This window comes from Equus quagga, chromosome 13, assembly GCF_021613505.1.
Source record: "Equus quagga isolate Etosha38 chromosome 13, UCLA_HA_Equagga_1.0, whole genome shotgun sequence".
NCBI lineage: Eukaryota > Metazoa > Chordata > Mammalia > Perissodactyla > Equidae > Equus > Equus quagga.
In genome coordinates this window covers 52,151,749-52,223,837 of record NC_060279.1, presented here as the reverse complement: position 1 = coordinate 52,223,837, position 72,089 = coordinate 52,151,749, and the positions used below count along the sequence as shown (strand labels likewise).

General features: G+C 43.6%; 1 protein-coding gene across 1 annotated transcript; it reads left to right on the top strand.

Moving 5' to 3' along the window:
• Window positions 1-22,681: 22,681 nt before the first annotated feature.
• Window positions 22,682-53,767, top strand: LOC124250084 (liver carboxylesterase-like). Its single transcript, XM_046681839.1, has 14 exons — window positions 22,682-22,812; window positions 26,325-26,529; window positions 29,903-30,047; window positions 32,128-32,261; window positions 35,019-35,172; window positions 36,941-37,045; window positions 38,912-39,016; window positions 41,409-41,447; window positions 45,563-45,703; window positions 47,574-47,654; window positions 47,925-48,072; window positions 51,906-52,037; window positions 53,039-53,111; window positions 53,391-53,767. Exons 1-14 carry the CDS (start codon window positions 22,761-22,763, stop codon window positions 53,572-53,574), a joined length of 1,698 nt encoding a protein of 565 aa, XP_046537795.1. The 5' UTR covers window positions 22,682-22,760; the 3' UTR covers window positions 53,575-53,767.
• The last annotated feature ends 18,322 nt before the right edge of the window (window positions 53,768-72,089 follow it).

Sequence of the window (72,089 nt, the reverse complement as noted above, 5' to 3'; positions counted from 1 at the left end):
AACCTTTTCTCCTCTATAGCTCTACATCCCTTCATTTCATTTTTGTGAACAATTGTATCGTTTTACATTTTGTGTCCATTAATATCAGTTATAATTATTGTTTTATTTTGTCATATAAAAAGAGGCGTCACAAACCACAAGTACATTAGTACTGACTCTTAAACTTACCTATGTTGTTACCTGTACTACTGATGTTTTTTACTCTTTTGAAGATTATGGTAGTTTACAACCTTGTGAAATTTCAGTTGTACATTATTGTTTGTCAGTCACGTTGTAGGTGCACCACTTCACCCTTTGGTGCCCACCCCCCACCCCCCTTTCCGCTGGTATAGTGATTTTTATTTCTTCATTTGGGTTTAGGTTACTGTCTATTTCTGCCAGAAGAACTCCTTCTAGCATTTCTTGTAGCACTGATACACTAGTGAAAACCGGTCTTAGTTTTTGTTTTTCTGGGAATGTCTTAATTTATCTCTCATTTTTGAAGCACAATTTTGTTTGATGTAGAATTCTTAACTCACAGGGTTTTTTTCTTTCAGTACTTTGAACATGTCATTCTAATGCCTCTGTGGTGTCTGATGAGAAAGCAGCTATGAATCTTATTGGTGATAACTTGTCTGTGTAGAGTTGCTGCTCTCAGGTGGCTTTCAGGATTCTCTCTTTGTCTTTGACTTGAGTTAATAGTTCTTGGGGCTTGTTGAATTTCTTAGATGTGTAAATTCATGTCTTTCATCAAATTTGTGAATTTTTTGCTTTTATTTCTTCAATTACTCTTTGTCCCTTTGTCTCTCTCTGCTCTCCTTCTGAGATTCCTATTACATGTTCTATACTGGGATTCTTGATGAAATGCCGCAGTGTAGGCTTTATTTTTCTTCATTCTCTTTGCTTTCTGCTCCTTGAATTAGGTAATCTCAGTTGACCTATCTTCTAGTTCACTTATTCTTCTGCCTACAGAGATCGGCTGTTGAACCCCTCTGGTAAAGTTTTCATTGCAGTTATTGTACTTTTCAATGCCAGCATTTCTGTTAGATTCCTTTTAAAACTTTCTAAGTCTTCATTGCTCTTCTCTGTTTGATGAGATGTCATTCTCGTGGTTCACTGTAGTTCTTTGTTCATACTTTCCTTTAGTTCTTGGGCATATTTAAAATAGTCATTTAAAGTCTTTTTCTGGTAAATCCAATGTCCATTCTTCCTCAGGGACAAGTTTTATTAATTCTTATCTCCTTGTGTATATGGCCAGTGCTTTCTTATTTCTTTGCTGGCCTCATAATTTTTTGTTGAAAACTGGTGATCTTGAATAGTATAAGGTGGCAACTCTGGAAGTCACACGCATAGGGCTTGTTTTTACTGCTTGTGGTTGGTGCTGTTAGTTGTAGTGACTTTTATGAACTAATTTGGTGAAGCCTGTATTGTTTGTTCTGTGTGGCCACTGAAATCTTTGACTACCTTAGTGGCCAGCTAGTGAATTGACAAGAGATTCCTTTAAATTCCTAGAACAGCAATGGCACCAATCTCCCCTCCACCACAATTCCTAGTTTTTGCAGATGTGCTCTCTTTGTTGGGGTATGTCTTCAATACTCAGCTGGGCAATTTACGACTCTGTCGTAGCCTTCATAGTTATTTGGAGAGAGCCTGAAGGTCAGACATATGTGAGACCTTAGGATCTTTACAGGTCTCTTCTGAGTGTGCTCCTCCGCCTTGACATACACATGGCCTTTTTAGATTCTCAAGGTGGGAGCTCTCAAAGCCTTTATTCTCCGAAGTAGCTCATTCCCAAGTTTTCCCTCTCAAGCTTTTCTGTTTGTCTGTTGTTTGCTCCATCTAATATGCTTTGTCCCATGTGGCAGCAGCTAATACATTTGTCTTTAAGTGTTTTTGACAAAAGCCCTCTGATTAGTCACCTCTTCATGTTGGGAAACTTGTGATTTAGCCTCAATAAAAGCAAGTCTTTTGAACTAGTCCTTCAGGAGACACTGGACTGCTATGGAGATGGGGATGGGGGGGGGGGGGAGTGGCAAAGTAGGTTACCATGCCACAAAGCTGTCCTACAAGATTCAGCCACCTTTTTCTAGATTCAGTGTTCGCCTGGTTATGTACAGTGTTGACTCATTTCCAGAGTTCATATAAAGTTGACTCTTACAGTTTTTTTTTTTTTTTTACCAGTGTCCTCACTGTTTTTGTGGAATGATGGGCCCTTGAGATTCCTCATGGCACCATTTTCTCTAATGGCACCCCACATCTCCTGAAGAACATCCTTTAGCCTTTCTTGCAGTAAGGGCCTAGCCATAACATATTCTCTCTGCATTTCTTTTCTGTATGTCTTTATTTCTTCTTCCATCTTGAATGATATTTTCCATGGATAAAAAGTTTTGGATGGAGAGTGCTTTTACTTTCATCATTCTGCTATCTTCTGCCTTCCATTGTTCTAAGAAAACTAGCTATCATTCTCATTGTTTTCCTCTAAAATCAAGGGGTATTTTATTCTGTGGCTGCTGGTTAGATTTTTTTAACTTGAGTTTTCAGTGATTGATTATGATGTGCTAAGGTGTAACATCTTTCCTTGTGTTTATCCATTTGGGATTTGTGGAGATTCTTAGATATGTAGGTTGATGTCTTTCATCAGTTTTTTAACCAACATCCCTCAAATAGTTCTGCTACTTCCTTCTCCTTCTACTCTCCTCTGGCCTTCATTATGCACGTGTCAGACCATTTCATATTGTACTTCATGTTATTGATGCTCTTTTTATTCCTTTTTGTTCCACTTTGTGCTTCAGTTTGGAACTTACCATTACCATGTCCTTAAGATCACTAATTTTCTTTTTCTTCAGCTTTCTTCAGTTTTCTGTGGAGCCTACTCAATTGATTCTTTATTCAATATACTGTAGTTTTCAGCTGTAGGATTTTTCTTTGGTTTCTTGTAGAGTTTTCATTTCTCTACTTTAATTCTAAAACTTTCCACTCATTTTTTCCAATTTTCCCTCTAAACTCTGTAATGTCTTTTTTTTTTTAATTTTTATTCTTTTTTTGAGGAAGATTAGCCCTGAGCTGACATCTGTACCCGTGTTCCTCTCTTTTATGAGTCTGATGCCTACTACAGCATGGCTTGACAAGTGGTGCCATGTCTACACTGGGGATCTGAACTGGCGAACCCCGGGCCACTGAAGCAGAATGTGCAAATGTAACTGCTGCACCACCTGGCTGGCCCCTGTAATGTCTTTATAATAGTCATTTACCTTTCATAGATTTAATTCCTTCTCAGCTTGATGGAATATATAAAGGAGGCCCAGCATACCCAGGTGCTTACAGGACCCTCCACAGACTCAGCTTATGCACTACCAGAGGCACCCAAATAAATTTCCTTTTAGTGAGTGTGCATCTGATCCATTCTTGCCTGGAAGGTCACTATCACGTGGTTCTGAGATCCAGTTGAATAGTTTTGTCTGTAAGGTGTTTCCATTTTAATACTAGCCCACCAAAATCCAGTTGAGGCTCTTTATAGTCATAATAGCTGTCAGATTTGAGTATTTTCCTGGGTTTGGGTAATTCAAGTACACATTTTATTAAAATTCCTCTTTATCAAATTGCATGAGAATCACATTTACAATTTTATATTTAACATTTATTATAATCCTGTTCAGTCAGGCTCAACACTGGTCTTTGATGGTGAAGATAATTCCAAAATGTCCCTCCCCTCATGTAGTCCATACCCTGGTGAGAGAAAGAGAACTGGGCCAATATTAAGATGTGGAAAGCATTGAATGGGTGGGGGACTGTGTCCCTTGGAAGAGGGGCTGGGCAACATTATGGCAACCATATATTGTCACAATTTTCCTAGTTCTTCTTCAAAAGGACCTGCGGCTATTTACTTGAGTGACTATGTGCTGAGCAAGCATTTCCAAGACTACTGGAGACAGAGTTTGAATTGACATTAATATCTGGAGACTTAAGTGTTATTATGACCCCCCTTGTTAGAGTAGGGTCCTGAAGGGACTAGGTAATAAATGGAGTCTTGGCTAAAGTCCAGCTCATGGTGTATCCACTGGCTCAATGGACCCCACCCAGTGGTCATTTCTCCAGCGTTCAAGTTCATAATTTGGGCTTGATCTACTTGGAAATTAGATCAATCTCCAATATAGGGTCTCTAGTCTATGGAGTAAGAGCTATCATAGTATGGAAGGTCAAATGGAAACATCTGAAACTGCCAGAATCCAGGAGGCACCCACCCAATGGCCAAGATAGTAAGTAAGAAAACAATATTGTATCCTTGGGGAGGGGTGTGGCAGAGTTTAGTGCCTCCACTGAGGACCTACAAGATGCAGGGATGGTGGATCTTTCACATCATCATTTAATTCCCCAACCTGGTACATCTGAAACTTAATGGATCCTAGAGAATGAGGAGCACAGAGGAGGAGGGTTTCTGGGATGTCAGTAATTTACAGTCATCTGGGTCAGAGATCGCCAATCATAGCCTGAATCCAGCCCCCAGGACTGTTTTGTTTAGCCCACACAATGTCAAAAATGCTTTGGAATTAGTTTCCAGCTAAATTTAAATTAGGGAAACTTCACATTAGCAGCCATATTTCCAGCTTTCCAGAAAAAAAGATCTGGACACCTTGGAGCTGCATTCCCACATGGTAACCAGGGCTTCTGACAGCACATGCAGCACCTTTGTGCAATGAGAAGGCATCTTTTCCTGTAAACCCTCTACAGACATCTTCCAGGAAGCTGCCATTGGTAAACATCTACATCAGTGATGTGAACGACACCTCCTCTGAAATAGTGCCCTTGTGCAGTCCACCACTTGTACAACTATTCTCAGTGACACCTATCCTTGGAGACAACTGATCTGCAGGAACTGAGATGTGGCTGCCCCTTTTACAAAGGCATGAGCTCTCAACTTTCCGCCATCCTCACTGTTCCCCTTTGTCTTGTGCCTGGCCTATTTCACTCACTGATATTACCTGATCCCTCCAGGTATTTAAGTTTGGACCCCTGACCTCTCATTTTACAGTAATCTGTGGAATGGTGAAGGGAGTCACCCAGCATCACTCACTGAGTTAGCAGCAAGTCCAGACCAGACCTTGAGTCTCTTGTTTCTCCAGAGCAGGACTCTTCCTGCCGCGCTGCCTGCCTCCCTCAGCAGATGCTCCAAAGCTGTTGATTGTCTCTGGCTTAGGAGGTTGTGGGAGGGGAGGGTCACAACGTATGGGTCACTTTATGGCTCTGGGAAGAGAGACAAAACCACATACAAACAAGCTGGAAATTCAGTTTCCTCTGCAGCTGCAGAAGATTAATGTCTCCATTGATATTTGGAGAAACCAACAGATTAAAAACACCACTGAAGTCATTTAAAAAATATAATCATTTTCAATGGCATTACGTGTATTATTTATATCCTTCTCACAGTCCCAGCATCCTCAAATATGGGTCTAATTTAAATAGGTGTCTTGCAAAGAAGGAGAATATTTCCAAGTCATGCTGATACAGGGCCTACTTCCATCCTTGTTCCCGTCCACATGCAATCAGATGTTTTATTGAGTTAAAGTTGAAATATCAATGCCACTTGGCGTCCTGCTTTTTCTCATTGAACTCAGGGTTTTCTGTGGGCTGTAAGAGAAGACTCACTTGGAGGAATTTCCTAAATTCCAATACCAAGGCCCCTCCCCAGTGCAACTGAAGCAGAATCTTCTGGGATGGGTCCTGAAAATCTACATTTTCAGTTTTTAGGCTTTCAATGCCCACCCTGATTAAGAACTGTTGAGTGTTAACAATGTGGCATAAGCATTTTCCACGATGCTAGAGGATTTTCCAAAAATCGCCTTGCATACCTGCCTGATGAGGATCCATCACAATCTCTTTAGCCACCAGCTGCTCCTGGACTTTCACGGGCACAATTTGATGAGCAACTTTGGGAATGAGTACTTTTAGTTTTAAAAAGTATATCCGTCATCTGAATTGCAGAAGACGGACCGGGTCAGAATCCACGCCCTTTCTAGATTCTCTCCTGTGTTCTACACATTCGCTTCCCTAAAACGTCCCATCACTTCAGCCTCCTCAGCAGCATGGCTGCATGTATTTCACAATTCACCTCTGCTTTTACATCATGGTAAAACATAAAATATTTAATTACACTCTTGTTATAAATTAAACAATTTATTTGTTTACAGAAAATCCTTCCCTTTCTTTTTGTTTTTTTCCAAATGACTTTGGGCCTGAACCAGTTAAAGCAAACCAAAACAAAATTTTGGAGACCACCCAAATCAGTCTTTACCTGTGAGTGTCGTAATGTCCAGCAGAGGACAGCAATACAAAGGAAAAAAGCTCTCCATCTGAGGCTCCTGGGGCACTGATGATGTGATACTGTAGAACTTGAACTGAGAAGAAAACCATAGGAAAGAGTTAAATTACAAACAGTACCATTCATCATTGTCCCTTTTCCCTGTAACATCTGGAAAAGGGAAACGTACAATCCATCACCTGAAAATTCTGACTGAAATGACTAGACTCACAGGCAGAACAGAGGTTGGGCCAGCAGTCTTTTTCTTTCCTAATTTGCCTGCCCCACCCCGAGGCCCACTTCTCCTCCCTCTCAGCCTGTAGCCCTGGCTGCAAGTCAGGGGCTTCCCCTGGGCAGAGGTGGGGAGGGAGGGAGGTGGGCTGAGGCCCTGCACCTGGGAAGCTGCCCTGCCTGGCGCACCCCAGGTAACACATCTACAGGGTGAGCCTCCCTTCCCCCAGCTCAGACAGACCCTTGTGCTCTGCTGGAAGTTTGTGTTAAGGGTGTGCCTCATCTTATTCCCAGGGAAGAGGGGCTGGGGAGATAACCTAACTTGGCACTTTCCCGGCCAATAAAAGGGAATTTGTTCGCAAAGATATTGCTGTCTATCTGGATGAACTGGAACTGAAGTTAGGACTTAAAGGATGGATAGGAGGATAAAGGCCAGGAGAGGTGTGGTGTCAGCATGACCATGAATGTTCAGTGGTGGGGAGGGGCCCAGCCCAGTGGGCATCGTGGCTGATATTGGCAAGGTTTCTGGACACACCCTGGAGGCCTAGAGGAACAGCTTTTAAACCTTGACCTGTAGGCAACAGAGTTCTTTCTTTACAGAGGGATGATTGATAATGAATTTATCTACCAGTCTAGCTGACCTTCCATCCATCCACCCACCCATCCATCCATCCATCCATCATCTGTCCATTTATCCATCAATCTATCTATCCATCTATCATCTATCTACCTGTGTCCTTTTATAAAATTACATTTGAAGCTCAATTTACCTCCTAGACTTTTCAAATATGAGAGCCAATGTACTCAATATATGCTTTAGGTAAGGTTAAGTAGGATTTGTGTATCTCATGCTATAAAGTCCAGAATCAAATAATTGCACATTTGACTTGTTATATTGTATTCTATTGCTATGATTTATAAAATTCTCAGTAACTTTGTCCAAAACAGTATTCTCTCCTCTATTAAACAGTAAGTTCTTAAGACTGGTACAAATTTTTGAGTTTTTTAAGTGAATATAATACACAAAGCAGTAATTTTTATGAATTTTCACTAACTGATCATGCCTGTATAGCAGCATCCAGATCAAGACAAAGAATATGATGAGCATCCCAGATTCCATCCTGAGCTCAGTTCCAGGCCATGCCCACCACCCCTCTTCCTGCCCCATCACCTTCAAAGGTACCCACTACCCTGACCTCTATCAGTATATTTCAGTTTTCTGGGTGTTGTACTTCATAGAAACAGAATCATGTACTCTTTTGTGCAGCTTCTCTCCCTCAACATCATGTTTATGACACTCATCCATACAGTGTGTGCTTGTAGTTTGTTCTTTTATCATTGCTGGATAGTCGTTATTTGTGTGAATGTGACATAAGTTTATCTATTCTACTGCTGTTGGGCACTTGGATGGTTTCCAGTTTTAGGTTTTTATGAAGAGTTCCCTTGGATATTCTAGAACATGTCACTTAGTGACTGTGTGTATGCATTTCTCTTGGATATTTACTTACAAGTGGCTTTCTTGGGTCACAGGGGTTGCAGATGTCAACTTTACAGTAGACACTCCAAAAAGTTTTCCAGCATGGTTGTACAAATTTGCCCTCCTCTCAGCAGAGTAAGAGATTTCCAGCTGTTCTCTATTGTTGTCAAGACTTGGTATTTTCTGAAAGTCTCTACACTTTTATTCTTATTAATTAGTGTACCTTTCTTTGTTTAGTTTTACTATAGGCAACAATTGATTTACAAAATTGCATTCCTGAAAATAAGCCACTGAATGGGAAAAGTGGACCATTGATGGTCAGTTAGTAACATAAGGGCAGAAACAACCTTGTCCACCATCATGACTGCTAGGTAGGTGACCAGACACCGGCTTCTTCAGGGGTCACTGTCACTGCAGCAATGTCCTGAGACTTCAGGGACCTTCTTTATGACACTCAGATCTCTGGACAGAAATCACATTATGTTGATTATGCCAAGGCCCTTCAGATACTCTGCTGTGATCAGGTGATCAGATTCCCGGGATTCAATCCAGTTCCAGGCCTGGCAGAGGCAGAGCACCTGTGGGGACTGTGGCCTGGGGGTGGGTCTCAGAGGGGAGAGCTGTCCTCGCCGTGTGCGTAGGTGAGGGATGCCTGCATCCACTTCCACAGGTACCCGGCAGCTCTCAATCCAGGGAGTTTTCTGCTGCCTCTGCCTTGAATCCATGTGTGTGTGTGGGCTCCCTCCTCCCTGTGCCTTGACTGTTACTTTCCCTGCTCAGAAAGTAGTCATCATTGCTCTGTCCATCTTCCAGCTTCCAAAATGCTTGCATTCTGTTTATTCCCTGTGGGCTTGTGCCTTTAAAGACTTTATTTTACTGTCCTTCTAGATGAATTTGCGTAGAGAGTGAAAATAAATGCAATGTCCAATCCTTTTTCTTTAGTAGGAAATGGCCAACTGAATTTTTAATGAACATTTAGAAACAATAGTATATATGTATCTACTTTGACAGCTACATAACATCCCATAGTAGGAATAGTTAATAAATTATTTAACCATTTATTATTGTTGGTCACTCAGGTTAATTCATTGTTCCTACTACTGTCAATATCACTGAGGTGAACCATCTGATACATGCACATCTTTAGGCTCATTTAGAATTATTCCTGGAGGGACAATGGCTGGGGCAACGGAGAGCACCTTTTGCTCTCCCCCTTTAAGTGCTGTCAGCTGTCTGTATGCAGTGATTCAACCAACTGCCGATGGAGTTCTTTTTTTTTTTTTTTCTGCTTTATTTCCCAACCCACCACCCCCCCTCCCGGTACATAGTTGTATATCTTAGTTGCAGGTCCTTCTAGTTGTGGGATGTGGGACACGGCCTCAACGTGGCCTGACGAGCGGTGCCATGTCCGTGCCCAGGATCCAAACCCTGGGCCGCCGCAGCGGAGCACGCAAACTTAACCACTCAGCCACGGAGCCGGCCCCGCCGATGGAGTTCTATGTTGATGATCTGAGGTTGGTTGAATGTCGAAGTGCAAAATCTGTGGATACAGAGCGCCTACAAAAGGACATGAGCATCCACAGAGTTTGGCATCCACAGGGGATCCTGGAACCAACTCCCCAAGGATATCCAGGGATGACTGTATTTGGATATATTTTGCCAAATTGCCCCCTAAGAATGCCTGTACCAGTTTATCTTTCATCATTGGTGAAGGTTTTTATTTTTTCCCATATATTTCTTTTACTGAACCTGAAGTGAGTTCGCTCACCTGTTGCGCAGCAAGCCAATCTCTGACACCAGGTGTGGTGGAAGAAAGTAGGACTTTTATTTTTTGCACAGCACTGAGCAAGGAGAGAGGGCAGCTAACGCTCAAATCCCAAACTCCCCGAAAAGCTAAAAGGAAGGGTTTTTATTTGGGGTTTTAGGTAGGGGAGGGGGAGCATATGGCCCTGCTGGTCAGAGCTTTCCCACCAGCCTGTCTTTGGCCTTGAGACACTTGCAGAGAGGAGGAAGCTCATGACCTTGCTGGTCAGCAGCTTTCCCACCAGCCCGTATCTCTTTGCGGGAGGAGATAGTCCAGGTGCCTGTCCTTGACGATGTCTGTCTCCATGGAGGATAGTGGATTCTGGAGCCAGGAAGCCAGAGAGTAAGCAGGGAATGAGTGTTTTGGTTTTAACCCCATATATGCTGGGTTTAATGTGGGGAAACTGGTATCAGGGTCGATATCAACTCCCCCCCTATTTTATGTCCATCCCTCAATCTTGAGGGATTTGGGGTGGTGACCGATCTAGCTACTTCCTGCTGAAATGGGGCATAGGTTGTTTCATCTCATTGAACCAGTCTTTTAATAAGGTGATGATGCTGGTGGGCTCCCAAAGTTAGGCCTGTATCATGTAAGTAAGTAACCAGGTATTTATTAAGAAGTTTTTCTAGAGAAACAAAAAGAGAAAAACAAGGTTAATGGTTGGAGCAAATTATAAACCAGTTTCTGAGTCCAGGGGGCAGCCAATCAAGATTCCTAGAAGTCAGGGTCGAAGCATCTTTTGCAGTTTGAAATGTCTCTGATGGTGTCATCGGGCACTCAGATAGACTTTTGAGTGGCTTACACAGCAGTAGACATGAATCTCTTTTAAGTTTATATTAGGTCCTCCAGCTTCAGTTTGTAAAGCTTTAGGAAAAGGACAGATTTAGTTTTCAATGACTCTAAATAAAAATAATGGGGAAAAGCCCTGAAAATGTTAGTTTGGAGATTTTTAGCCGGATATTTCAGGAGACTAAAAGAATTCAAGGTCCAGTCCAGTTAACAGAAGTGAAACAAAATTTCAAAGATAATCGAAAAAATTAAAATCTAATATCTATAAACATGTATTATAGTTTCTATTGAAACATAATCTTCCTCCCTAAAATCACCCTCAATTTCACTAGACATAGCCAAATTAAGACTAACTGGTTTGCACAATGTTTAGTTTTAATAAATTTGGCATAATTATTTGCATAAGTACAGCAAGAATAGTAGTTGACCATATAGGCTCTTTTTTAATCTGCTTTGCTGGAACCTTATAAGGAATCTCAGGTTGAACTTTAAAGGTCTCTCAAGGAAAGCCAAGCAAAGGACCTGTTATCACCTTCTGCCTTCAGCACCTGCAGATTTGGGTGAATTCCTCTCTTCACGAGGTTCCCCAAAATATTGAGGTTCCTTGTACCTGCCAGAGGGAACGACATTCTTTGCTCAACCTTATCAGGTTACAGAATCCATAAGCACAGTACCAGGCCAATATTTCCAAGTGGCTTTATTCCAGAATGTCAACCTTCATTCCTCAAAAAGCTGTCTTGTTATATCCAAGCCTGTATGTTTTTTCAAATATGATGTTCCAGTCAAAGCCTTGGTAATATAACCAGTGTTTCCAATTGTGTCCTGTTAACAGAAGAACAGATTCTTATTGGACTTATGCAAACAACCAAATTGCCATAAGAATAAGAATACTTACTCATCAGGGGTTTTTACATTTTGGAGGGCTCACATAGGGAGGAAAAGATAAATGCTTCAATTTTGTTTATAAATTGCTGTAAGTCATAGTTCTTTAAGGGAATAGAGGAAAAGGTTTTCTTAACTCTAAAAAAAAGCAAAATATCAAAAATCAGCAATATCTCAATCAAAAAGTCATAAAAATTACAATCATCCCTATCAGTTTATTCTGTCCTGTGTAATTGGTTCTTGATCTTAATCTGTCAGCAGTTTGTGAGGTCATCAGTTTCTCTGTTGGAGTTCTGTAATTTTTACCCAGTTTGGTTTTACAATCTGAACGTTTATTGGAAACCTGTATTCTAGAGTGTCAGAGTCCTTTCCATGAATTTCTCTGCGGATGAAACGTATTTGCAAAAACATCAAAGTAAAATAGCCATTGTTCATAAATAACAAAACATTCAAAAATGGTAATTGACAAAGGCATTTGACCATGTCTGTGATATATAGCATTTTGAGATAATAACCAGGATTATAGCTGACAATCAGAACAGGCCAGATAATTTTTAAAATATTTATATCAATAACACTCATTTACGTAATATCATTTAAGAAAGTTTATCATTACTTATTTGACAATGCTTCTCATGTAATTTAACATACAAAATAAGCCTTATTAGTTTAGCTTTCTTTTCTTATAGGAAGAGAGCAAAATTCTCCAAGAAGTCCCAGGGACCCTCTGAAAATCCCCAGAGAAACCTTCTCTCCTCTTCCAGGTCAAAAGAAAGCTTTTATTCAATACTTGAATATTTCTGTCAGGGGGGAAGCTTGTCAAAAATATTAAAAACTTTAAAGCATTTGTTCAGATAGGAAACAAAGTTCACTTGTAAAACCATGTTCAGGTATCTATTCAAAGTGACAACAGAAACAGTCAAGGGGAAACAGAGTTAAAATAGTCAAGAAAGCCTTTCTATAATCTTTTTGTCAAGAAAAGATTAAAAATTTAGGAAAATTAACCTTTTAAGAAAGAGGAAACCAAGTTTTAATTTTGTACCAGTTTACTTTTGACATATAAGTTTATTTACTTAATTGGATTTACTTTAATCCTGGACAACTTGACCGTACCTAAAACTCTTTAGGGCTTTACTTTTACAAATCTTTGGTTACTTTTTTACATTCAGAATTTGTCCCAGGACTTTAGGACAAATTTATCTTTCTCAACTCAAGAAACAAAAATATTTCCATTCTTTATATCTTTTTGCTGAAAACATATATTTTACTTTCTTTGTATACAGACCTTTTAGAAATATATGTTTTCTTATAGAAAATTTCTCAGCATACATATAACATGTTTATTAATAAACCTAAGCACTTTTTAGTCTCTTTGATATAAGAAACCAAAGGCAGACAATTATATGCTTAGTAGTTAACCTTTAATATTTTATCTTATGTGGAAATGACCTAGATACCCAATAAAGTGTTATTATTTAATTTAACTTAGTAAAGCTATAAAATTTAAGTTTCCAAAAGGATTTTGGAAGCTGTTAAGTACGCAGACTATAAAACATAATTATTGTACTTAAAACTCTTACCCAGTTTTAACAATTACTCTTCAAAACTTCATGTGACATTATAGCAGTTAACTATCATCCTCAGTTGTTTTAAGTACATATATCATAATATAATTATTATACATATAATTATATATATAATTATTGTTAAAAAGTTTTTCCAAAAACTTTTATTTTTTACATTTATTTAGTTTACCTGTTCTTAACAATTATATTTAGATTGTCTACAAAACCTCCATGAGACATTAAACAAAATTAGCTATTATACAGAGTTATGAGTTTTGCTGATAAATTCTGTAACAGAGATGACATGAGCTCATTTGACCAGTAAACCCAGGCTGTATGTCTGCATTATAGCCAATGCTGATAACTTTGAAGACATGTTCATTTTTAAATGAAACCAGCAAACTTAAACAGGCTTTCATTCATCAAAGATCATTTTATATCATGTTAAATAACTTTGTCTCTCAGAAGTTTTTGCTTATTCATTAAAGACTGCATTCCATTATGAAAGATTTTGAATCCTCTTCTGAAATAGGTTTTCAGAATGGTCATTACAATTCTAAATTATCTCAGAAGTTTACTTATTTTTACTTGTTCAATTTTAGATCATACATTTTGGGGGAGTTGAAGCGAAGCTCAGCTTGCTGGGAAGCTTAGCAAGAGATAGACAAAAGCAGCAGATTTGGGTTCGGCTGCTGGCATGTTTAATTATTTAATTATTTTCTCTTAAATAGGCAGTAAAGTATTTTTAATTTTATTTAGAAGCCTCAAAAGATTAAAACAGGCTCCCGGTTGTTGGCTGGCTTTTCCAATTGCATACATCAGTTAGGGTGAACTGTAATTGGCTCGTTTAAGTACATCAATTTTTACAAAACTTTATCTTAGTTTTACTAACCCTTATACTTTTAATTATAACTTACATTAGAATTCTCTTAAGAAGTTTTGGTATTACAATATTGTTCAGTGGAAGCATCCCAGTTAGACATAACATTTATTCCCAAAGAAAACATCCAGGCAATGTTGACATAACCTCTTCATATAATATTAGCTTAAACACTTCAATTTTTATAGTCTTATTAATCTTAGTAGCCTAACTGTTGCCCCAAACAATTGTTGGTCAGGTTTCTCACTCTGATTTTTGCCTCCTGACCTTTTACATTTTTCAAACTGGGGTAAATAGAACAGGTTTGTCTGATGTCCTCTAATGTTGGGGAGCCAATAGGGGGTCCCCTTAGCCCATCCAACCTTAGGCAGTGTTTTATTACAACCTTTGTTTTAACTTCATTCATATCTGTTCCATTTATCCCATTGGGACGAGTCCTGTGACTCTTCCCTTTCTAATTTCTCTTTGTTAACTTAGCATTCTTATTAGCATCTGTAAGGCTACGAGAAGCTGAGACCCCAAGTTTGATTAAGTTCTTAAGACTAGTCATTATAGTTTCCTCTTAATTTGGTCTTTTCGTAGGTACCAATAAAACAGTTGTTGATCATAAGAGCCCTCTAAAAAGTTTCCCAACTCGAGGATCCATCTTTTGGCCATTTTTTTCTTTCCGAGGTCTAAAGAATATTGTGGCCACGTGGTGTTACAAAAGAAAATCATCCCTCTTTAGACATTGGCTTATAGCTATAGGTCGACCATCAGCCAGTTTTTCCCAAGGGGCTCTTAGGTGGAATAGATGCAGCATCTCCCATGTTAACACTTTTAAAAGGACAGACAAACAGACAACAACAACAAACACCAAACAAGCGCGCATTCCCAAATACCCTCGGCCACAAACGGAAGCCAAAACAAAGACCAAACCCAAAAACCAAAGTGCTTCCAGTCCCAGCTTAGTCCGTGTCCTACACTCGGTGGGCGCCCAACAAATGAAGATCCGCCATGCAGATCTTCCCAAATGAGCAAGGACAAGGGACCTCGGTTGTGCACACCCGGGGGACTTACCAAAATTTGGCCGGGGCGTCGCAGCGACTTCAAAACAAACGGAGCCCAGAGGGCTGCCAAGGTACTCGTTATTTCCGGCCGGTCCTGTTGGAAAAGGTTAACACAAAGACAAAAACAAAAACTACCAGCTACTTACAAGAGACGTCTTCCTAAGTCCTAAACCTAGTTTCTTCCACCACCAAAGCAAAAGTGCAGTGTGCCAACAATGTCTGGCTAGCAGCCAGCCACTTGGGGCTGTCCCTGAGACAAGGGGCTCAGGCAGCTGCAGGACAGTTTCCAAGAGAGGCCTTTAGCCAGAGGCCGGTGTGCCACAGGCCAGACATCCACCTAGGACACAGTCCCATCTGGGTCGCCCAATTGTTACCAAACCTGAAGTGAGTTCACTCACCCGTTGCGCAGCAAACCAATCTCTGACACCGGGTGTGGTGGAAGAAAGTAGGACTTTTATCGTTTGCACAGCGCTGAGCAAGGAGAGAGGGCAGCTAACGCTCAAATCCCAAACTCCCCGAAAAGCTAAAAGGAAGGGTTTTTATTTGGGGTTTTAGGTAGGGGAGGGGGAGCATATGGCCCTGCTGGTCAGAGCTTTCGCACCAGCCTGTCTTTGGCCTTGAGACACTTGCAGAGAGGAGGGAGCTCATGACCTTGCTGGTCAGCAGCTTTCCCACCAGCCCGTATCTCTTTGCGGGAGGAGATAGTCCAGGTGCCTGTCCTTGACGGTGTCTGTCTCCATGGAGGATAGTGGATTCTGGAGCCAGGAAGCCAGAGAGTAGGCAGGGAATGAGTGTTTTGGTTTTAACCCCATATATGCTGGGTTTAATGTGGGGAAACTGATATCAGGGTTGATATCATTTCCAATACTTGCCATGACTACTAAAATAATAACGATAAAAATCCTTGCCAATTTGAGAGGGACAATTTGAGTATCTGGGTTTACTTTAAACGTCTTGATTTTCATGCTCATTGGGATGTTGAAATGACATTTTATATGTATGAACTTGAAAGGCCCTTGGAACCCTGTGATGGGATCTGTTACCGTGGACTGACTCACCCTCCCACACACTCTTGTGCCTGCCCCCAATGTGCTCCCGACCTGCTGGTACAGAAGGACAAGTAGACAAGTAGGACAGAAAAGACAATGATTTGGGAGATCTCAGAGGGTTACAACTTTCCCATGGTTTCCATGACCTTCTAAAGTGAGAACTGAGAACAGCATCAATAGATCCTGTGATCCAGCAAACTTTGTGCAGTCCAGCACTTTGGAGACACTATGTCATTATTCTCGTTGAGGCCTGTGGGAGCACAAAAGGCCAAAAGCTTTGACACACAGCGAGTTTAGCCATCTTGGGAAAAGAGAGCTCACCTTCCACCCTTCCAGTGAGTGCCTGGGAGGTTCCTATTCAGAGAAATCCTCTTGGCCTCTCCAATGGCTTGCCTGCTTCTGCTGGATTCTACTTTCAGAAATGCCTTTTTTATGCTGTCATTTCCAGGATTAAAGCCTTTCAATGGCTCCCCATTGTCCAAGATGAGAGTCAGCTTACCTTCACTTGGCATTCAAGCCTTCGATCCTCTATTCACCCAACCAGCCCAAATGACCTCCCCAAGAAGCCCACAAACCCACCTTGCACCACTTCTAATGTCCTCTCTTCTCTGCTCCTCCAAATTCTGCTCACCTGTTAATGCCCAATATAATCAGGAGAAGTCACGGAGAGTTTGGGGCATAAATGCATATAAATTTTCATGGTAAGAAAACACACAACCCTTTCAGTAGTTGAGGTCACTGTATTTACCCACATGTCTAAAATGAAATCTATGATAACAATTTGAGTTTGCTGAGCCCTTTCCAGAACATAATTCAATCTTAACTTTTCGGGCCTAAATGTTTATCTGTCTTTCTGGTTCACCTGTTTAAATTCTTTCTTCTTAAAAGGCTGAAGGAAACCTTTAGAGAGTAGCCCTAGCAAGTGTGGACTGGGTACAATCAGGCTTTTGGAATTTAAATCACAGAAATGCAAATGCTCCGTGTTTACCAAAGTGTAGTACACTTGTTCCCAGAGTTATGCAAGATCATTTTAGATGGTGTGCCAACAAACTAAGGCATTTATATAGTGGTTATGCATTTGTATTACTGTTATTAGAAAAAAATCTCTAATATCAAATACGTGATTTAATTGATAATATTTGTGGCAGGATTGCTAACTGTCCATTAAAGTCTGCCCTGGCTTCTTTGGCACACAACACAAACAAAATTCCCAGCCTTCCTTGCAATTAGATTGACCATATGTCAAAGTTCTTTCCAGTGGAATGTGAGCAGAGGTGAGGAGTGCCACATGCAGCTCTGGCCCCAAATGCCTGCTCCCCGGAACCATGTTCACTTCTTTATGCTCCTCCCCTCCTCAGCTGACTGGAATAAACACCCATAACAACATTAGAACCTATGAGCTAAAGATGGCAAAACCGCCATGGTCTAAATCAGGGGTCTGCAAACTCCAGCCCATGGGCCATGTCTGGCCCACCACAGGTTTTTAAAATAAGGTTTATTGAAATGCAGCCATGCCCTTTTCCTAGGTATTGTCTATGCTGCTTTTGCTACAACAGCAGAATTGAGAAGTTGCCACAGAGACCATATGACCCCCAAGCCTAAAATATTTACCACTTGGCCCTTTACAGAATAAGTTTTCAGACCTTGTTAGAACCTTGAATAACAAAGTGGAGGAGAGCCACTTTGTTGCCCTGAATAGCACCCCAGTTCTTTTTTTGTTTTTTTAAAGATTTTATTTTTTTCCTGTTTCTCCCCAAAGCTCCTCAGTACATAGCTGCGTATTCTTTGTTGTGCGTCCTTCTAGTTGTGACATGTGGGACGCCGCCTCAGTGTGGTTCGATGAGCAGTGCCGTGTCCGCACCCAGGATTCAAACCAACAGAACACTGGGCCGCCTGCAGCAGAGTGTGAGAACTTAACCACTCGGCCACGGGGCCAGCCCCACACCCCAGTTCTTTACACAAGCAAGAAAGAAGCTCCCAAAATTCTGGATGTGTTTGCTACCATAGGTAACCCTACTCTCACAATACATGCCTACTCAGCAGGAGCTAAACTGGGCAGTCCCATGTGATTGCCTGATGTAGATGACATGGAAACCAGTTGTTAGTGCCATTCAGGATGATGACTTTTGCCCATGGGGTCGTGCTCCCCTCCAGGACTCACCCTCAGGTCAAAATTTGCCACAGGCGCTCACCCTCACTCAGTCCTAGGACCCAAGTGACCCGGGGCAGTTTGACCCCCTAATTAAAATACAGCATGCAGGGGCTTGAGATTGGGAACATGATGAGATTTCTCCCCAGTGATCTGAGTGTCAAAAGGAAGGTCCCTGAAACTCAAGGAAAGGGCTGCAGTAACTATGACCTTCGATGAAGCTAAAGCCTGATCACCTGTCTAGTGGTCATGAAGGTGGTGAAGGTTGTTCCTGCCCTTATATTACTAACTGAACAACAATGGATCAGTTTTCCCATTGAGTAACTTATTTTTCAGTATACATTTTTGTAAATCAATTAGAGGTGTTATTGCTTATGTTTCCTTATTCACTTTTTAATTTTACCATCATTTTAATTTTTAAAAAAACAGTGACACATTTTCCATGCTTACTGTTAATTCATGACAAGTTATTCAGGTCTTCCATTTATGGAAAAGGTGTGAAATTTCCTTTTTGAATAAGTGTGCTCAAGTAAACAGAATTAACCTGTTTAAGAAAATTGCTAACAATAGTACAGATGGTATGCCGTTATGACAAAATCATGATATTATTATGAGAAGAACTGAGATTCCAGAAACACTGCTCATGTCTAGCCTGCATTGGAAAATGTTGAAGAACTCTAGATTCACAGAATATTGATCCACGTTGGATGGTGCAGACAAGGTCACCACACTCATAGCCACCCCTGCCTCTTGTGTGCTGGTTTCCAGAAAGGATCCCTGAAAGTCACCCAGGGAGGTTCCCTGACCTCTGGGCTGCCAGTGCAGTGTTCACCACCGTGAAGGCTCTGCCTGATTAATCCCATGATCAATAGGCAAAGTCAAGTGAAGGGCCCAGGAGGACGGGGGCTCATGCTAGTTCAGTGCTTGCTCTAGATGTGCTCTTCATGTATCTATTGAGTAAATTAACGGAGATGGAGAGTTTTTTGGGGGGCTAATTTGGAGCCCCCAGAGGTTTCTTCTCTCCTAAGATCTGCCCAGATACTTAGGAGTTAAAGCTGGTTCCTAGGAGTTTACTCTTCAGACCATGTAGTTCCACATGGTAAACCTCCGCGAGTTCTGCAAGGGAAAGGCGATAATCCCAACCAACCACCACTGACCAAGAACAGCTGTATCGCTTACCGATACTAATGTGATAGAAGGAGGTCACACACATTAAGCAAAACTGAGGCCTGGCTTGAGCCTTCATAGACTCCATTCTCACTCATCACTTCCACAGAGATGTCATGAACCAGGAATGAGCTTCCAGGCTGCAGTCGGACACAGAAAGTTGCAAAATTGGTTAGTGTTACAAGGCGGCATATACTTGAACAACAGAATTGGGTGAATAATTCATCCCTGCCTTTTATATTGTGCTAAGTCAGCACCCTACAATCTTCATAGGCTAAGATCCAAGGCTGTGTGCCGAGGTTGCAAAGGCCAGCTGGCCAGGGCAAAAGGCAGGATGGTTATACCTTAACAGGGGTGTGCCTGTGTGTGTGCACGTGTGTGTGGTGTGCTAAGTGATTAGAAACAGCCTTGTTCTCTGCTATGAGACCACCCAGATTGCCCCATGTGGATAGAGATAGGAGTGCTCTTTATGATGTGTGTTTCTTTCTTGGATAAAAGTGAGGACCCCCAGGCCAGGTCAATCTGTGCAGGAGCAATGACCTCTGGGGACTGGCTGTAATGCTGTCAAATGCCCTCACCCCACCACAGGGCTCCCTCTGTGGCCTGCCACAGTGTCTAGAATTAGTACAAATGAGCATCCCTTTTTGAATTTGTGTGTCCACAAGCTTTGTTTAGCTGTAACCTACAGCCTTGGCCAAGAACCTGTGAACTTTCCTAGGATTTTCATGTGTTTTATGCCTGCTGGTTTCCCAGTTGTCCCTGATGCCAATGCTGGTCTGGCCTGGACACAGGCAGGCTTGCCGATGACACTGAGAGAAGAGTACCAGCGTGGAGAAGGCACAGTTGCCTCTTTACTGCGCTGGCCTGGAGACAATGGTGCTTCACACCTGCCTCCTTCTCCATTGGCAAGAATGAAGCTCATGACTCAGTTAATGTGAGGGGGACTGGGGCAGGCGTTCCTGGCTGGGGAGCACCTTCTCAGTGACAAGTCCTCACTGGGAGAGAGAACCATGAAGTGTGAGCCATCAGTAAGCACCTCTACCATCTGCTCACTACTGCTCTCAAGAACCCTAGCACTTCTGTTTCCAACCAGCCTTCCAGGCAGCCTGAGGATCCAGAAGGGGTCAGCAGGAAGGCATGGCACAGAAAAGGGGCAAAAGTGGAGAAGATCCCAGAAGAGAGAGGCCGCCTGAGCTCACCCACAGGGGTACCGACCATGTGCTTAGGGAAACAACAAAGTCAGTTTGTCAAAAAGTTTTGACACCACGGCAGCATGGTGGAGAGTATGGTGTGTAACGTTGTGCAGCTTTTGTTCAACCCTCAGCTCTTCCTTGTACCCGCTGTGTGACTGTGGGCCAGTTCCTGACCAGGCTGAGCCCCAGGAGATAATAGTATCAGGTCACAGGGTTATTTGAGGTCTAAGTGAGATCCTGCATACAAAACACTCAAGCACAGTGTTCACCACACAGTGAGCTCTCAACAAATATTTGTCAAATGAACGTCTGAATGAATAAAAGTGGAAAATGCAAATGAGTATAAACATTCACAATTTTACAGCCAGGAAATGGCTATTGTAATACTAATTAGATGTGTAACCTTCTAGAATTTTTCCTGTGCAAATAAAGATAGATATTTTCACTAAAGTGGGATATTATACTTGACTGAATTTTTAAAAAAAATACTTTTTTATTTTGTGGAAATATAACTCACATACCATAAAATTCACTGTTTTAAAGTATAATTTAGTGGTCTTATTATATTTCAAATTTGTGTAAGCACCACCACTATCTAATCCCAGGACATTTTCTTCACTCCAGAAAGAAGCCTCTTACCCAATGGCAGTCATTCCTCATTCCATCCTCCCCAAGCAACCTCTAATCTACTTTTTGTCTCTGCGGATTTGGTTATTCTGAACATTTATCGTAAATAGAATCATACCATATGTGGCCTTTTGTATTTGGCTTCTTTCATTAACATAATATTTTCAAGGTTCATTGATGTTGTAACAAGTATCCATACTTCATTTCTTTTCATGGCTGGACAATATTCCGTTGTGTGAATACAACACATTTTATTTGTCCGTTCATCAGTTGGTGGACATTTGGGTTGTTTCCACTTTTGGCAATTATGAATAATGCTATTTGCGTACAAGTTTTTTATGGATGTGTTTTCAGTTATCTTGGGTACACACCTAGGAGTGGAATTTCTGGGAAATAGGCTAACTCTGCGTTTAATTTTTGAGGAACTACCAAACTGTTTCCAAAAAGCAGCCATGACTGTTTAAGACCTTATTTTCCCTTTATAATAGGTCATGTCTGTCTTTCCTTGTCAATAAATAGAGGTGAGTATCACTAGTTTGAGGGAATGCATAGTGTGTCCTTAGCCAGCTGTACCAGAGTGCATTTAAGGGATTCTCTACTATTAGATATTTAATGCTTCTACGAAAAAAGCTTTGAGCATCTTCCTTGTGTCCCCAGCAAGTAAACCACACTTTCCTAAGTATACCCAGAGCACTTGGGATCCCTGAATTTTGGTGCTCTTGTATTGCATTGAAATTCACACCTCTCCCCATGCCTCATTTGCTTTTTTACTATACAGTGAACTCCTTGAGGAGATGGAACATGTCTTGAACTCATCTTTGTATTTATAACACCTAGCACAGTGGCAGGCATTTGGTAAATTTTGGAGAATGAATGAATAAATGGAATAATGAATAAACAGAAGGTTGGATGGATGATTATAGTGAGGATCCATGGAGAGATGGAATTTTTTTTACGCAAGAACAGGCTGTCCAAAGATCTTTGCCTCTAGAGGTAATGAGTTCCCTGAGCTGGGAGGTGTGCAACAGGAGCTCAGTCACTTGGCAGGAATATTGTAAAGTTAATTTAGGCATCAGAAGGCAGCCTGGATGAAATTTAAGATGCCTCCAAACTCGGCAGCATAGACCCCTATGAAATAGAAACCCAGGGAAATGAAGAGTTTTGTCCTCAGTTCCCCAGCTGAGCAGCTGCAGGGCTGGGAGTTTCTCTAAAAGTTTTCAAGCTGGTTCTGGGAACCACAGACCAAAATCTCTCTAAAGACTTGTGCAAAGGCTTCTGTCGCTTGTACCTGCTTTTGGGAAGCTCACAGTGCACTAAGGTTGGAGCTTAGGAAGGGAGACACGCTTATGTAACAAGTTGTTTGACCAGTCTGAGGCTGTCTGTAATCGGAGAGTTTACTCAGTGCTGCTCAGATAACAGGGTAAACTCTGGGTGGGTGTGGTGTAGAGGCTCCAAAAAGGCCCAGAGAGATCCTTAGAAGGGAGAGAGCTTCTCTGCCTGATTAGGCCATTGGCTACGAGGGTGGGACTTGAGGGGCAGGGCGGGGAAGGGCTCTGGGGCTGACTGCACAGCCCCTTCCAGCGGCACTGAGTCCTGCAGGCGCAGCAGCTGCTGTCCTTCCACGATGTGGCTCTTCTCTCTGGTCCTGGTCTCCGTGGCCTCTTCCACAGTTTGGGGTGAGTCTTTCTGAAATACAAATTGCGGGCACATTGGAAATTCTTGTCCAGGGATGAGGTGAGGGAAACACATATAGGACAAAGGTGTGACAGGTCCGGTTCAAAAGCAGTGTGCCCACTTGGACACAGACAATGGAGCTCCACAGACTTGGAGCTCAGACAATCCCCAGCCCTGAGTCTGACAGAGATGCAGTGGAGGATAAACACCCTGAGACCTCAGTTGCCTGCACACTCGCAAAAGGCAACCAGCTAACCTCATGTCTCACAGATAATGACTTTTGAGATCTCGGTTTGTTTTCTCCCCGATTATTAGTCTGGATACAGCCAAATCATGGAGACTAGCTTAGCAGATATTAATACTGACTCTGGGGCCACAGCGCCTGGGTTTAGGTTCCAGCTCAGCACTTTGTAGCTGTGAGTTCTTAGCCATTGTCGACGAAAATAATCCATATCCAATCTATAAATGAAAATTTGGGTGAGTTTATTCTGAGCTTAAATCTGAGGATTATAACCCGGGAGAGTCTTTCCACAAAGGAACAGAGCACTCCAAAGAGGTGGGGGGGGGGGGGTATACAGGGTCGTTATATACCTTCAAAGAGGATGTTTCACATATGATTGGAATGTCCCTTTTACAATAGTCGCGAGACTACTCTGCCGGCACAGCGATTGATGGAAATAGCAGGTAGGTCTTCTGTCTCGGTGAACACAGCAGGGTGGCAGTCTGTTGTCTCCAGCTGGGTGGTCACAGGTGAGCTGGGAGGTGAGTGCAGCAATCAGTTCCTAGCCTAAGGAAAAATGCTAATGTCGGGGGGAAGTTGCATCTTTATCTCAAGGGCCTTTGTTCTGGCCATAGGAAATGTCTAAGCAGATGTGCAATGCGTGCTCAATAGCCAGTCAGGCCCTTTTGGAGGAAAAAAAAAAAAGTCAGGCCGAATTAGGTTTATACCAAATGGCTTCCTCATATACTCCAATATATCCTATTGCTTGCCATTTTTATTTGTCACCATGTTACTTAACGTTTCTGTGCCTCAGTTTTCCCACTAAAACTGGACATAACAACAGTAGCTTCTCACTGGGCTATTGTGAAAATGAAATGGGTTGTTGTTTCTAAAGAGCATGGTTTCTGGTATAGAGAGAATGCAAAAAAGTATTCATAAATGAAGGCGTTGTTTGAAAATATGGTATACTAACAGAAATTTGAGTTATGGTAAGCCTAACAGACCACGAGCTGACTGCCGTTGAGAAGATAATTTGTTACTCACAGTTCCCAAGGGGAGGGGACACATCACCACCATGGGGGCGCCACAAGGTGAGGCACTTGGGTGGGTCAGGAGGCAGAGGGAGGAGGAGGAATTGGGGACAAGAGTCTTCATCCTGGTTGCTGTAGAAATGAAAGGATGAGGCAGGATAAGCAAGATTAGGGTTGGCAAAATCAATAATTTCAACCAGCTCTGGGGCCTGGGGGTTGTCTGCAGTTGTCAGGTGCCTGGCCCTGGTTTGCTTAAGGCAGGAACCTGATAAAGAAGGTGGTCGGGGTGTGGGCTCCGGCATGCTGGAAAAGGAGCTGATTCCTGCCATTAGCAATGCCTGGCTTCAGGAGGGGTGGTCCCGCCAGGGTCAGCAAGGGCCTAGATGTCAAAGCATCTGATCAGAGAAACTGAAAGACAAGGTTAATACAACGGTGCAGCAAGGGACTTCAGCTTACATCTGTGCCATTTGATAGATCGAGAAACTGAGACTTAGACAGGGAGATGTACTTGTTCAATGTCAACTGGAAATTCATCCTCTAGAATCGATCTGTGACTCCTGAATCTGGAGCCAGTGCTCTGGCCATCACTGTCCTGACAGCCCACACCGCACATGGATTCTGTCTTCTTTCTGGTGGTGTGACACCATGAGAGGCCTGGAACTGTGTATAAGGGCAGAGTAAGAACCAAATTAGGAGGGATCATTCCTTTACCAATGGTGCCCAGTTAGCAAAGCCATCCCATTTCCGTCTTCAGAATGTCCATACTGGGTGCCTCCATTTCCTCAGTGTCCTCATCTGTAAAATGGGCATATGAACACCTACCTAGCAAGGCTTTTGTGAAGATTAATTTAGCTGATCTGGAATGCACATCAGCACAGAGGAAGTGCTCAGTATATTAACATTACCTATAACACACGTGGTAAATGCTGCTCTTACCACTATGGCTGATGCCTCTCACCCCATCGCCCACTTTGTCACCCTCGGCATCTGGTTCTGTCCACTTCATCTCTCCTGAAGGTTAGCACTGGATATTCTTCTTTAAGAGCAAGTCTGGGTTATTCTTTCTGCTGTGGCCACACACTTTGAGGGAGATGCTGCCCTTTTGTGTACACCTAAAGGAAAGCAGTTGGGAGGAGAGGCTATACATCATTTCCTACGAGGAACGCTTGAAGAATCTGAGGACGGACAAGAGAAGGCCTGAGGGATGGGCAGGCTCAGGGGTCTGCAAGGCCGCTGCCACATGGGAGCTCAGGACGGGCCACAGCAGGTAGAAGCAGGGCTGATGTGGAAGCTGCAGGGGAGGAACTTCAGCTCAGTGAGGAAGAGCTGTCTGCTCCACAAGAACGGAACAGATGGGGATCTGACCCCAGTCTCAGCCCCTCTGGACGACCCTGCTCAGAGTCGCCAGAAGAATACTCCTCAAGCTGATGGTGTCACTCTCCCATACTCTAACAGTTCATTGCTGCTCATTTACCCAATAAATAAAGCCCAAACCCTTAGCCTGGCATTTGAGGCCATGCCAGAGATGAACCTTTATCACCCCAGGATTATTTTCCACTCCCCATAGACTCCCTCTGCCTCACATGGGCCATCACTCTTCCTCAGGCAGGCCTTGCCTTTTGTTGTCTCAGAGCCTCGCCTCGGCATAATCCCTTCTCTAGTCTATACCTTTATAACCCATCTTCCATCTTCCCTTGCTCAGTCCTCCTCTACTGCAAGTCCCAACTCTAAGGTCACCACCTCCAGGATGCCACCCAATCATAAGCCCTCGCTCCCTCTTCTAACTCCTGCAGGACCTTACTGGTCCCTCTCTCAGGACACTGACCGCTTTCTCCCCAGCAGTAGGGTCGAGCGTGTATGTGGCTCATTCTCCCCACAAGGCTCAGAGCTTCTGAGAAGAGGGGCCGCCTCTTGTCCATCCTCCCATCCAGCACGCAGCTCAGCGCCAGGATCCTCGTGGATAACTGTCTCCAGGGCTCCTGAGAGTGCAACCCAATGTCTGCTTCACTCCCAGCAGCTCTCCTTCTTGCAGTTCCTTCTCACTTGATGCCGTTTTACCTCCATGTCCAATTTGTTCCTTAAGACAGTCCTGGGAGTTAGGAAGGACAGTTGACCTCCTCTCCCTTTTACATAAGAAGAGACAGAGGCCTAGAGAGTTGAGGTGACTCATTCAAGGTCACAAGCTGAAAGTGGCAAGACTCCCAGAATCCAGGTCAAGCCTTTCACCGCTGACGTGTCCTCATTTCCTCTCACTGTCCAGCAGGGTACCCATCCTCGCCGCCTGTGGTGGACACCGCGCAGGGCAAGGTCCTGGGGAAGCACGTCAGCCTGGAAGGATTTGCACAGCCCGTGGCCGTTTTCCTGGGGGTCCCTTTTGCCAAGCCCCCCCTGGGATCCCTGAGGTTTGCTCCGCCACAGCCTGCAGATCCATGGCCCTTCGTGAAGAACACCACCTCCTACCCTCCCATGTAAGCCTGGGGCTTTGGCATCTTTCAGTGGGTGTGTGCCTCAAAGTGACTCAGGAAGGAGCCAAGGCCATCCTCCGAGTGGCTCATACTTTGTTCTAGAATCCTGAAGACATTGCAGATTCTTAGAGACATTCCAGAACTCTCAGAGCATTCTAGAGCCCTCTATTCAACACATCGTTATTGAGCACCTACTGTGTGCCAGGCATGTTCTAGGTCCTGGGATCCATTAGTGAACAGAACAAAGATGCCATCCTCATGGAGCTTGCATTCTAGGAGGGGAGACAGATAATAAACAACATGCAAATTAATAAGTGAATTATGTAATACGTTAGAATATGACAAGTGCTTTGGAGAAAAACTAAAATGTGAGCGAGAGAGGGATTAGATGTAGTGGTTCTGTTTATTCTCCTGTCTTGAACTTTGCTATAGTTGGCAGGTAGGGTGAGCCAGGCAGTGTGTGGGTGGGGAGTGCTTTGGGGTGTCGATCAGGGAAATTCTCAGCTCCCAGGTGTGTCTAGCCACACAGTCAGGAGCAGAGCAATGCTTGGTGTGTCCTAATCACCCTGGCCAAGCTGGGCAAAGGAACCCGTGAGCCACACCCGAGGGCACCTGAATGCCTCCATGCATCCATTTAGACATTATTCTTGTCAGGAAGACCCTTCTGGGAATTTCCTCCTTTTTTTTCTTTTGTTTTCCTCTTCTCTACTCTTCACCACTTCCTTTAAAAATAATGTTACCTGTTTTTATTTCCTGATTGCAAGTGGAATGCATACTTATTACAGAAAAGTGAGGACATACAAATAGGGAAAGGTAAGAAAATGAAAATCATATACTATTCCACTCCCTGGAGGGAACCGCTGCTCATATTTGTATTGTGTTTCTGCAGTCTTTTATCTGTTGGCTATTTACTCCCTTAAAAATAGTACCACAGAAGAATCTGCACACAGCTCCAATGTGTTTTGCTTTTTTACACACCAACAAGCAATTCTCAGACACCAGCTGAGTGTCCCACAATTCAACTCAATTCAGACACTATTTACCAGGAGGTAGCATCAGATGCCACAGTTTAAAGGCTCAGTCCTACAAGACTGCCCTCTGCTTCAGATGCCAATACAAGTCTGGATTGTTACCTGTGCTTCTGATTGACCGGCTATAAATCAGAGTTTGCCATGATCCCGCTTTGAGTTCCACTAATTTGTTAGAGCAGCTCACAGAACTCAAGAAATTAGTTTACTCACTAGACGACCAGTTTATTATGCAGAATATTAAAGGTTACGAATCAGCAGCCAGATGAATAGATACATAGGGCATGGTTCTGAAGAAAGGAGCTTCTGTCCTTGTGGAGTTTGGAACCTGGCACCATGGCATGTGGACCTGTTCTGGTTCACCAACCTGGAAGCTCTCTGAACCCCTGTCCTTTTGGTTTTTTATGAATGCTTATGTGCATATGCATTATCAATTAAATCCTTGGCCCTTTACCATTGATTCAACATCCAGACCCTCTCCCTTCTCCAGAGATCAGCCGGGTGGACTGGAAGTTCCAAATCTCTAGTCACTGGTTGGTTCTCCCACAACCAGCATCCATCATCAGCTGTGGTCCAGAGATCACCTCGTTAATATCACAAAAGACGCCTTTATTGTTCTCATCACTCAGGAAATCCCAGCATTTTAGGAGCTGTGTCCCAGAAACTAGACAACGAAATATGTATTTCTTATCATAAATCACAATATCCCATTACTCTATACAGAGAGTTTAAATGGCTGCTTTGCTCATTTATAAATATATCATGAATATCATTCTATGTCATTAAATATCACAGGCTGACATTTTATAGCCACATTACCTTGAGTACTGAATCATATTTTATTTACCTTATCTCTTATTTGAGGTCATTAATTTGCTTTTGATGTTTTTGATAATATGTGGTGCTCTGATGAACACATTGTAGCTAAATCTTTGTGCACACTCAGGAATATTTTTGGATAACTTCTAAGAAATGACTTCTCTGAGTCCAAGAAAATGCACCTGTTGTTAAATTTTCCTCCAGAAATGTCCTAACTACATTACTTCCATTAATATATGAAAACCTCCATTCACTGGACCTTAGGCAATGCTTGGGGCTATTAAAAAATGTTGTTGGCTAATGGATGGACAAAATGATAATTATTATTATAATCATAATTATATATATATATTTTCTTTTTCTTCTGCGTTATTTGAATATTAGTATTGTTCCCTTTTTTGACATATGAATTTCTTATTTTGTGAATATTATGCCTCTTGCTCTTAGTGATCCAGGAACGTTTCCCCCAGGGTGGAGATCAGGAAGTCATCTTTGCAGCCTCTGAACATGGCACTTGGCAGCGGTGCCATCCAAGCACCTTGGTGCCTCTGTCACCTCATCCTCATACTGGGGGCAGTGATGCCTGCCTTCTGGGTACACTGAGATCAGGAAATGTTGCTCATAATAACCTTGGAAATATAAGTGCTCGATAGTATGGATCTTTCTGGCTGTGTGAAGGGAGGATTTCAAACCTCTCTTTGCATCAATTTTCTTGCCTATAAAACTTGGATAGTAAGAGAACCAATGTCATGGGGCTGATTTGAGGATTAAACGAGTTAATGCACAGGAGTACACACCCGGCATGCTAGGAGGACTCAGTAAATGTTACTAATTGCAATCTATGTTGGGTCTTTAAGACCTGTTATTAGGGCAACCATTAGTGCTTTCCTGTGATGGGTTGATGACAGGATTGTAGGTTACCAGGGCTGTGGACCCTTATGGAAATCACTCCTTTCACTACGTCTGGCAGATTGAGGCCAGAGCAGGGAAGGAATTCAACCAAGGCACCCTGTGATATTAGTGGATGAGGCAACACTAGAACGCAGTTCTTTTACTGTTGCCCCACAAATATTTCATCCCTGACCTGTTGTAAGCCCTAAATGTCTGCCATTTGAGTGACTTCTTTCGGTTTATGGAAGTCTCTCATGGACTAGAAGATGTTTACCTGCAGCCCAACATACAGAGCCCAGGGGAGAGCCAGGCTGCATTGGGGTGTGCAGGAAATCGTCCTCTTCCAGTTGTAGAGGCAGTCTCCTCTCCTTGACCCAGGGCATGTCGAAGGCTCTGGGAAGGAGACAGGTGCCAAGCCTCCTCACTATACGCCATCCTGGGAAACCTTAGTGAGCCCCAGGGCCCCCCACCCAGATTCTCAGGTACTTTCCTGCCCATTCCAGTGTCTCCAGTCTGGTAAGAACAGCTGTGTTACAGGTCTAACCCTCCCAGTCCAAGTCCCAGACTGACCACAAGAGACGTCTCCTTGCTTAGCTCTGACTGACTCGGGACTTCTTCTTTCTCCCCACTCCTCCCAGGTGCTCCCAGGACGCAGTGATGGGTCAGATGCTCTCAGACCTCGTTACCAACAGAAAGGAGAAGATTGCTCTCAAGTTTTCTGAAGACTGTCTTTACCTAAATATTTACACTCCCGCTGACTTAACAAAGAAAAGCAGGCTGCCGGTAAGTGGTGGGAACCACTGGTCAAGGCTAGCGAGTTCCAGCCCTCCAGGATCTTCTGGTGGAGACTAGAAGAGGATGAAGGTAGTTTGGGGTGGGGCCACCACCAGCCATGGCTGTTTCAGGGGCCCCACGGCTTACTTTATCCAGCACAGCCCAACCACGTGATCATAGGAAACTGCAGAGGATGAAAACCTTTCCCTTCTTCTCTTCTAGATTCTTTGGATGGCCTAATAATTAAATTGACTTAAAACAGATTAACAGGAGAAAAACAAATTTAACTTCATGCATACAGGAGCTTATCAAAATTGAAGCATCTAAGAAATCGCCAAAGGAAGCAGCATTTACATGCTTTAGATAAGGAAACAGTAATTTGTGAAGATTTGACAAAGCAAAGGATTTTGGCTTGAAGTAGAAAGGGAAAGAGGGAGTAGCAAAGTTTGTTTATTCAGCTTTCTCGGCCTTGAATTCCACACCTCTGGTGATAAGGATGCCTTTTCCCCTCCTGGTGCAGGGAGGGTACCCTTCACATGGAGATTTACTTCCTGCTTTCAGGAGACAAAAAAGGGTTAGAGTGTCCTTCTTGCACTTGCTGTTTCCTAAGTAATTTTCTTAAGTAAGTTTATTTCAAAATAAGCAGTATACCAAAATGGCATATTTTGCAGTGGCATATTGTACTTCCTTTCAACCCCATTTTCCTCTAGTGACAGACATAGGATCTTTGGGGGAGTTTGTTACATCTCTGTAATGTGCATTTCGATTTTTCCGAGTTCTCTTACACTAACAAAGAGGAAGAATGATTGCTCTTGGAGGATAGGTTAAGAATCTGACACAGAGAGCAGATAAGACATAATTTCCAATAATGTTAGAATTGAAAAGAACCTTAGAGATAAGCCAACAACCCAATCCTTCCTTTACAGATAGACAAATTGAGGCCTAGAGAGGGGAAGGCGAGGTCACACAATAGGGGTGGCAGGATAAGAGTTCGTTCAAGTCTTCTGATCTTCAAACCAGTGCTCTTTGATACAGACTAGGAAATCGAGCCTGTGTGCGGTGTTACCTCAACATGCAGATCAGTCTTGGAAGGTGTCCTGTGAGGGATGTGTGGGGACAGAACCTGGGTCAATCCAGGAAGCACTTTGTTTTGTCTTTGGCCAAACATCTGAGATTTTGTTCTTGCTAATTTTCCTCCCTAGTTGTCTTTGGCATGGGCTGATGACCCAATGAGTCAGCATTTCCTGAGTAAAGGGAGGCCCAGAGATGGGCAGGCTTCCAGACTCAGGCTGGAGTCTGGGGAAGGGGCTTCTGGAAAAGTAGGGGATCCCTGGGGTGGATAAGGGAGGGGTGTGAGCAGCCAGCCATCTCCCGGGACTCACCTGGCATGATGCGCAGGAATCATGAGTCATGAACTGTGCCCACCCTGATCCTCAGTTCTTATCAAAGTCCCCAGGACATAGTAGATTCTTAGATCATTATGTCAAGTGATTGAAGACTTCTTGGAGGAGGTGGCTTTTAGGCTGGGCTTTGGAGTATAAGTGGGATTTGGGGATGGAGAAGACTCAGGTGGAGGCAGAGGGAAGGCATATTAGGAAGACATGCCACTGGGGACATGTGCTCCTCTTGAGAGAATCATTTACACATAGGAGAAGTTTAACTCACTGCCTAAGAGGTAACTAAGATGAAGCTGAAGTACAAGGGCTGTGGCATGCAGAGTATGCTGAGATGAGGGAGGGGTCCAGGCACGAGGATGATGGAAGTGTTGGGAAGAAGATGACACCCTAAGCCTTGGCTTTTCCCATGATGGTGTTCTCAGCAGGAAGATCCCTGGGAAGGGGTGGCACTGAGGCTGGGGGACACGCAGGGGAAATGAGGATGCATTGAATGGGTTGGTGGCCTGGGCCCCAGCTAGGAGAATGGGGAAGAAGAATGACCGCCTGCTCCAACTTTACTGTGGACTGGTGAACTTTGGGTAACGGCCTCCTTGAGTCATCGCTAAGAGGTAGGAGAGCAAAGTAGGCAACCTCTTGAAGTCCTTCTCAGATCTGCTTCCTGTAACCAGTAATTTGGCTTCCTCCCTGTCCAGGTGATGGTGTGGATCCACGGAGGTGGTCTGGTGGTAGGCGGAGCATCGACCTATGATGGGCTGCCCCTCTCTGCCTATGAAAATGTGGTGGTGGTGACCATTCAGTACCGCCTGGGCATTTGGGGATTTTTCAGGTAAGATATTGGACTTCCTCATTGCACACTGTCCCCCAGAGCCAGTGTACTAGGACTCAGCTCTTGTCAGGTCAGCCCCCAGGAGGATCTTTGCTAAATTCCCTAGTGAGGCACCCAAGGCCCTTCACAACTACACTACATCTACTTTCTCATTCCCCAGCCACACTGGTCCACTTGCTTCTAAGCTTTTGCATGTGCTGTTCCCTCTGCCTGGAATGCCTATTTGACCCAACAAACTTTTATTCATCTTGCAAGGCTCAGCTCAAAGGTTTGTTGTTAGTGTCATTGATTCAATTCAGACTCCTAGCCACCACGTACAGCAGAGCAGAACTCTGCCTGGTCCTTCTGTGCCATCCTCTCATCTTCTGGTGCTAGATCAGACAATGCTCCATCGCTGTTCACAGTGTTTTCACGGCAATTTTTTTTGGAAGTGGATAGCCAGGTCCTTCCTCCAAGTCTGTCTTGGTCTGGAAGCTCCACTGAAACCTGTCCACCATGAGTGACCCTGCTCGTATTTGAAGTGCTGGTGGCATAGCTTTCAGCATCACAGTAATACTCAGCCACCACAGTTTGACAACTGACAGACTCGGGGTGCGGTTACCAGCCTGGGAAATAAGCCTGAGCCACAACGGTGAGAGTACTGAATCTTAAGCGCTAGACCACCAGGGCTGGATAACTCAAATGTCACGTTCTCTGAAATACTCATGTTCTTTTCATCTGTGCTGCCTCAGCACATTGCAACCTCTAAAGTGACAGCATGCTGCACAACAGTTAGAAGTTGACACATCTTACCTTATGGGAAAGTGAGGGAGGGGCAGACTCTTGATGGGAGCTCAGTGAATGGTGTGGGTGAGAGAATGGGTGGCCGGAGCTAGGAAGTTGTGAGAGCATATGATCTCGAGGGACAACCCTCCCAGGGAATGGCAGGTCCTCTCATCCCGTTTTCTTCTGCATTTTGCACATTCATGAGTCAAGGCTAGAGTCTTCTCCATCGCATCTCCATGGAACCAGAAGCAGGTTCCCTGCAGCATAGGGTTCTTGAGAGCCTTTTCTGAATGCCTCAGCCTCAGGACCTCTGAACCTGAGATGGCTGATGGGTGGCCTTGTGGGGTGGGGGGGGGGGGGGGCAGGTGGGCTACTCGCTGGAAAGACCTATGGAGGTAGAGAAGGGTTATCGCAGGCAAGTCATGACTCAGGATGCATTGCCTTCTTTGAGATTCCTCCTCTGTTTCACCCAGGGGCCATTACTCCACTCCACATTACAGGGAAACTGTTACATTAGCTCTCCCTGCTTCCTCTCCTCCCATCTCTACTCTACCCACACTAGTGAGGTGTTCATCTTGATGACACCACCAAACTGTTCTGCTCAAGGTCACCAATTAGCCCAACCTTGAAAACAACCATACACAATTTGGGCAGCATCCACTCATGGTCACTCACATGTTTTTGAAAAGCTTCCTGCTTTTGGCTCCTGGTCACCTCCTACCTCACGGACTGCTCCTTCTGGACCCTTCACTGGGCCCTCCTCCTCTCCGTCCTTGGGCCTCTGTGTGTCTCCCTCTCCATCTGGACTGCTGCCCTGAGCTACCTCAGGGAGCAATATCACAGCTCTCTATTTTGGGCCCCAAATTCTCTCTCGAAACCCAGATGCACATCACTAACCACCTCCTCTACCTCCTGCTGTCTCCACTGAACATCAAAGGGCACCTCACACTTCACCGGGACAAACTAAAGCCTCGATTCCCACTGCCCCTCCCCCAAAAACACTCCCACTTTTCCCACAGCGCCTCCTGCTCAGCTGCTGCAGCTGCATCCTTCTGCTTGCTCAGGATAAAGGCCTTGTGGTCAGCGTTGACTCTTCTCTTTTTCTCACACCACATCCAGTGGACTAGAAAATCCTCTTGGCTGCACCTTTAAGATTCATTCAGAATCCAGCCAAGTCTAACCTCCTCCCTTGCATCCACTCCAGTCTAAGCCCTCTGTGTGTCTTGTTGGAATCATTGTAATAATCTCCTGCTTGTATAACTTCTCCTTTTATTCTCTGATCCGCACAGTAGCCAGAGTGATCACTTAACACATAAACGGAATCATGTCTTTCTCTTGCAGTGACTTCCCACATTACTTACAATGGCATCCAGTCCTTACCAAGGGCCACAGGGCTCTCTCTAGCTACATGTCCTACACTCACACTTTGCTCACTGGACCACGGGGCCTTTGCACTGGCAGTTTCTTCCACCTGGAATTCCCTTCTTTGGATATTTGCAAGGCTCTGTGCTCACTCATTCACTTCTCTACTCAAATGCCACAGCCCCAAAGAGGCCATCCCTGGTCGTGTGATCTCAAATAGGATCCCACTGCCCCACCTCTGCCATTTCCCTTACCAGGTTTTATTTTTCCTGAAAGCACTTTCAGTACCTGACCTCATATTCTATGCTTATCCTTTATTTGTTTATGATCCATAGTGTGAGCTCTGTGTAGTCAGAGGTTTGCCTGTTTTGTTCTCAGACGAGCTCCTGGCTCTTAGAACCACATTTGGACATAGCTGATGCTCAATAAACAGATACCGGATAAAGGAATGTACAACCCACAACAAAACAATGCTACAGGAAGGAAGGCAGATGAAGAGCCCCGTGTCAGGGCTATGGAAGCCCTGTCTCATTTCAGAAAGCTCACCTAGAGCCCACAACCCCATCTGTGGTCCTGAGAGCCCTGCCATGACATCTCTGCTCCCAGCTCACTCTGTTCTCTTACTCACAGCACAGGGGACGAACACAGCCCAGGAAACTGGGGTCACCTGGACCAGGTGGCCGCACTGAAATGGGTCCAGGAAAACATTGCCAACTTTGGAGGAAACCCAGGCTCTGTGACTATCTTTGGAGAGTCAGCAGGAGGTGAAAGTGTCTCTGTTCTTGTAAGTGATGCTGGCCCTGATGTGGCTCCTGATGGGACCCCTTGTAGCCTAGCCAGTCTAGCCTGGGGCACCTTTGCTTACAAGACCTGGATTCAAGGCTAATGCTACTCTGCACAGCATCAGATGGTGGAGAACTAATGGCCAAGCTCTCCTTGGCCCCCAGGAAGCTCCAGAGCTCAGCTTAGCATCCTAGGTCCATAAGAATCTCCAGTTACAGCTGCAACAATGACATTCCTCTCTTCTCACTTGATTGACCCCTTTCTCTCCTTCCTAATGATTTTTGCATTAGGATTCACCTCACTTCTCCTGGGAAGTAGGTGTGGGTATAAATTATGAATAAGAGGATTCAGCTATGAGATTTGGACAGAGTGTCATGATTTGGCTTGTAGTCAGATCTACGTGTCAGGGGACACAAGCACTAGAACAGGTCAGGGGCCTCCTCTTAGGTGGTCTGAAGTCTTGTCCATGCCCAAGAGAGAAGGCAGCAGTGTCTGGATGAGGGATGGAGCTGGGCTGAGGGAAGCGGGTAAGAGGGAGAAGGAGTCAGGGGGAGGGATGGGACTGGGGATGTGGGACACAGACATGACATGGGAGCCTTGTGTGGAGAATGGGGCTGGGGGAAGCAAAGATGGAAAACTACATTAGAAGGTGCTGGAAGCTGTAAGGACCCCTCCAGCTGCCTCACAGCAGAGCAGAGGGTCAGCACTGTTAGCTAACTTTTAAAACACGTATTGTTTTCATAATTCAATATGCAGAGGAAACTGTTTTCATATTTTATACAGTGGAGAAAAAGGAAAAGCCCGGATAACCCCAGAGAAGGAAAAATTCACCCACAGTCTCATTCCAGGGATACATACCATGGACATTTTTCTAGACTTTTTTCCATGACTCATTCTATCAATCTATCATCTATCAATCTGTCTATCTATCTATCTATCTATCTACCTATCTATCATCTGTCTATCTATATAGGATTTATTAAAGAAAAAAACCCTTCATTGATGTTAAAATATACCATCAATTTGCCGCTAATCATTAAATACTCTTGCATAATTTTATTTTTCAATGTCACATAGTATACCATCGTAAGAATGAAAAATAGCTTGCTTACCCAATGTCAAAATATTGGAACCTTCAATTGTTTCCAATTTTTACTCTTATAAGCAGTATGAGCATTCTTAAAAATTGTGTGTGGGCAGACCAGGGAGTGTAGTGGTTAAGTTTGTGCATTCCGCTTGATCAGCCCGGGGTTCACAGGTACAAATCCTGGGCGCAGACTGCACACTGCTCATCAGGCCATGCGGTGGCAACATCCCACGTACAAAAAATAGAGGAAGATTTGCGCAGATGAGTGAAAATTTTCCTGACAAAAAAGAAGAACAACATCGCATGTGCCTCCACGATCCTTTTCCCTAGGATATGTTCTAAGTAATGAAAATGCAGAATCAGAATTTTGCCTTTGAATTACTGCTAGGAATTTCCGAACATGTATCAGATATTTTTGATTATTACAATCAGCGTGTGCCACACACTTTCTGTTCTGTCCCTCACTCTATGCTCCTGGCTCCCTCCAGCTGAGGGAGGTTTTCTTTGAGTAGCCAGATCCCAGAATCAGCCTGGGGAACATGCCAGGCCAGGCAAGGACCTGTCATGTCCACTGAGCCCCAGGGTGTCCAGAGGTGGGGCCAGGGCAGAGCTGTGGATGGGGGCAGCTCCTGAAGACCCCTCCCATGAGCATAAACTCTCTTCATCTCCACTTTCCTCCCAGATGTTATCTCCACTGGCCAAGAACCTCTTCCACCGGGCCATCTCTGAGAGTGGCGTGGCCCTCACTACTGCTGTGTGCAAGAAGGACTCAAAGGCCGCAGCTCAGGTGGGTCTCACACTGGGACACCCCTGCACCCTTAGCTCTGCTCTCCTGGAGTCTTCAGAGGCCTTTGTTGCCATGGGATCCAGCTGACGTCCACAAGGAATCACAGAAGAGAGGATGGCTGAGTGGGAAGGGCAAAGAGATACCTCACTCAACCTCCCAGTTATCCAGCTGCACAACCTGGGGGAGGGTATGGAAGCAGCTGGTCAAGGTCAGAGAGTCATGGGGGCAGAGCTGGGCCTCAAGCTCATGATACTGGACTGCCAGCTAAGAGCACTGTCCACAGACCACACTTCCCAAAGTGTGCCAAGGTGGGTTGCTGGGCCAGCCAGTGGGCAGTGGACTCTCACCGTGTGTTGTCTCTCTCAGGGTCTCAGATCTGATAAACTCACTTGTAGCAAGGAGTCTCATATGGTTCCTTTCTTAGGGCCTTATGCCTGGGGTCCATTCCTGGGGATTAATTCATTTATTCAATCATTCACTCAACAAATAATTTTGATATAGCCAGACACCTAGAAACCACTAGAAGCATCTTCTAATGGAGTAGACAGATTAATGATTACATAATCACACAAATTAGAGAATGTCAACTGTGACAAGAGCAATAAAGTAGAGGACCTGATGTCGTAACAGAATCCAAAGGAGCAGTTAGTCCATGAGTAGGGGGTGGTTATCAGGAAAGCCTTCCTGGAAAAATTATCAGTGAGTTGAGATCAGAGGGATGAGCAGTAATTTACTTGGTGAGAAAAGAATATTCTGGAAAGGGAACAGTACATGCAAATGAACTGTGGTAGGAGCAAGCATCTCTAGTGAGAGAGAATGAGAAAGGCTGATATGGCCAGAGCAGAAGGAGCAGAGGGAAGCTGGAGTGAGCTGAGGATGGGGACATTGCAGGGGCCATGCTGCACAGGACCCTGGTGAGGACTTTGTCTTTATCTGGAGACTGTTAGGAAGGAAAGGAAGAGTGATCCACAGGAGGCTCTGCTGAGGAGGGCCCGCTGGAGTCGGTGATGTGGGGCGTTTACGTAGGGCTGTGAGAGCTGGTTTCATGGAGTGGTGGGGGCAGAAACCAGATTTAAAGGGGTTGGAAAGTAGAAGAAGAAAGGAAGACAAAAGGAACTTTAGAATCTTTGAGTGTGTTTTTTCAGAATTCATTGGTTGTAAAAAACACAAGCCCCCTTGACCAGGCTGAAGTCAGGACATGCAATGTATTTAAGAGAAACAAGTGGCAGAGATGGGGCTGGATTTGACTATCAAACAGGAATCAGAAATTGGCAAAATTAAGTGTATCTGAGACTTTTATTCTTGCTCTTTCTCTCTCTCTCATTCTCTCCTACTTTTCCTCTTTCTCTCACTGTCTTCTCCTCCCCTTCTTGACTTGACTTTTTATTTTTTCAACAAATACACACTGATCTGTGATTCTGTGTCAGACACTGTACGAGGCTCTGGGGAGCCGTGCACACTCTCCATGGCCCCGCCATCGTGGAGCCTGCCTCCTCGCCATCTGCCTCTTCTCCTCTGGTCACTTTGTAAGTGTCTTGCCTGAGTGCAAACGTCTAGTAAATGGATGAGCTCGGATTTGTAACAGGACAGAGTGATTCTGGACTCCATGCTCTTAGCCCCACTCCTGCTGCCCCTGCTTAGATGTTCAGCTCTGAGATCATTGTGCCCATTCTAACAGAGATAAGATAACAGAAATAGAGGTTGTGTAAGTGGCATGACTGGAACCAGGACCCACATCCGCTGGTCTAGAGCATTTTCTGCCACCCCTGCTGTCTTTAGAAATTGAGGTTTGGATGGAACACCTCTTTATTGACTGAGCGAAGGGACATGACTCTTGAATTCTGCTATTGTCTGTGATCTCTGCAGAAAATTGCCGTCTTCAGTGGGTGTAAAACTACCACCTCGGCTGTGATTGTTCACTGCCTGCGCCAGAAGACAGAGGACGAGCTCCTGGAGACATCGCTGAAGATGGTATGTGCTCCATTCTCCTGTCTGCCCAAGCTCTCCACCCTGTAAACCCTGAGTCAGGCTTCGTCATTTCAGCTGTCCTCTCACCCAAGAAAATATACCTGGAACAATGTCTTATCTCTCAGGAGCAGTGTCAGCCTCTGCATCTGAATAAGAAATTTCTTTTTTTCTGTTTTATTATGAAATATCTCAGATATTACCAAGGCAAAAAATAACACAAGGACCAATTGTGTAATAATCCCCCAGTTCTGTCAAAACTTACTATTTTGCCATTCTTGTTTGCAGATATATTTTTAAGAAATTAGGCATTACATATTCCCAGAGGAAACTACCATCCTGAATTTTGGGCATGCAGATATTAAGGAAGATTTTCAGGAATGTTGTCACAGTTCATCTTGGCTAATTTAGAAAGTAGCTCAATTATAACCCAGTGGTTCCCCAATTTTCTAGATTTTCTGACACTCACCTCAATTGTGATTCCAGAATAACCATACGTCAACCCATTCATCCGTTCCACCAACCAACCATCCATTCATCCATCCTTTCATCATCTTATTATTCACCAACCCATCCAATTCATCGATATGCTTTCATCAATTTAATATCAATCCATCTGTAATTTTCTCTTTTCTGTTATCTATCATCATGCATTATGCAGCCACCACATATCTTTAATCCATCATCCATCCTTCTAAAACCCATGACCCACTTATCACATACCTGCTAGTTTTCATCAATCTAGCCACTTAACCGTCCTATTTATCTATACTCCAGGTATTGACCAACTCCGTCCATCCACCCACCCATCCATCCATCCATCCATCCATCCAAACTAGCCAAATGGGAGCAAGTGTAAAAGGGAAGGTGATGCAGACATGAATTGGATACAGTCCCTGCTCACACGAAATTATTCAGGAGAAACACACCGTAGACTTCTTGGGTTAAGTGTAGCGGGAGTATAGAGAGGAGAAGCATTCAATATAGTCAGTAGGGATACTTCATAGAGAAGGTGACATTTGAGGATTGATGGATGGCTATGGCAGTGGGTCATCACAAGGAGAAACACCCAGGGAATGCAGCATTTAGGGCCAGTGACGACCATTCCCTTTGTGGAGGAAGGATGTGAATGTGAGCCCAGGAGTCGCGTAAGACCCTGGCCCCTCTGTCTGGACCCTGGGCTCCTGAGGATACTCCTGGAAGCCCCAGGACAGGCCTCTAGCACTGGACTCTGCTCTGTTCCCATGGGTTGACTCCAGTGTGGCCTTGGGTCTTGGATCCTTGTTTCTCTGGCTCAAATGAGGTGACCAATGTGTTCAACGAATCAAAGCACAACAGTCTTCTGATGTCTGGAAAGAGGAAAATTTATCTCAGCAATTCGCCACGTGGCTCAAGAGGACCCAGTTTTAAGAGGAGAGTTGGTGACTTTGAGAAAACCCAGAGAACTTAAGATCCCGTACTATCCTTGTGAGATTTCCTGACATCGTGAGGAAGTGTTTCCATGATTATCCATTTACCTAAAACAAACACACAAGCACACAGAAACACACTGTGCACTCCCCCCCCACCCCAACATACACCCCTGGGTCGTTCTGCTATAATCCATAATAGAGTGATCCTTAATGATCACTTACTTGCATGCTAGTCAGACCCCTTAACTCTCATCAGTGCAGTCTTGGTGAACACACAATAAAGAAAAGTGTAGAGTGCAGTGAATTCCCGTGAGCTTGTAGGAGTGAGGACTTTCTAATGCAAGATGAGAAAACTCATCTCAAAATGCCTTGAGCAGAAAAAGAAATGTGTTGTAACAGAATCTTCAGGTAACTAACTGAAAACTAAACTACAGTTCTGGAGTAGATGGCTTCAGGCATGGCTGAATCCAGATGCATGTATTGTACTATTAAGAATCCATCTCTGTCCCACAGCTTTTTATCTTTCAGTGTTGGCTTCATTCTCAGGCAGGTTTGTCCCCTGGGGAGGTTAAAGACAAGAAGAGCACTCTAGACTTACATTTTATCTGCTTGGAAACCTTCTTTCCCAATAATTCCATTAAATGTCTTGGGGTAAATTCTATTGGACTGACATGGGCATGTGCTCATCCCTGAACTAATCTCTGTGGTCAGGGAGATGGGGTACCTCAGGTCACATGTAGAGGCCTGGATTCATGGACTGAAAGTGGGGAAGAAGGAGGTCCCCCAAAGGAAAAAGGGGGTGTTGTTGCCTGGGGAAACAAGAGGGGAAATGGATGGAGGGCGGGGCAGGCACCACCACAGACATGCTCTCCAGAGCCCCTTCCACCATCCTACACCTACAGCCTTTTCTCATGCCCAGGTCTGCCAGGGTCCAGCTTTTCTCCAGGAAGCCTTCTCACCCACATCCTCTGCCTTTGTCTTCACAGAAATTTTTCACCCTTGATTTCCATGGAGACCCTAGAGAGGTAAGGACCTTTGGTTTCTCAATTACAGGTTTTAAGTCTTGACAACTTTCAAGGTTGGCCTGTGGAGTCATAGTAATTCCTTCTGTTTATATTCCTGGGGCCCAGAGAGGAAGTGACTTGTCTGGATAACACAGCCAGGAGGACCAGACTGGAACCCATTCCCCTTACTCCCAGTCCTGTGCTCCCAGTCATCAACTCTGTGTTCACTCCACCCAACCTACATCTCCCCTTCTTGTTTATATTTCCTTCTTCCAAAAATACCCCCTTTAGAGACAGTTGGAATAGAAATGTCCACTGGGGGAGATGGAGATAACTGGGTAAGGGGTTTCTTCAGGAGCCTTCACTGAGGAGCCCAGATCTTCTCCTGGAGGCTGCAGGGTTGGTTAGCTGTGCAAGCTGCACTGTCTGCAGGGCCATCAGGAAGGGAGCCAAGAATCTTAGTCCTGAGGAACCACCCTGCTCCCAGCCATGAAGAAACTTGAACAGCATCCTCCCCATACTCCTTCTTCCTCCCCTCCTGCCTTCTAACATGTTTCGAGATTCCAATGGCATTACCTCTGCAACATCTCACATTCCTGTCCTCTCTGCCTCTCCCTGGGGATGGTAGCACTTAGCTTAAAAGGTGTGGTGAGGATTAAAAGAGATTCGCTCAGTCATTCAGCAACGATTTAATTAGCACTCACTATGTGCCAGCACGTGATTCAGGAGGTGAGTATATAGCAGCTAAACAGGCAAAAGAGAACTAATGACCTGCCCTTCTGGAGTGAAGGAAGAGTCAATAAGTAGACAAATTCAATACGTACTGTGTGTGATGATGATCAGCCTTAGAATGGAAAGGTAATGGGGAAAGGAGGCTAGAGTTTGCCAGTGGTTTGAATTTATATGGCATGGTCAGGAATGTCCATGAGAAGGTGACATTTGAGCCTAATTCTGGAGGAGGAGAGGAAGCCAGCTGTCAGGAACACGGGAGGAGAAGTGTTCCAGGCAGAGGGAAGAGCAAGTGCAAAAGCCATGAGGCAGGAGGCCAGTGTGGACGGAATGGAGGGCAGAGAGGAACAGGACTGAGGCTGAAAAGGGGATGGGAGGTGGGGGTTGGTCCTTTGAAGGACTTGGATTTTGATTCCAAGTGTGACTGGAAGTCTTGGGGGGGTTCTGAACAGATGAGTGAGTGACCTTGGATGTTACAAAGGGCTCATTGACGGCTGTGTTAAATGGAAGGTGGGGAAGGGGCAGAGCAGATGCAGGGACAGCAGCTGGAGGGCCCCTGGGCTGCAACAATCCAGGCAAGGGATCATGGTGGCTTAGACTAGCCCACAGCAGAGGGAGTGGTGAGAAGCGCTTGGTGCCTGGATATTTTTGAAGTAAAATCTAACAGGATGTGCTAATGGACAGGATGTGGGGCGTAAGAAAAGGAGAAGGGGTGAAGCAGGCTGCTGGGTTTCTGCCCTGAGCCAGGGGATACAGGAGCCCCATGGAGGGCAGCCACCAGTAGCCACTCTAGGCATTGGCCACACTGCCATTCCTACTGTTGCATCAGCCCGTGCTGGACGCTGCTCCGTTTGGGCCCTCATGGTCTGTCTCCTGGACTTTCACGATCTTCCACCTCTGCTCTCCCTCTCACTCCCATGCCCCACGGTGCAGCCAGACTTACACTTGTGGGCCCAGGTCAGGGTATGTCACCCCTTCTTAAAAGGCTGACCCTCTTTATGAGACAAGTCCCCTCACCTCCATGGAGTTATCCTTCAAAGCATATCTGAGTCTGTGCTCTGTGCCAGACATGGTGCAGAAAGTTGCCGCACCATCTGCTCTCTCTCTGTCCACGTCCCACAGCCTTCCTCCAAGCCCAGGGCTCCCGGGGTCTGAGGTTCCTGGGATTAGTGCTACACACTGACACCTCGGTCACTGTGCTCATGCCATTCCCACTGTTTGGAATACTGTTCACTCCCCAGTCCCACTGCAGATGGCAGGCACCACCCCATGTGGCCTCTCCTGTGTCTTCCTTCCAGAAGGAGCTGCTCCTCTAGGCGGCTTCCCACAGCAGCCCTTTCTGAACTGCACAGCCTTTCAAAGAGAGCAGTGGTGGCACCCAGATCCTTTGTCCCTGTTGTCAGCCATATTGCATTAGGATGTGTGCTCTTGTCCTGCTGAGTCAGATCACTTGACAGAGCTTCTCCTGTGCAGCCAGAACTGGCCCATCGTCATTGGCCCTTGTGGAGCAGACACAGGTCCTTGGAGTCACAGGGTCTCAAAGCCTGGGGTTGTCCAGGGGGGAATATGACACATAGTGGATGGAGCTGGAAATACGGCACGTGGGGGTGGAGTCTATGCACGGGATCTGTAACACCACAGCTCATGCATAATATCTAATGTTTATCCAGCTCTTTCCACATACCAGGTACTGTGCTGAGCATTTTGCATGTGTTCTATCATTCAATCCCCACAACAACCCATCTGATAGGTGAGGAAACTGAGGCACAAACAGGTGAAATTATTTTCCCAGGTTCTTAGCTAGTAGGTGGCAGAGCCAGGTTTCACATCCAAATATTCTGGCTCCAAAACCCACCCTTTTAACAAATTCTGTGACCAACTATGGAACATACCTGTACCCAGAATCACCTTCCCAGGTGGTGACATGTGAGTCAGGCTCTGTGGGATCTATGACCTTGAAAATATTTTTCATCAAAGGTAAAACAAAAATAAAGACCCAATGTGAGCCCATCCCTGATTCTTTTACTCCTGCTGTTCCTCTCTGATAGGGAGTCAAGCCTCAGTTTAGGCACCTGGAGTGATGAGGAGCTCACTGCCTCCTTGAAGCAAATCACTTATCAAGAATAGCTTGTGTTTAAATATAGATACAGTCAATTGTCATTGATCATGAATTCTGTATTTGTGAATTCACCTATTCACTGAAATTTATTTGTTACCCAAAATCAATACTCGGGGCACTTCTATGGTCATTCACGGACATGCAAAAAGGGGCAGAAAGTGTGAGTCACGTGATGACACTATGTTCCCACCTGAGATCAAACAAGGCAACACTCTGTCTTCTTGTTTCATGTCTCAAACTATTAACATGGTCTATTTAGTCCCACATTTTTCACATTTTTGTGCTTTGTCTTGGTGGTTTCTCTGTTTAAAATGGTCCCAAGCATAGTGCTGAGGGGCTGTCTGGTGTTCCTAAGCACAATAATGCCGTGATGTGCCCAACATGGGAGAAAATGAATGTGTTTGACGAGCTTCATTCAGGCGTGGGTCACAGCACTGTCGGCTGTGCGTTCAGTGTTAATGGATCAACCCTGCAGCCCACCCAGAAAAAGGAGGAGGACATTTGCCGTGAGCCCCTCTGGAAAGGCTAAAGTATCATCCCTGGGGTGTGATGAAGCTGTGGAAAAACGGCTACATTTGTGGATTCATGAGATATGATGATAAACTCATAGTGGACAGCACTGTCACAAGGCTGAAGCACAAGGAAATTATAGTCCCATTACCCAGGGCCTGGAAAATGTGGAGCCCTTCTAGGCTGATGCTTTATTATAAATAAGAACTACAGATCACTAATTATGTATAATAAATGTATATTACATAAGACCTTTTTAAACACAAATAAAACACAGTTGATGAAAATGTGACCAGAGGCTTGCAGGAACCTGAGCCCGTACTTCCCCTGGGAGCAGTGGCTCAGTGTTTGCCAATTCAGAGTTCACAGTCACTTACAGACCTAAACCACCACGAATAATGAGGACTGACTGTAGAGAGAGACACACATAGATATACATACAGTTCAAATTGAAATATATTTAAATGTTTATGTATGTGTATACATCTAAATACTTGAATATATACACATAAATATATGTAAATATGGATGTTATGCATATATATTCTCATTTGTGAGAGACTGGACCCCATCACCTTACCTTCTCTAGCCCTTGGTCAAAGTGCTGTCCTCTGGGGTCACACAGACTTCGCCTCCTTTGATGGGACCCTCAGTTCTGTGGTCACTGCCATGGGCATGCAGGTCTGTGGTGCTGGCCTTGTGCTCAGACAGGTGGAGATGAGGAGGAAGGTGTTTCCTTGAGACGAGAAGTGCACACACTATGCTCCCTCTTCCCCAGAGCTACCCCTTCCTGCCCACTGTGGTTGATGGAGTGCTGCTGCCAAAGATGCCTGAGGAGATTCTGGCTGAAAAGAAGTTCAACACTGTTCCCTACATCGTCGGAATCAATAAGCAAGAGTTCGGCTGGTTTCTTCCAACGGTGAGAATGCGCTGGTCTCTTAGACTCACCTCCCCTGCCCTTCACATCACCTCTCCCATCTCAGGTCACAGGAGCTCCTCCTTCTCCAGATCCCCCTTGGGGTCCAGGACAGCTGTCCCCTTCGCACAAGTTGACACCTCCATGGAAACCTTCTCAGTGGTGGCCCAGCTGTCACCTGGGTGTGTGGCCCTGGGGACCCCTCTCCCCAGACACTCTCTGATTGTGCTCCAATCCAAGAATCCCGAATGTCGATGCTGTGGGGCCTGTAGAGACAATCACAGGACAGATGAGAAAACCCAGGCCTGGAAAGGGAAGGAGCTCAGAGCTGAAGGAGTGTGAGGCCTGGGTCCCTGCAGCCTCTCCCCTTGGGCTTGGTCCCTTCGTGGTTTCTCCATAAGCCCCACACACGCTCCTGGTCATCTAACTGCAAAGATTCAGAGGAACTCGCTTCCTCTTGAGTTAACATGACTGCTGAAAGCTCGGAAGGGATTTCCCTTCTTTCTAAGATAAAGCTGACGGGAGTGTAGGTGCAGGTTTTATTCAGTTATAGCACTGCAGCAGGGAAAAGAATCCAGCGTGAACTGAACTCAAGTCCCTGAAAATAAAGGCTGGAGCCTATTTAAAGGCTGGCTGTGCTCAAGGAAAGACTGTTGGGCGGGTGTGGGGGTTTGTCCATGTGACTGGCCACCTGGATTTGTTAATAGGCACCTACACAGAGGAGCAACAAACTCTCTTGTCTTTATGGTCTATGGCAGTGGCATAGTTTGGAGGAAGGTGCCCTAAGAAGTTAGATCTTTACGCTCCCACAGGGCCTGAGAGAGAGCAGAAGTCATCCCTGAAGTGTGAATTCAGAGATGGCTCTCAGGTCCTTGAGGAAACAGTTTGGAGTGGTAGATTAACCTCTCAAAGGCAGAGAAAGGATTTGTAATCACAAGCTTTCTTTTCTGTCTATGTGTGAGGTAAGAAAGCATTTTGCCATTATTTAATTGGAAATATTTTTTTTCATTGAGGTAATATTGTTTTATAACATTAGATAAATTTCAGGTTTGTAGCGTTATATTTCAGCTTCTATGTAGACTTTATCGTGTTTACCACCAAAAGTCTAATTTCTGTGGGTCATCATACAAATGTGCCCCTTTACGCCTTTTGCCCTCACCCCACCCTACTTTCTCTCTGGCAAAACCAAGTAAATGCTCTAAGAGGGGGTTCAGGGAGCTATTCACCCATCAGCAGGTTTGAGCTGGAACAAGCAGTAAATTCTCCTGGCAGCAGGGAGCTTTCTCAGGCAGGCATTTTAAGGGAAGCTGCATCATTCTAAAGACAGGGCCTTAAGGCACTAGGATTTGTGTTAGAGTTTGGTCAAGTCCCTTAGTGCAGAGGTTTGGATGGAGTTGCTATGTGCAGAGTTCTGCATTTCTCACATCAGAACAATTTCAGAGGTTACAATGAAGGACCAAAGCCAGCATGGCAGGATTTGGGGCTTCCTCAGTCACCTGAGTTAGGGAGGGTATTTGTGAGCCCTGTGTCCTCTGCCCAGAGCCCTCCACTTCCACACTACCCTGGCTTAAACTCTCCTTGTTTGTGTCGATGGCCATTGTGAGGACTCTAGCCTGACATATATGTACACATACATACTGCAAAGGCCTGGGACAGTTTTTCTTAGCATTTAACTTATCCTGTTTGCATTTCTTGAGTTTCTGGATATAAGTTCATTTGATTCATTGATTTTGCCCAACTCATCAAAGATTCTGACTGTCAAGACGTGACAAGGTGACCTTCAGCCTGCATTGGTTTGGACAGTGGGTTAGTTTGGTTCTTCTTGCTAATTCCCAACGGTCCCCAATTGCTTAATGAACCATTGTTTTAACAGATCATGGGCTACCCACTCGCTGAAGGCAAGCTGGACCAGAAGAAGGCCACATCACTCTTGTGGAAGTCCTACCCGATCGTTGTAAGTGTCTAGGGAATCAACAGTAACTGGCTGAGACCCAAAGAGGGGAGGGGCTTGACCCAAATCACAGCCCACTTAAATGGCACAATGAAGACTGGGGCCAGAGGGTTCTGTCCCCACTTTTCTGCCTTTCTCACCTCACCACCCAGGGTAAGAAGTGGTTGCACAGGGCTTGGGAGGTTCACAATTAACATAAGCCTTCCTCACTGGTTGGAAAAGCTGTTGTTCACCAGGTAAACTCTTGATCCATTGACTCTTGATCCATTTCAGAACATCCCTGAGGAACTGACTCCAGTGGCCATTGAGAAGTATTTAGGAGGGACCAATGACCCTGTCAAAAAGAAAGATCTGTTCCTGGACTTGATGGCAGATGTTGTGTTTGGTGTCCCAACTGTGACTGTGGCCCGTTATCACAGAGGTGAGTTCCAGGGATTGGACAGAAAAGGGAGACCAAACCCACCAGCTTTGCTGTCTGACTTGCCCACCCCTCAGCATAGATATGTGGAAATTTCTGAGGGTCTCCAAGCTCAATTCCATACAGCCTGGGGTGAGACATTGTCGTATTTTGGTTTCTGCCAGAAGCCGACTCTAGGAAAAGGATAGGAATGCAAGTAATTTATTTTGGAGATGATCCCAGAAGACAGCAGTAGAGGAATGGAGTTGTGGCATGGGAAGGAGAAGGAAGCCAATCCATGCTGCCCCATCAAGCAAGTATCCACCATGGACACTGGAGCAGGGAGCTCTGGGAAACCTGCGTAAAACATTCTCAGGGTTATCCTGAGTGAGCAGCATGAGAGCTGGGTATTTATCCTCCAACTCCCACGTGTCATTGGTTGAAATCTGTCCCCAAGGGGTTGTTAATTCTCTGGTGCTTTGACCTGCTAAACACATGGCACAGAGGTCTCTGTTGGCCAAAGACCTCCAGCTAAGGGCTACAGACCTTAAGGTGGAAGTCAGCCTGACATGTTCAGAAGTTGGGGATCTAGTGAAGCACCAACAGCACCTGCTACAGGAACTCCTCACCTGAAGCTGTGGCTAGAAGGGAAATCTTGGAAGATGTGTTTTGTAATGTTTCCAAGGTCAGAGCTATCTGCAAACTAATTTCTTAACCAGTGGAGCTGGGGATAGAGTGAAACCAAGCATAGGATTGGTGCTGTGGCAGGGTTTTGGGGGGCTGGTTTCGGGACCAAGAAAGTTGAAAAGACTAAGAAATGGAAGGTATGGAGGCACTTGTTCTGGAGAATGTTAATGCCTACAGCTGGCTTTTGTTCATCGTGGTGTGTCCTGCGTCCACCACAGGACCTTCCACATTGATGCAAGGCTGTGTGGGTGGGGTGTGAGGTCACGTTGGATGAGCTCGCCTAGAGAGGATGTGTCCCTCCTGGGTACCTTTTTGAGGTCTTCACAGGACCTTCCATTTTCTAGGAGGCTTCTTTCACCTAGTCCGCAAGTCAGGAAATGGTTCTCTGGTCCAGACCTCTCTCTCTAACTGTGCTGGAGGTTTATAAATTCGGGATGTTTTAAGAGTGTTAAAAATAGCTGGATGTGACCTATTATATGCCCAAGCACTCAGTGCAGTAATGTACAGGTGCTGGTTGCTGCTTCTTCCTCCCAAGGGTCCTGATGAAACTCTTCAGCCCGGGGACATTGTGGTCAAATCTTTTCTTTCATAAACTTGGTCTTGTCTCTTCCTATGTGTCTGCTTTGTGGTATCCCTTTCTGCATTGTCTGCTGGTCTAGCCATACCAGACTTGTGTTTTTACGTGATGTCTCATGACTTGAGTTCAGGGTCTTTTGTCAGGACTGCACAGACTTTATCAACTTTGTTCTTTCATTTTTATATTTGACTTGCTCTCTTTTTGATAAAAAAGATCTTCTCTAAACATAAAATTAATATATAATAATATATAATCTTACATTGTGGAAGGTAGTCAAAATATAGGAAAACATAACGAGGAAACTCGATACCACTCATAACTTCTCCACTAGAAGTATCTGCTATAATTCTTTCGTTCATGAGGAAAATTGACCCTGAGCTAACATCTGTGCCAATCTTCCTCTATGTTGTATGTGAGATGCTGCCACAGCATGGCTGACGAGTGGTGTGTAGGTCCACACCTGGGATCCAAACCTTGAATCCTGGGCTGCAACAGCGAAGTGGGTGAACTTAACCACCATGCCACCGGGCTGGCCCACTGCTATAAATTTTTGATATATTTTCTTCTAATAATCTTTCCATATCTTACATATAATTGAAAAATTAATTTTTTGTTATGGTTTTGTTCATAGAACACTATATTATAAGCCTTTCCTCACTGTCAATAAAAATTCATTGAAAATATTCATTATTTCACAGATAAAATTTACTTTAGTATTCCTGTCTATTAGGTATCTAGCCTGACTGCTTATATTTTGTAGCTTCAAAAAATATATGCTCAATCTTATGTGCATAAATCTTTAAAAAGTCTCTAGGAATTTTGTTAGGATTGGTTTTCAGAAGTGAAATTCCGAGGCTGGACAGTAGGAGCATTTTAAAGTTCTCGATACAGATTGCAAAATTTGTTTCCAGTGTATAAGAATGTGGAATAGTCAAATTGAAAAATAAAATATTGCTGCCAACATCATAAGCCTTTTTCACATACAAAAGAACATGACGTTGTTTTATTTTGCATATTTTTGATTACTAGCTCTCTTTCACTCTGCTGTCCTTGTTGTTCCTAATTATTGTTATCCAAATTTATGCCCTATTTTCCTTTGAAGACATGTGTTGTGATTGTAAGAATTTTATAAATCTCAGTGGCTTAAGGCAGAACGTTAAAAAATAGAGAAAAAGCAATATATCTTTTGGGCAGCATTGTGCCAAAAATAAGTTCTCTCATTCACAGAAGATCTCTCCTCTATGGCTGTGCTCTGAGCTCCTCTCTGAAACTTTTGGGCGGCAGAGGCGAGGTGAACCCCCTCCTTTCAGGGAGCTCTGCTGACCTGGAAGCAGCTGTTTAACAAGTGGATTCCTGAACAGCAGGGGATTGCTTCTTCCAAACATCTCCTCTCCCCAAACCAAGGGTGCAATGATGGGGTGTGGGAGGCAATTAAACAAATTATTCTACTTCCTCATTTCGGGATGGCATATTTGTCAAATTATTTTGTGGGTGAATATTTAATGAGGTGAAGAAATGATCATAATCATGACAAAATAAGAGGCACACTATTATCCCAATTTTACATACATCAAAGGGATATGCGCTAAAATATTGACAGGTTTTTCTGAACGGTAGGACTATAAGTGATCTTTTTGTTCATTTTCCTTTTTTCTACATTTTCCAAAGTGGTTACTGCATGCAAGGTGGGAAATGTTGTAAAATTTCTCCACCCACTCGCTTGTGGGCATCATAATTGTTGCAAAGTGCCGACCTCCCTGGGCCAGGTGGCCCAAGAGTTAGCCCTGAGGGAGCAGGGATGGGCAGCTCTGGTGAAGCCGTCCGCAGGAAAAGTGACATCTCTGCAGCTTGGAGAGGGGAAGGTGAGGGAGGAGGCAGGGCAGAGGAGGAGAGAGGCAATGTTGTCCTTCCTCAGCCCCCTCTTCTCTCATCAGCCACCAGCTTACCACTCCCCAGGCCAAGGAGGAGGCAGGAAGTGACAGAGAAAAAGGAAAGGCTGTTTATGGTTTCCTGAGGCACAAGAGACAGATTGTTCCCTTTCTGCATGTGTTTGCATTTAAATATTCGCGCTTTTGGACCAGTAACTTAGATTTGCTTCACTCTTCTCAGAATGGTGAAAAAACATTGGAAACACTCAAAACTGGGCAGAATAAAATACATCTATTGGGCTGAAGATATTCCCCAAAGGAATGAAAACTAGCTTGTTATCAATGAAATAATAGTAGCATAAATTGTATGTTCGTAGATGTTGTTGGGTGTGAACGCATCAGTAGGCAAAGGGGCTTATGTGAATTAACCCGGTGCCACTGAAATCCACTTCCACCTCCAGCAGCTATGAGTCATTTAGCAAGCCACATGACTTTCCCGAAACTCTGTTTCTCTATTATGCTGATAACCAGAGGTTTCCTGCAGGGCAAGAGTGTCCAGCATACAGTTGGCACTTACAATAGCAGTTGTTGTTAATATCGTATTTGTGTCCTCAGGCCCCAGGAGTGCCACCAATTCCCTGAGTGCTCAGGGACCCCAGAAGTGTTGATATCATCCAAACGTGTGTCTGGTAAAATGAACTGTGCATGAATCCATGTCTTCTCAGATGCTGGAGCCCCCACCTACGTGTATGAGTTTCAGCACCACCCAAGCTTCTCATCGGACAGGAGACCCAAGACGGTGATAGGGGACCACATGGATGAGCTCTTCCCGCTCTTTGGGGCCCCATTTTTAAAAGGTGATGGCCCTTTGGTGACTACAAATTTGGGAATGGGAGATCTGGGTTCAAGTTTCAGTTTAGTGTCCTTGGGCAAGTTCCTCCTTTTCACGTCTCAGTTTCTGGAATTCATCATAACAGGGGTGAACTACAACAGTTGCCAATCTTTCTCTTACTCTAATGTGAATGATGGATAATGTGTACCCATGTGCCCTCATTCATGATCACTGTAAAGATCCAGACCAGGGCATCAGTGTGACAGGTGGTAGGACACCTGTAGGGCCCTGCTCAAGAGTTAGAATGACATCGCTCACTTCCAGTCACAGGAGTTTATCAGCATGTGAGTGAGAGTAAGATTAGAAGGTGTGTAGACATTGAGTGAGGGCTAACATGTGTCTGTCTATTCAACTATCTATCAATCCATCTGTCTATCTATCTAAATATCATCTTATTAAGTTTAATATATTTAATAATGTGACCTTTTAAATAAAACTTTTCACAAATGCCTTCAATGCCTTAACTGTCAACAGTTACAGACGACTTGCACGTCACCCACCTCAGGACTGTTGTGACACACAGGTGCCTCTGGGCACTTCCTGGTAGGGTCACTCCTTAGGGCCACTGCAGCTCTGTTAGTTTTCAGAGTCTGTGCATATGTGGGTGGGTGGAAGGAGATTGTGAAAAAATTCAAAGAAGAGCATCCCAGGAGGAGGGTTGCTGCAGTGGAAACCCTGGGATGTGGCATTGCCACCCTGGAGCGGGAGAGCGGGGCAGGTGGGCACAGAAGACAAAGGCGGGCCACTTATGGATTGACTGCAGCCCTTTACTCTGTCCTAGATCAGTAACTCTCAAGCTTAAAGTGCACATAAAGTACCCAGAGTCTTCTTAAAATGCAGCTTCTGACTCAGTAGGTCTGGAGTAAGGGCTCAGATTCTGAATTTCTAACAAACCTTCAGGTGATGCTGCTGCTGAAGGACCATGAACCACACTTTGAGTAGCAAAGGCTTTTGTCTTCCTCACAGGGGGTGCCTCAGAAGAGGAGATCAACTTCAGCAAGATGGTGATGAAATTCGCGGCCAACTTTGCTCGGACTGGGTGAGCCTGGTGGCAAAGATGGGGCAGGGATGGGAAGGGGTAGGGCATGTCCTTCAGAAAGGGGTAGCTTATACTGTTTGATGGTCAAATTCTGGCCCTGTGACCTCTGAGATAAGAGCTCTCTAAAAACAGGCAGGCTGCCCAGGAGATGGTGAGCTCCCTGTCTCTGGAGGCATAGGAGCCTCTTGGCAGAGATGAAGCCAGAAGTTTCCTGAAAATCTCAGTGTTGTTGGGACCATACAGTAGCTTTAGGGAATTTGTATTTTATTCTGTTCCCAGGAACCCCAGTGGCAAGGGGGCGCCCCATTGGCCAGTGTATGACCAGAAGGAAGCATACTTGCAGGTTGGCGTCACCACCCAGGTAGCCCAGAAGCTGAAAGACAAGGAAGTGGCTTTCTGGACCGAGCTCCTGGCCAAGGGGGCAGCGGAGAAGCGACAGGAGACAGAACATGTTGAGCTGTGAAAGGGCATCCCAGCCAGCCTCCAAGGCCTAGGGGAACCCAGATGGGGGATTCTACAGAAGGTGTTACGGGCCTAAGAGGCATCTGATTGTGGAGGCTGGGGAATTGTCTGGTGGGAGTGGGCAGAGGCCAGGGAGAGCGAATTTCTATATCTGTGGCCTCAAATTGTGGAATAAATGTACTTTTGGGGACTAAGTCAGTGTCTGTGTCTTGAATTGGAGATGAAGCCATCCTCCTTATAGAGAGAAGGCTGAAGAGAGATGTAGTATCTGCAGGAAATTGCCTCTGACAGGTCTGACTTGGCCTATGGACAAGCAGAGCAGCAGGCTGGGCCCTGGGATGCTTTGCATCTGCTCCATGTCTCTGGGCCCTAAACACCTTCCAACAACAGGATGTGAGGTGGCCAGAGTGTAGTGTCCCTGTCTTCCCTATTAAACCACCTGTAGAGATAGAGGTGGCACAGATTGAGGATGTACCTGGATTCGGGTGGGGGTGGGGTGCCGTGGTGATCCTGCGGCATGTTGTGTGCCCCTTGCTGACCTTTCTACGGGTCTACAATTCTCTCTTAAACACACACAGTATCTTGATAATATTGAGTCCTCAAATCCATGAACATGATTTATCTCTCCATTTATTAGATCTTATTTAATTTCTCTTGGCAATGTCTTATAGTTTTGAAGTCAGAGGTCTTAAAATCTCTCATTAAATGTATCCATGAGTATTTGATGGTTTTTGATGCTATTATAATTAGTATTTCAAAAATTTTATCTGATTTTTTTTTTTTTTGCTTGAGGAAGATAAGCCCAAGCTAACATCTGTGACAATATTCCTCTACTTTATATGTGGGTCACTATCACAGCATGGCTGATGAGTAGTGTAGGTCCACACCCAGGATCTGAACCCATAAGCCTGGGTTGCCAAAGCAGAGCATCCCAAAATGAATTACTATGCCATAGGGCTGACCCCCCTGATTTTTTGTTAGTAGAAGAAACTGAATTTCATATTGAAAATACACATGTTCTCCCGAACTTAGTAAAAGACTTATTGTTCTGTATCCCTGGTAACAAGTAGCCACCAGAACTGGTTTTAAAGTTGTTTAATTGATCAATGACACTTGTTCAGTGAACATACTTTTGCAAATCACCAAATCACTCCTAGCCCCTTGCTTCTGAAAATCAGCTCATCAGGCCCAAACTCACTTTAATAAACACACTTCTGAGTGTCAGCCCAACAACAAGAGTCATCCCTGAGTAACCATGCTTCTATGATGTCTATCCTCTTGTGTTATCTACAGTCCACCCATCCCTGAACTCACTGTCTAATTGCCCTTGTGAGTTTTTCCTTTGCCCCCATTGGTTCTTTGGAAGTATGTTGCTTAGGTTTCAAGGTGTTTGGAAATTCTCTAATGATCTACATTGACTTCTACCTTGTGATCAGAGAATATATTCTGCATTGTTTTAATACTTTGCACCTTATTAAAACTTGTTTTAGGGCCCAGCGTATGGTCTGTGTTGGTAAATAATCCATGTGTCCTTGAAAAGAATGTATAATCTGCAGTTGTTAGTGTAGTGTCCTATATATGTCAGTCAGGTCAAATTGATTAGTACTGCTGTTCAAATATAAATCTCTACTGATTTTTCAGCTCATTCTATTAATGATCAACAGAGCTGCATTAAAACTTCTAACTATCATTGTAACATTTTCTACTTCTTTTGTTCAATTTTTACTGCTTGTCCTGTAAGGCCCCGTTGTTAGGTGCAAACACTACTTTTATTCTAATATCTTCCTGATCATGGTATTTTCTTTCCATCACTCAAAAACGACCCTCTTTATCTCTGGTAATATTTCTTACCTTGAAATCTCTTGTACTGAATGTGCATCTCTGTCTTAAATTGCAGTGCTCAGTCCATTTTCACTAAATGTCTTTTCTTATATGGGTCAGCTTAAGTCTACCCTCCAGCTATTGGTTTTGTCTTTTTTTCCCATCAGTTCTTTTGTTGCTTCTGTTGTTTCCCCTTTCTTATTTTCTTTTAGATTCACTAAGTATTTTCTATGATTCTTCTTTTTTGATCTCTGCTATGGAGTTTTTAGCTACATATGAAACAATATAACATCAATCCCTCTACCCCCTTTTGTGCCATTTTGCCACATATTTCACTTCTGTTCATCTTAGAACCCTGTAATACATTTGCATTATATTTGACTTACTATTTTCTTTCAACCTGAAGAATACCCCGTAAGGTTGGTAGTATTGAACTGATTTTAGTATTTTGAGTCTTCTTTTTTTGTCTTGGTCTATCTAGAAAAAACAGTTTTATCAATTTTGTTAATCTTTTCAAACAACGAGCTTTGGGTTTCATTGAATCCCTTTGTAGTTTTTCCATTCTTTATTCTGTTTATATCCAATCTAATATTTGTTACTTCCATTCTTCTGCATGTTTTGGATTTAGTTTGCTCTTCTTTTCAGAGTTCCTTAAACTGGAAGATTTGGTTATTTAGTTGAGATCCTCCTTCTTTTTTCATGTAGGCATTTACAGCCATAAATCTCCCTCTGAGCTTGGCTTTCTCTGCACCCCATAATTGTGGCATGTTGTATTTTGGTCTCATTCATCTCAAAGTATTTCTCAATTCTCTTGTGATTTCTTCTTTGACCTACTGGTTGTTTAAGATTGTCGTGTTTATATTTCACACATTTGTCAATTTTCTGAATTTCCTTTTGTTTTTGAGTTCTACTTTCATTTCATTATGGTAGTAGAAGATAATTTGTATGCTTTCAAACTTAAAAAAAATTTTTTTTTAGAGGAAGATCAGTTCTGAGCTAACATCTGCTGCCAATCCTTGTGTTTTTGCTGAAGAAGACTGGCCCTGAGCTAACATCTGTGCCCATCTTCCTCTACTTTATATGTGGGACACTTACCACAGCATGGCTTGCCAAGTGGTCCCAAGTCCACACCCGGGATCCGAACCAGTGAACCCCAGGCCACCAAAGCAGAATGTGCACACTTAACCATTGCGCCACCAGGCCATACCCTACTTTTTAAATTTAAGACTTGTTTTGTAACCCGAACATATGGTATAAGTTGGAGAACATCCTATGTACAGTTGAGCAGAGTGTGCATTCTGTCATTGGATAGAGTGTGCTATATATGTCTATAAGGTCTAGTTGGTTTATAGCATTTTTCAAGTCTTTTATTTCCTTACCAGCCTTCCATCTAGATGCTCAATCCATTATTGAAAGTGGAATGTTGAAATCTCCCAGTATTATTGTGAAACTCTCTCTTTGTCCCTTCAATCCTGTGAGTCTCTGCTTCACATATTTTGAGACTCTGTTGATAGGCGCATAGATGTTTATAATTGTTATATCTTCCTGGTGAGTTGACTCTTTTATCATCAGGTAATATCTTTCTCAGGCTATTGTAACAATTTTTGTCTTAAACTCTATTTTGCCTGATATTCATATAACCACACCAGCTCTCTTTTGGTTACTGTTTCCGTGGAATATCTTGTTTCATGCTTTCACTTTCAACCTATTTGTATCTCTGGTTATACAGTGAGTCTCTTGTAGACAGCATGCAGTGGGATCATGTATTTTTATCTACTCTACTGATCTCTGCCTTCTACCTGCTGAGTTTAATACTTTATATAATATAATAAATATTTTGTTATGTATTATTCTAGTATATTTATATTTAATGTAACTACTTATAAGGAGGGATTGACTTTTGCCATTTTGCTATGTGTTTTCTCTAAGTTTTCTATCTCTTTTATGTTCAAATCCTCCATTAGAGCCTCTTTTGTGTGGGATATTTTTAGGATACGATTTTGTTCACTTTCTTATTTCTCTTACCGTACTGGCATACCTCAGAGATATTGTGGGTTTGGTTCGAGACCACTACAATATAAGAAATATCACAATAAAGCAAGTCACACAAACTCATTGGTTTCCCAATGAATACAAAAGTTATATTTACACTATATTGTAGTCTATTAAGAGTCAGTAGCATTACGTCTAAAAAAACAGTGCACGTACCTTAATTTAAAAAGACTTTATTGCTAAAAAATGCTAATTTTCAGCTTAGCCTTCAGTGAGTCATAATCTTTTTGCTGGTGGTGGATCTTCCTTCGATATTGATCAGTGTGGTGGTTGCTGAAGGTTGGGGTGACAGTGGCGATTTCTTAAAATAAAGCAACCGTGAAGTTTGCTCATCAATTGACTCCTCCTTTCATAAACTATTTCTCTGCAGCACATCATGCTGTTTGACCACATTTTTCTCACAGTAGAACTTATTTCAAAATTGGAGTCAATCCTCTCAAACTCTGTGCTGCTTTATCAACTAAATTTATGTAATAAATTCTAAATCTTTTATTATCAGTTCAACTGTCTTCATAGCATCTTCATCAGGAGTAGATGCCATCTCAAGAAACCACTTTCTTTGCTCATGCATAAGAAGAAACTCCTCATCCATTAAAGTTTTATCATGAGATTGCAGCAATTCAGTCACATCTTCACCCTCCACCTCTAATTTTAGTTCCCTTGCTGTTTCCCCCACATCTGCAGTTGCTTCCTCCACTGAAGTCTTGAAACCCTGAAAGTAATTCATGAAATTTGGAACTGACTTCTTCCAAACTCTTCCCATGATATTTTGATCTCTTCCCATGAATCACGAATGATTCTAATGGCATCTGGAAAAGTGAGTGTTTTCCAAAGAGTTTTCAATTTACTTTGTCCAGATCCATCAGAAGAATCACTATCTATGGCAGCAATAGCCTTACAAAATGCATTTCTTAAATAATAAGACTTGAAAGTCAAAATTACTCCTTGAGTGATGGGCTGCAGAATGGATGTTGTGTTAGCAGGCATGAAAACAACATTAATCTCATTGTACATCTCCATCAGAGCTCTTGGGTGACCAGATGCATTGTGAAAATGTGGTGATATTTTGAAAGAAACATTTTTTTCTAAGCAGTAGGTTTCAATAGTGGGCTTAAAATATTCAGTAAACCATGTTGTAAACGGATGTGCTGTCACGCAGGCTTTGATGTTCCATTTATACAGCACAGGCAGAGTAGATTTAGCATGATTCTTAAGGTTTCTAGAATTTCGGGAATGGTAAATGAGCATTAGCTTAAACATAAAGTCACCAGCTGTGTTAGGTCCTAACAAGAGAGTTAGCCTGTCTTTTGAAGCTTTGAAGCCAGGCATTGATTTCTCCTCTCTAGCTACTTGACATCTTCTTCCAAATTAAGGTGGTTTTGTCTACATTGAAAATCTCTTGTTTAGTGTAGCCACTTTCATTAATTATCTCAGCTAGATTTTCTGCACAACTTGCTGCAGCTTCTATATCAGCACTTGCTGCTTCATCTTGCACTTTTGTGTTATAGAGATGGCTTCTTTCCTTAAACTTCATGAACCAACCTGTGCTACTTCAAATTTTTCTTCTGCAGCTTCCTCCCGTCTCTCAGCATTCATAGGATTGAAGAGAGTGAGGGCCTTGCTCTGGACTAGGCTTTGGCTTAAGAGGAGTGCTGTGGCTGGTTTGATCTTCTATCCACTCTACTCAGACTTTCTCCATATTGGCAATAAGGCTGTTTCACTTTCTTATCATTCATGCATTCACTTGAGTAGGACCTTTAATTTCCTTAAAGAACCTTTCCTTTGCATTCACTACTTGGCTAACTATTTGGTGCAAGAGGCCTAGCTTTCAGCCAATCTCAGCTTTTGACATGCCTTCCTCAGTAAACTTAATCATTTGTTGCTTTTGATTTAACATGAGATTTATGTGACTCTTTTTTCACTGGAACACTTATAGGCTGTTGTAGGTTACTCATTGGCCTAATTGCCATATTGTGTGCCTCAGGGGATAGGGAGGCTGAGGAGAAGGAGAGAGACATGGGAAAAGCTGGTTGGTTGAGCAGTCAGAATGCATACAACATTTAATGATGAAGTTCATCGTCTTATATGGGAGCTGCTGATGGTGTCTCAAAACAATTACAATAGTGACATCAAATATCACTGATCAGAGATCACCATAACAAATATACTAATAATGAAAAAGTTTAAAATATTGCAAGAGTTACCATAATGTGACACAGAGACATGAAGTGAAGAAATGCTGTTGGAAAAATGATGCCAATAGACTTGCTCAATGTAGAGTTGCCGCAAATCGTCAATTTGCAAAAAATGCAATATCTACAAAATGCAATAAAGCAAAGCACAATAAAATGAGCTATGCATATATATTTTCCCATTAGTTTTTTTTGTTTGTTTGAGGAAGATTAGCCCTGAACTAACACCTGCTGACAATCTTCCTCTTTTTGCTGAGGAAGCTTGGCCCTGACCTAACATCTATGCCCATCTTCCTCTACTTTATACGTGGGACGCCTGCCATAGCATGGCTTAATAAGCGGTGCCTAAGTCCTCACTGGGATCTGAACTGGCAAACCCCAGGCCTCTGAAGCAGAGAGTGTAAACATAATGAATACACAGCCGGCCCGGCCCCCCATTAGTATTTTACTGGTTCCTTTGGGAATTACACTTAATATCTTCATTTGCAACAATCTAGTTTGCATTAATACCAACTCAGTTGCCATAGTATATGAAACATGTACTCCTATATAGCTCTACCTCCCTTTATTTCATTTTTATCAAAAATTGCATCATTATACATTTTGTCTCCATCCATATCAGTTGTAATTATTGTTTTGTGCAATTTTATTTCAAATCATATAAGCACAAGGCATTACAGACCGAAAGTGCATCAATGCTGACTTTTAAACTTTACACGTCTCTTCTGAGTATGCTCTCCATACTTGACATGCACATGGCTTTATAGATTCGCAAGGTGGGAGCTTTTAACACCCATATTCTCCAAAACATCTCACTCACCAGCCTTCCCTTCAAAGCTTTTCTGTGTGTCTATCGTTTGCCCCAACTAGTATTGGGGCATATGCCAGCAGCAAATAGATTTGTCTTTAAATATTTTTGACAAAGGCCCTCTGGTTATTCACCTCTCCATGTTGGGAAATTTCTGAGTATGGCTCAATAACAGCAAGTCTTTTGAACTGTTCCTTCAGGAGACACTGGCCTGCCATGGAGATGGGGATGGGGTAGAGAGGCAAAGTAGGTTAAAATGCCACAAACTCTCCTACCATGATTCAAACACCTTTTTCTAGGTTCAGTGTTTGCCTGCTCTGTAAAGCCTTGATTCATTTCTAGAGTCCCTATGAGTTGATTCTTGACAGCTTTTTACCAATATACTCACTGCTTTTGTGGGGTGATGGGCCCTTAGAATTCCCCATAGCATCATTTTCTCTGAGTCCACCCTGCATCTCCTGAAGAACATCCTTTAGTCTTTCTTGCAGTATGGCACTATCCATAGCATATTCTGTCAGCATTTTTTCCCCTGAATGTGTCTTTATTTCTTCTTCCTTCTTGAGGGATATTTTCCATGGATAAAAAGTTTTGGACAGAGAGTACTTTTTCTTTAATCATTCTATTATCATCTAACTTCCATTGTTTCTAACAAAACTAGTTGTCATTCTCATTTTTTCCTCTAAAATCCAATGTATGTTTTATCCTGTGGCTGCTGGTTAGATTTTTTAACTTGAGTTTTCAATGATTGATTATGATGTGCTAAGGTGTAACATCTTTCCTTGTGTTTATCCATTTGGGATTTGTGGAGATTCTTAGATATGTAGGTTGATGTCTTTCATCAGTTTTTAACCAACATCCCTCAAATAGTTCTGCTGCTTGCTTCTCCTTCTACTCTCCTCTGGTCTTCAATCATGCATGTGTCAGGCCATTTCATATTGTACTTCATGTTATTGATGCTCTTTTTATTCCTTTTTTTTTCCACTTTGTGCTCAGTTTGGATACTTACCATTACCCTGTCCTTAATTCCACTATGTTTTTTCCTTCAGATTTCTTCAATTTTCTGTGGATCCCACTCAAATAATTCTTTATTTCATATACTGTATATTTCAGCTCTAGGATTTTCCCTTCATTTCTTGTAGCATTGCCATTTCTCTACTTAAATTCTAAATCTTTTCACTCATTTTGTCCAATTTCCCCTCTGACTTCTTTAATGTCTTTATGATAGTCATTTACCTTCCATGCATTTATTTCCTTCTCAGCTTGATGGAATACATAGAGGAGGCCCAGCATTCCCAGGTGCTTACAGGATCCTCCACAGACTCAGGTTGTGCACTACCAGAGGCACCCAAATAAATTTCCTTTTAGTGAGTGTGACACTGATCCATTCCTGGCTGGAAGGTCACTAGGACTTGATTCTGAGATCCAACTGAGAAGTTCTGTCTGTAAGGTGTTTCCATTTTTTTCCATTTCAAGACTAACCCACCAAAATCCAGTTCAGGTTCCTTATAGTCCTAATAAGTGACAGATTTAAATATTTTCCTGAGTTTTGGTCATTCCAGGCCACCTTTGTGTAAAATCCCCCTTTAGCTATAAAATTGGAGGAGAAGCACATTTATAATTTTATATTTAATATTTTTTAAAGTCCTGCTCTTTCAGGGTCTACATTGGTCATTGAGGGTGAAGATAAATCCAAAATGTCCCTGCCCTCATGCAGTCCAAACCCTGGTGGGAGAAAAAGATCTGAGCCAATATTAAGATTGGGAAACCTCTGAACTGAAAGGCGACTGGGTTCCTTGGAAGAAGGGCTGTGCAACATTATGGCAAGGACCTATGGCTGTTTTCTTGGGTGATTGTGCATGGAGCAAACATTTCCAGGACTACTGGAGACAGAGTTTGAATTGACATCAATATCTGGAGACCCAATGTGTCATCATGACACCCTTGTTAGAGTGGGGGCCTGAACAGACCAGGTAATAAATGGAGTCCCTGCTAAAGTCCAGCTCATGGTGTCTCCACTGGCTCAATGGACCCCACCCAGTGGTCATTTCTTCAGTGATCACATTCATAATTTGGGATCGATGTACTTGGCAATTAGAGCAATCTCCAATATATTGTCTCTGGTCTATGAGTAAGAGCTATTACAGTACGGAAGGTCAAGCGGAATATGTGAAGCTTCCAGAATCCAGGAGGCACCACCCCATGGCCAATATAGTAAATAAGAACAGAATATTGTATCCTCAGGCAAGGGTATGGCAGAGATTAGTCTACCATTGAGGACATAAAGGATGTAGAGTCCTAATCATTCCTTATCTGGGCCCTGACTGCAGGGCCTGACTCCTTTGTAGCTCTCTCACTCTTATGGTTAAATCCTGGGTCCAAGTCTCAGCATGGGCTAACAATGTTCTAGGAGATAAGGTTGTCTTTAAAAGCTGCCTGGAGGCCTTCTAATTTTCCTGGCATTCTCTGTGATGAGAGCTGATTGAACTGAGCCTGTCACTTTCTCCCAGGTTTCTGAGGTAGCTAACAAATCCAGCCAACACCACAATCCTCACAATTACCTTGCCTCTATGCCTTAGAGGTGCTGAGTTGACAGATACCTCAGTGCTGCCCCTTCAGCAGGACCACATCCCAACCCACCACGGAGAGTTGCAGAGACATGATGCTGTCTGACTAGTGAGTGATCCAGTTACAGAATCCCACGGAAGGTCTGCTTTCTAGATCTCCTTGTAGGACCAATGGACTTTGTTTGATTCCTGGGATCAGAGTCTGATGTAGGGAGAGGAGAGGGAAAGGATAAGGTAAGGGTGCACTACTGAGGCTGCTGCTGTGAGCAGTGAGAGCCCAGTTTCTCTAGGACCTCTTGCCTCCCAAGCAGCATCCAGAATGCCTCCAGAGGTGGAGCATGCATCTCCCAATCTCCTGACCCTTTGTTGAGGGTCCTCCTGGGCACTTGAGCTGTCCTGTAATTGCAGTTTCCCTTGAGCAAAGACAGAGGCGACATTTGTGATGGAGGAGAAGGCCCTAAATCCACAAAATGTAGAGTCATGGTTTCCAGGGGAGTTAGGGAGTGGCAAATGGGGAGTGCTCAACCTTGTTAAGTCATCAAGAAAATGTGAAATAAACCCCACGTGAGGCAATGATTTCCGCCTACTAGAATGGCAGTTAAAAGCACAAACTATACCAAGAGTATTGCCAATGATGTGGAATGTTCAGAACTATCATGAAATTCTGTGGGGAGTGTAGAATGGTACAACCACTCTGGAAAGCTGTCAATTTCTTGTAAATTAAATGTGTGTCTACCCTATTACTCAACCATTCCACTCTTACATATTCAAGGAAGAGGAGTGAGAGCATTTGTCCATACAAAAGACTTGCATACGGACATCCTTAAGAGCTTTCATCATAATAGCCTCTGACTAGAAAGAACCCAAATTCCTATCACCAGATGAATGGATAAATAATTGTGGTATATTCATGCACTACTTGGAGATGAAAAGGTATCAACTATTGATACGCATGACATGGATGAATCTCAGAATCATTAGGCAAAAGGAGCCAGACACAAAAGACTATATACTGTGTTATTCTATTTGTGCAGAGTTCAAGAACAGGCAAAATTCATCTATGGTGATAGGGATAAAAACATTGATTATCTCTTGGTAGAGGGGCGAGAAGGAGAACAAGAGTATTTTCTAGGGTGATGGAAATGTTCTATATTCCCGCTGACCACAAAGCCCCTCATTCTCCCCAATACTATGCGAGAGCCCAGGGACACTGATGAGTTGGCATTTAATCTGTGGTTCACAGAGACAATCTTTGCCTGGAAAATGCCACCCACTACCATTTTCGAAAACCATGAGGAAAATGAGCTGCCAGTATCTGCTTAATGACTGTTTCTTTTTGAACTAAAGCCTATCAGGTGGGCACTTATGACTCAAATTTTTTAAAGAATTAGAACCAATTTCTTCCTTCTCTCTGAGTACTGTTCTCACCCTCCCTGCACTTTCCAGAACTCCCGTGAGAATACCACCCAGAGCTTTAAAAGGCAAGGACCACGGTTTTCATAATTCCAGCCCAAAGTGGCCTGGATCCAGGTGGTCTAATGTAAATGTTTGTGAAATGTTACTAGTGAGGTTAGCCCATTTATTCCTGAGTTTTGGACCTATTCTTTGTCTAAAATAATAAGCCAATTAGATGAGGTTAGCAATAGAAAAAATTATAGGAACTGCACACAGGAGATATCACTAAAATCTTTAGTTTAAAAGAATGCACAAAATAGGCTCTTAACCAGTTCATCCTGCCCTCTCAACGATGAGGACAGAGCTTCTCCCATAGAGTGTCTTGGTGCCCTGTGGTTCACTCAGGATTTCATGTATTCATTCTCGTCTTCTAGTACAGACAATAAAAGAACTACCTCCTGGGTGGGCATAAGAAGTAAATGAAACAGTTCTCATAAGGCACATAGTGAGTGCTTAATAAATGTTCCTATTATTATCATTCAGCAACCATCACTGAGCCCATACTCGGTGATGGGCACATGGACTGTCCAGCTGGAAAAAATGAACAATATATGTATCAAAGTGTTAAATTCCGGGATGTCTAAAGAGCTCCTAAAATCACTGAGAAAAGAACAAGCCAATCAAAAACTGGGTAACAGATATAAACATATAGTTTATGGAAAAAGAAACATGATTGGCTTCTAAACATGAAAATCCACTCAACCTCACTCATCACAAGAGGGTTGCTTGACTGAGGAATCCTTTTTCGCTGATCAAAGCTGAAGAACAATACATATTATGTAATGTATTTGAGCAGGTGTGGGGAAGTAAGCAACCTCATATATTAAGAAAAACTCTGTCAAAATTTAAAGCGCCTATAGTCTTTAGCTTAGCAATTCACCTTCCAGGATTTCTTTGTGCAATTATACTTCTGTTTGTGAAAAAATATCCTTAAACACTAAAGCATTACTTTTACCACCAAAAGATTGGAAACAAGGTCAAGAGCCATCAACAGGGTCATGGATACATGAATTATGTATTTATATATAATTATATATTTATATATGTAACATACATATGATTACAATAAGTGTCAACAAATAGATGCTTTACAGGCAACAATGTGGGACTATCTCCCAGATACAGTTTTAGTAAAAAAAGATGCAGAATATGTGTCCATATTACACTGAGTGTGTAAAAAGCTTTCTGCTTAAACCCTTGCACATGTGTGACCTGCCCTGAGAGGGCGCTCAAGAAGCGGGTAACAATGGTTTCCTCTGAGTTTGGCAACTGGGTGTCTGGAGGGAAGAGGCTGGAGGGAATTTTGGATTTTGCACTTTGAGCAAGTATTTCTTTTTCAAATAAAGCACTACACTAATTAATTAATTGTTTGAGAAAAAGAGAGGTGATCTCTATCTCCAAGGCACTTGCAGCCTCATGAGAATGGCTGGAAGAGCAATGGGGGGACAGGGAAGACATGTGTCCAGCCTCTGCCATTTGGAAGCCAGGACTCCTTGGGCAAGTCACGGCTGCTCTGAGCCTCAGTATCTGCATGGACAAAATGAACACAGTGACTCGGTAGGCTGGGAGGATCCAAAGGGAGGAGAGTTTGCAAGTGATTCATCACGTGTGGGGCACCTCAGGGTCTGGGAATCATGGTGAGAGCCGGATTTTGTGATTGTCTGCTTCAGAAGGAGCCACAGAGGAGGAGAGATTGCTGAGCAGGAAGATGATGCGATACTGGGCTAACTTTGCTCGCACTGGGTAAGAAGACCTCCTGGCTTCGCCCACAAGCAGGTGTCTGGGGATGAAAACCTCATCCCTTTTCTGCTCTCCCTTCCAGGGATCCTAACAGGGAAGGCCTGCCTCTGTGGCCAGTCTACAATAAGACCGAGTGGTACCTGCAGCTGGACTTGAATGTGAGCCTGGGTCAGAGTCTGAAGGAGCTGGAGGTGGAGCTTTGGACAAAACCTCTCCACTTGACAATGTCCACTTCCGGGGCGCTCCCCAGTCCTCTCTCCTTAGTCTTCCTTTCTCTGCTCCTGCCTTCCTTTTTCTCTTTCGCTCCTTGAGAAGTTACCTCCCTGTGATTTCCATTTTCCTTCTCCTTCTGCAATTTCTCCTGCAATCGTTATCTTCACTCTGAGTTTAGTTACTTTGTGGAATCAGTTGCATTTGCTGATGTTTTATGGACTGGAGATGATTCTTAGGGAATTCTTTTCAACACTGAAAAATGCAGTTTGCCTGGAAGGCTACCAGATTTCTTCAGTAAATCTGCAGGTTGCCTGGCCTATTAGTGGGCATAATCACGATCTTGTTACTCATATGAAATAAATCAGAATGTGAAATATGCACAGAGAATAGAATGTAATTATGTACTGAAAACTCTCCCCCCACCTCTAGCACCCAAGATGAACTGGATTTTCTATCAGAGAAGCTGTCTGTGTGTGTTACTGAAACATGAGTCCCCCAACCCCAATCCAGGTGGGTTTCAGCCACAAGCCAAGCACAGATGTCCTGAACATCACTGGCTTGAGCTGGGCTCTTCTCTGGCTCAGGAGTTATGTGGGGGAGGGAGGCATGCTGGAGAGCCTCCTGCTCAGCAATAGAAGTCAGATGTCTCCAAGGTCAGGAACCCAGAAGTCGAATGCCAGGCAGCAAGGTCAGTTCAGGGACACCGAGGAGAAAAGATGTTTCCCTGATGGGGTCGATGTTAATCCGTCATTCAATAAATCTACATTGGGCATCTGATGGTTCCAGATATGTCCTCACCGGGAATACAATGACGGGTAAAGAAATGCTCTCCACCAAGTGATGAGCAAACAGACAGTAAGGGAACATTCAGACAAGCGAATGTCTTATGATGTAAGTTTGGTAAGTTCACTCAGGAAAAGTAAGGTGTTTTAAGAAAGAGTAACAGGGGAACCTAATTTAGATTGAAGTCTTAGGAGATTCTCTCTGGAAAGATAACATTGATATTAAGAAAGGAGGAACTAAGGTTATCCAGATGACATGTAGGGAGAATGTTGCAAGTACATTCAAATGATGCAGTTTTACTTTTTATATCCGTACCATCCCTACTATAGCCATATAATCCATGTTATATCCATGTAATCCATATTAGAATCACATAAGCCCTAGTATATCCATATCATCCAATTATATCCATATAATCACTGGTATATCCATATCATCCATATTGTGTCCACATAATGTACCAGGGTAATTAGTTTTCCTTTGTGATTGCCCCAGGATTACACATGAGGACCACAGAGGAGGAGGGTTTCTGGGATGTCAGTAATTTAGAGTCATCTGGACCAGAGATCGCCAATCATAGCCTGAATCTGGCCCCCAGGAGTGTTTTGTTTAGCCCACACAATGTCAAAAATGTTTTGGAATTAGTTTCCAGCTAAATTTAAGTTAAGGAAATTTCACATTAACAACCATATTTCCAGCTTCTCCAGAAAAGAAGAAGATCTGGCCACACAGGAGCTCCATTCCCACATGGTAACCAGGGAATCTGAGAGCCCATATTGCCCCTTTGTGCAATTAGAAGGTATCCTTTCCTCAAAACCCTCCACAGACATCTTCCAGGAAACCATCATTGATAAACATCTACATCTGTGGTGTCAATGACACCTCCTCTGAAGTAGTGTCCTTGTGCAGTGCAAGACTTGTAGACCGATTCTCAGTGACGCTGATGGAACAATCTGCAGGAGCTGAGTAGTGGTTGCCCCTTTATAAAGGCATGAGCTCTCAACTTTCCAGAGTGCTCACTAATCCCTTTTGTCTTGTGCCTGGCCTATTTCACTCACTGATGTTACCTGGCCTCTGAAGGTGTTTGGGATTGGACCCCTGGCTTCTCATTTTACAGTAATCTGTGGAATGGTGAAGGGAGTCATCCAGCATCACTCAGTGAGTTAGCAACAAGTCCAAACCAGGCCTTGAGACTCTTGTTTCTCCAGAGCAGGACTCTTCCTGCCGCGCTGCCTGCCTCCCTCAGCAGATGCTCCAAAGCTGTTGATTGTCTCTGGCTTAGGTGGCTGTGGGAGGGGTTGATCAGGGATGCTTGGGGCACTGTAGGGCTTTAGGAAGAGAGACCAGACCAAGTGCAGGCAAGCTGGGAATTCAGTTTCCTCTGCAGCTGCAGAAGGCTAAGGTCTCTGTTGATATTTGGCAAAACTAACAGCTTCAAAACAACACATAACTCATTTAAAAAAATATTATCATGTTAAATTGCATTGTATATATTGTTTATATACTGCTTGTAGTCACATCGTCCTCAAATATGGCTGTAATTTTGGTAGAGGTCTTCCAAGAGGGAGCATATTTCTAACTCATCCAGATACAGGGCCCACTTCCCTCCTTATTCCTGTCCACATGGAATGAGATGTTTTACTGAGTTGAAGTTGAGATATAAATGCCACTTAGCATCCTGCCCTTTTTTCACTGAATCAGGGTTTTCTATAGAGTGTATTTAGAAGACTCCTTTGGAGGGCTTTTCCTAAATTCCAATGCCCAGGCCACTTTCCTGTGCAACCAAAGTAGAATCCTCCTGGATGGGACGTGGAAATCTTTGATTTCAGACTTTAAGTGTTCTGTGCACACACATGGTTAAGAACTGCTGAGTATTCACAGCATGTCATATGCATTTTCCACAAGGCTAGAGATCTTCCCGAAGATCAGCTTTCACATCTGCCTGATGAGGATCCATCACAATCTCTTTAGCCACCAGCCGCTCCTGGACTTTCATGGGCATAATTTGATGAGAAAGTTTGGGAATGAGTATTTCTACTTTTAAAACAATTTCTGGCATCTGGATTAGCAGGAGGAGATGGCCCGGTCAAAGTCCATGCCTTTTTAGATTCTCTCCTGTGTTCTACACATTCGCTTCTCTAAAGGGCCCCATCACTTCAGCCTCCTCAGCAGCACAGGTGCATGTATTTCAGTCACCTCTGCTTTTCCATCGCTGTAAAACCTAAAATATTTAATTTTCTATCATAAAGTAAACAATTTACTTTTGAACAGAAAATCCTTTCTTCTTTTCTTTTCAAACAATCTTGGGCCTGAATCACTAAATCAAACAAAAACAAAACTTTGGAGATACCCAAAATCAGTCTTTGCCTGTGAATGTCCTAATGTCCAGCAGAGGGCAGCATTACAAATGGAAAAAAAACCTCCGTCTGAGGCTCCTAGGGTGCTAAAGATGTGAAACTGTAGAACTAGGAAGGAAAAGAAAACCATACAAAAGAGTTAAATTACAAACAGTACCATTCATCATTGTCCCTTTTCCCTGTAACATCTGGAAAGGGGAAACGTACAATCCATTACCTGAAATTCTGACTGAAATGACTAAACTCACAGGCAGAACAGAGGTTGGGCCAGCAGTCTTTTTCTTTCCTAATTTGCCTGCCCCACCCCGAGGCCAAATTCTCCTCCCTCTCAGCCTGTAGCCCTGGCTGCAAGTCAGGGGCTTCCCCTGGGCAGAGGTGGGGAGAGAGGGAGGCGGGCTGAGGCCCTGCACCTGGGAAGCTGCCCTGCCTGGCGCAGCCCCAGGTAACACATCTACAGGGTGAGCCTCCCTTCCCCCAGCTCAGACAGACCCACTGGGTCATGGCCCTTGTGCTCTGCTGGAAGTTTGTGTTAAGGGTGTGCCTCATGTTAGTCCCAGGGAAGGGGGGGTGGGGAGAGAACCTAACTTGGCACTTTCCTGGCCCGTAAAAGGGAATGCGTTGGCAAAGAGGTTACTGTCTGTCTGGATGAACTAGAACTCAAGATGCGGCATAAAGAATGGATAGGAGGATAAAGGCCAGGAGAGGTGTGGTGGCAGCATGACCATGAATATTCAGTGGTGGGGAGAGGCCCAGCCCAGTTGGCATCGTGGTTGGTATTGGCAAGGTTTCTGGAGACACCCTGGAGGCCTAGAGGAGCAGCTTTTAAACCTTGACCTGTAGGAAACAGATTTCTTCCTTTACAGGGGGATAATTGATAAAAGATGAATTTAGCTATCAATCTATATATCTGCCGGTCCATCCATCCATCCATCCATCATCCACCAACCACTTGTCCACTGGCCATTAATGTATCTATCAACTATCTGTCTATAGCTATCTATCTACCTATCTACCTATCTATATACCTATCTATCTATCGATCTATCTATGTATCCATCTATCTACCTGTCTGTCTATCTATCTATCCATTCATCTATCTATCATCTACCTGTCTGAACCTCTTTATATGACTACCCTTGAGTCTCTATTGACCTCCTAGACTTTTCATATGCGCGAGTCAACGTACTCAATATATGCTTTAGGTAAGATTAAATATGATGTACGTATCACATGTTATAAAGTCCTGATTAAAATAATTGCACATTTGACTATTTGCTTTCTATTCTATTTCCATAAGTGATATAGTCCTTAGTAATTTTGCCTATATCAATCTTCTCTCTTCTATTAGGTAATAGGTTCTTAAGACATGGTACAAATTTTTGAGTTTTTAAAGTGAATATAATACACATACAAAAAAGTGTATATGTGTATATATTCTATAAATATACATATATAATATATATTGTCTTGATGAATGTCCCCTAACTGATCATACCTGTATAGCAGCATCCAGATCAAGACACAGACTATGATGAGCATTCCAGATTCCATCCTGAGCTCAGTTCCAGGCCATGCCCACCACCCCTCTTCCTGCCCCATCACCCACAATGGTAACCACGATCCTGACACCTAGCAGCATATTTCCGTTTTCTAGGTGTTGTACTTCATAGAAACAGAGTCATGTACTCTTTTGTGCAGCTTCTTTCTCTCAACATCGTGTTTATGACGCTCATCCATACAGTATGTGCTTGTAGTTTGTTCTTTATCATTGCTGCATAGTCATTATTTGTGTGAATGTGACATCATTTATCCATTCTACTGCTGTTGGGCACTTGGATAGTTTCCAGTTTCAGGTTTGTACGAATAGAGTTTCCTTGAATGTTCTAGAACATGTCTTTTAGTGACTATGTGCATGCATTTCTCTGGCAAATTTACTTACAAGTGGCTTTGCTGTATCACAGGGGTTGCATGTGTCAACTTTATAGTAGACACTCCAAAAAGTTTTCCAAGGTGGTTGTCTCACCTTGTCCTCCTCTCAGCATACTAAGAGATTTCCAGCTGTTCTCTATTGTCGTCAACATTTGGTATTTTCTGAAAGTCTCTACACTTTTATCCTTATTAATTACTGTACATTTCTTTGTTTAGTTTTACTATGTGCAACAATTGATTTACAAAATTGCATTTCTGAAAATAAGTTACTGAATGGGAAAAGGGGACCATTGACGGTCAGTTAGTAATACAAGGGCAGAAACAACCTTGTCCACCATCATGACCACTAGTTAGGTGGCCAGGCACTGGTTTCATCAAGGGTCACTGTCACTGCAGCCATTTTCTTGACCTTCAGGGAACTCGTTTTTGACACTCAGATCTCTGAACAGAAATCACTTATGTTGATTTTACCAAGGCCCTTCGGACGCTCTGCTGTAATCGGGTGATCAGATTCCCCAGATTCACTCCAGTTCCAGGCCTGGCAGAGGCAGAGCACCTGTGGGGACTGTGGCCTGGGGGTGGGTCTCAGAGGGGAGAGCTGC

Bases quoted from the DNA above. Each gene is read 5' to 3' on its own strand.
- LOC124250084 (XM_046681839.1), top strand. From the start codon at position 22,761: ATGTGGCTCTTCTCTCTGGTCCTGGTCTCCGTGGCCTCTTCCACAGTT. The intron at 47,655-47,924 runs GTAAGTGTCTAG...GATCCATTTCAG, and splicing joins GGAAGTCCTACCCGATCGTT to AACATCCCTGAGGAACTGAC. The intron at 52,038-53,038 runs GTGATGGCCCTT...TCTTCCTCACAG, and splicing joins TGGGGCCCCATTTTTAAAAG to GGGGTGCCTCAGAAGAGGAG.